The sequence below is a fragment of the Mya arenaria genome, chromosome 12 (genome assembly GCF_026914265.1).
Source record: "Mya arenaria isolate MELC-2E11 chromosome 12, ASM2691426v1".
Lineage (NCBI taxonomy): Eukaryota > Metazoa > Mollusca > Bivalvia > Myida > Myidae > Mya > Mya arenaria.
The window spans coordinates 48548470-48609417 of record NC_069133.1 but is presented as its reverse complement, the minus strand read 5'-3'; the positions used below and the strand labels follow the sequence as shown (position 1 = coordinate 48609417).

General features: G+C 34.6%; 4 protein-coding genes across 5 annotated transcripts in view; 1 reads left to right on the top strand and 3 right to left on the bottom strand.

Moving 5' to 3' along the window:
- The first annotated feature begins 5691 nt into the window (after positions 1 to 5691).
- On the top strand, positions 5692 to 11863 carry LOC128211966 (heat shock 70 kDa protein 12A-like). Its single transcript, XM_052917152.1, has 5 exons — positions 5692 to 5903; positions 8337 to 8672; positions 9479 to 9697; positions 10322 to 10457; positions 10666 to 11863. The coding sequence occupies exons 2-5, from the start codon at positions 8361 to 8363 to the stop codon at positions 11718 to 11720; spliced, it is 1722 nt and encodes a 573-aa protein (XP_052773112.1). The 5' UTR covers positions 5692 to 5903; positions 8337 to 8360; the 3' UTR covers positions 11721 to 11863.
- Positions 11864 to 18025: 6162 nt separating this feature from the next.
- Positions 18026 to 34235, bottom strand: LOC128210999 (uncharacterized). Its single transcript, XM_052915365.1, has 11 exons — positions 33941 to 34235; positions 31865 to 31922; positions 31119 to 31371; positions 30557 to 30907; positions 26590 to 26671; positions 25150 to 25235; positions 24259 to 24366; positions 22315 to 22419; positions 22050 to 22127; positions 21450 to 21734; positions 18026 to 21150 (listed from the first exon to the last, which is right to left on the bottom strand). The coding sequence occupies exons 2-11, from the start codon at positions 31907 to 31909 to the stop codon at positions 20255 to 20257; spliced, it is 2289 nt and encodes a 762-aa protein (XP_052771325.1). The 5' UTR covers positions 31910 to 31922; positions 33941 to 34235; the 3' UTR covers positions 18026 to 20254.
- Positions 34236 to 38042: 3807 nt separating this feature from the next.
- LOC128210749 (tetra-peptide repeat homeobox protein 1-like) lies at positions 38043 to 38879 on the bottom strand. Its single transcript, XM_052915102.1, has 2 exons — positions 38550 to 38879; positions 38043 to 38459 (listed from the first exon to the last, which is right to left on the bottom strand). Exons 1-2 carry the CDS (start codon positions 38877 to 38879, stop codon positions 38043 to 38045), a joined length of 747 nt encoding a protein of 248 aa, XP_052771062.1.
- Positions 38880 to 52559: 13680 nt separating this feature from the next.
- The window catches only part of LOC128211945 (uncharacterized), a 10685-nt gene continuing 2296 nt past the window's right edge, over positions 52560 to 60948 (bottom strand). For both annotated transcript variants that reach the window (XM_052917101.1, XM_052917100.1), the window contains exons 3-12: positions 60786 to 60948; positions 59983 to 60333; positions 59405 to 59486; positions 58148 to 58233; positions 56772 to 56867; positions 55490 to 55594; positions 55033 to 55149; positions 54652 to 54768; positions 53846 to 54121; positions 52560 to 53557 (exon numbers count right to left, since the gene is read on the bottom strand). The exon at positions 60786 to 60948 is cut by the window's right edge and continues 99 nt beyond it. In XM_052917101.1, the coding sequence (XP_052773061.1) occupies positions 53334 to 53557; positions 53846 to 54121; positions 54652 to 54768; positions 55033 to 55149; positions 55490 to 55594; positions 56772 to 56867; positions 58148 to 58233; positions 59405 to 59486; positions 59983 to 60333; positions 60786 to 60948 (1617 nt within the window). In that variant the 3' untranslated portion in view covers positions 52560 to 53333. The remainder of the gene's footprint in view (positions 53558 to 53845; positions 54122 to 54651; positions 54769 to 55032; positions 55150 to 55489; positions 55595 to 56771; positions 56868 to 58147; positions 58234 to 59404; positions 59487 to 59982; positions 60334 to 60785) is intronic.

Genomic DNA, 60948 nt, shown 5'->3' with positions numbered 1-60948 from the left:
GGTAAGGCCCATTCCCCGCTATATTTAAAGCGAAGACAAAACCATCGCATTCATCCGGCACTGCGGGGCCACCTGAAAGGTAAAAACACGGCCCATTCCCCCGGCTATCCCCGGTATACCCCCGGACCTGGGGGGGGGGGGCGTGGTTACAATTGACTGGTGCATTATTTATTTTGATAATTGAACTAAAATGAGTTAAACGTAATTAATAATGCATTAAAAAACCTATCTGTTTGCATCAAGGTATATGGTGCCCATTTAAAGGCATATAGACACGACATAATTGAGTGTGAGTAGGTACAGTAACTTTTCGTTTAAACAAGTGTGTACATCTATCTAGCCTGTTCAGGTGATGGTCAATTTTTGTCCGTTACACCGTATATTGTATTTCGATAACATGATAAAACCCGTCGCTATTCTTCCCCCGGATGTTAAATATGTTTAAAAGGAAATGGCTTTAAACGCGTCTGGTCGTTGAGGTTATGTCTAAAAATAAGTAGTCAGTTTCCCCCTTCTTCTCATTCTGGTGCCAATTGTTAAATTTCATGTTGGTCCGAAGCTCCACATGACCTGTCTCATATTACCAAGTGAATCCCAATGACAAACGTGTGGACAACAAAAGATCGGAAATATCCCATACATGCCACGCCCTGCTGTGAACAGCCCTGTTCGTGATTGCAATTCTACCTAAGTGTGCTGTTTTTTCCCTTCTTTTTATTTCTTTGATACTTTAAATGTTGCGGTTATTGCTTAACATTATTGCTGTTGAAACTAATGCTATCGGAAAGGGGCACACATTAAATGCAGAGTCAACGTGCACTTACAATCATACCATGTATTTTGTTATGCTATTTTTCTACAGGACAGACACATACAAGCAAATGCGTCATTTTAGCTGTTGCTTGTTTCAAACAGATTGATAGGTATGTTTTTTTTTTTTAATGAATTAATGCGTTTCGTATGGGAAATTTGTTTGTATGGTATAATTTGTCTTCATAGCCATCTTCGTTTTTGTATTATGATGTACATGGTACATAATTAATTCTACAGCACAAGAACAAAACAACTTGGCAATGCTTTTGCAACAATGTAAAAGTGTTTATACATGTCTTAGGAACGCCAAATTCCATCAACGTGTCAAAGTCTCATCCTTCTAGGTATTTTTTTAACTTCTTATAGAATATTATTGTCAATAATACAACGGGAACTTCAGACAGTTTATAGGCAATACTAAACGACAACTTTGTTAAGGGGTTCATAATATGTTTAAGGCCTAAGGAGACAATAGCACTTGGACATGATGGCAATCTAGAAGCTAAAATATAGTTCAACAAAACAAGGAACGAGATACTAATAGCACCTCTAGTTTACAAATGATATTCTGTTTTAAGCAACTATGACTGTATTAATAATATATTTAAAGTGTTTCATTCATTTAAAAAACACACTTCTGAACATTGATTATCGTTTTAATATTTGGAAATTAATAATTTCCCATTATCAGATAAGTAACTTCATATACAGCGAAAGCCTTAACATTTTTACTTCATTGCATATAAGGTGATGTACTTTTATTTAATTAAACGTTAGAATAAGCACCCATATAAATCTTTATTAGTTTAAACAGTACTGTACCTTTCAAGCTGTCGAGACATGACCTCGAGATTGTATCAAAGTGTCGACTGTTCGCAACCGAATGAGGAAATTTTCCGTATTGTTTGTTTTCAAAATAATTAGATATACGGATGCTGATACGGTGAGAAAATTAATAGTAATAAAAACAAGACTTTAATAAGGCAGTTTTCACGTAAATGACTACCTAATTTAGCTGGTGGCTGTATCTGGCTAACTCGTTGATTATTTTATGTTCTTGAGACCCAAACTCGTAATACAGCTTATTCGTCCTATATGCTATATAGCTGTTTCTCATTTGGAAGAAACTGCAGGTGATTGATACATATTACTCCTTCTGAAACCAACGCGTAAGATTACGCAATATATTCTGAATAATTTTATTTACATTAAGTGTCAATACAGGGAAAACATAACGTTCAATAACGTTCTTTTGTTAATACATGCACTCGATAATACTGGTTGTCTCTTAAAAAAATGTAAACTTCTTAAAGATGCACTCTTACTCCAAGATAAGATTTACCACAATTAATAATATTGTTTTAATATTCCATAAAGGATGAATACATGTCGAAAACAATGGTTCTTGTGAAGGATACCGAGTTTAATTTGATAGAAATGAGCATGAACGACGGTATTTCTATCTTATAAGACTATAGTAGACCACAGTAAATCTTTTAACATTCACCAATCATTTAATATTTTGCGCTTTCTGCTATTGAATACACGGTTACAATATCGTTATCAGTGATTAATATTTTCCATAAATGCATTATTTAGTAAGTAGCTAAAAGGTTTATCAGTCAAAACTGATGTTTGGTATACAAGTGTATGTATTGATTTTGAATAAGAGTGTCACTTTAAGTGAAATTCAGCTGAAAATTAATGCAATTGTCTACTTTTATTTGTAAACATGCATGTGTTTGATGCGAGAATCGCTCTTCTTTCTCCATGAACAGTATGTTTACAAAATACCGGTAGTGCGTGTGAAGATTAAACATATTTAAATGGCAATGCAATCTCCGATTTCTCAAATTATAAACAAACACTATCAAAAGAACTTACCAAATGCCCCCGAAAGTTTTCGTTGGACAAAAAGCCGTTAGTATTTGGACATTTATTGGACGTTTATTGACAGACAGTTTTTAAACCTAAGTCACACATCCAGGATTTGTATTGCCGTACTTGAAAGAACCAGTTCCGATTAAAAATTAAACTTTATAATATAATTTTTAAAACGTTTATCGAATGACGACAACAAATAAATATTGTTCATTGTAAAGAACAAACCTGTCCCGACAGCGTCCTGATTCTCCGATCTGATGCTGACGGAAGACGTCCTTAAAAAACCGTTACACGTGATGATGGGTAAGGGTAACGCAATGATTTTTTTTATCTTGATCATGTCCGTTCAATAGGACGACGTCCAAATAACACAGAATATTATTACGATTTTCTGGAGTGCTTGGCCGACCTATCCGATCCGTAGGACTGCGATCAATGATAGGACATTTTATATCATTGAGGATAGTAATACATGTTGTTTTTTCACTATTCGTTCCGTAGTGCTGTCTAATCTTAATGGAGAGCCATTATCGGTATTCTAGCACACCGGAAAGGCATTGCCGGTGAATTTAGCCGTGCTGGAAAACTCTATCTGGTACCCCCACCCCATGCTAGCCAAGTCACGCGCTGTGACGCAATACTTTCTATTTCTTTTATTATGCACTTTATGTAAACATAATTATGACATTTCAGAGTAAAATAATCCTTTAAAGACGTTATATTGAAGGAACTTCTTGACGTTTGCAGTGAATACAAAATACTGGGCGTCATGACGTCAGTAATCATAATCGCATACGCTTGTTGGTGAAATTTACAAAAAAATGTTTTTCTTAGCCTGTTTTTCACAAAAAACGTAATCTAATGTATGCTAGAAAAATATCGGCAATCCGCGTTACCTGGCAACGCAGTCTCGGGTCGGATTTTTCTCAAGTTTTTCCCGACAATGAACACTTATTTTTTTCATATTTTATCATTATTTTAAGCAAGGATATCGAAATTGCAGAAAAAGTACAGTTATAGTATAAACACTATTTTGGTTCTAGTGGGGTTGAAAGTCCCTTGCCGGTCAAATCGATATTTTGACATCTTTGCAATACATTAATAACATCAAGTGATAATGTAAATCAACCAATAGCTCAACAACAAACCATGAAAATTGTTGTCTTCAAAAACGATCTTTTAGCAAATATTTGCTGAAGGGTTCCAGGTTTACTGAGTATCTTAGTTTTAACGCTCCTTATAATGTGTCACACTATATTTCGGTATACACAAAACATACATTTTACAAAAATATGAGCGAGTACCTAGTTGCCTCTCAAAAATGACACCATTTCTCGTTTTTAACTATACAACATTGATGCTATGATCCGCTCACTTTTCTGCCTCATTAGCATATAGTCAGTGGACCAGTTTGGAATTTCGTTGGTGTTTTCCATTGATTTCGTTTTTATATAACCTCGAGAATTCATCAGATAATATATGAGTCTCTATCATAGTTATTTACTCTTTTATTTTTTTCTCTAATTACTTAATTTTAAGTGACACTGAGGCTTTAATATATATTATCGCTATTTCGAGAAAAAAATATGTCCCGATTTTATTCTTTCTTGTTAAACTAAATCATGTTTTAATCAATTATCCGAAATCGCTATTTCGAAGTAAAAAATACGGTCCGGAATTGGTATTTCACACCTATTTATCAATCCTTATTTTGAACTCGATCATCTCATTGTTTTTCACAACATACTGCAATAGCACTCGGGCATAGGCTTAAGGTGATAATGAACCACAATAAGCGCTTGTTAAGGAATGGCATTATAAAAATATCATATTATATTTATGTTATTATACCGAACAAAATTAACAACATAAAACAGTTTTAAAATGTTTTTAATTCATTTAATTAAACAATTTTAACAATGTAGACAAAATATAACATATACAAATAATAATTTCTAGTACAAAAGTCCACTGTTTCATTTCTGATAGTTCCTATCGTCTGAGATTTTGTGTACACATTGAACAATGACGTCACTGCTGTATCTGTATAAGGGAGGCAATCACGTCATGATTTAGCTAAAATATTGAAGCAGTAATTTGCTCTTGTATGACATTCAAAATATCACTGCGGTCACATGACCTGACAGTGAATTTTCGCTTGGTCACGTGTCAAAAAGATGGAAAATGTTTCTGAAAAACATAATATCTCTTTTTCGGGTAATGGGATTTGACCATATTGTAATAATTGAAAATCAACAACAGAAATCAACAATAACACGATTATCAAACAGACATTTTTTGTTGGTTTTAGAAGTTTTAAAATGAAATGTATAATGTTGTTTCAATAAAACAAGTATTAAAGGGGCTGTACTCCGTATGATGAAATAGCGAAAAAAAATAACATTGTCGAAAACTGATATAAACTTGGTATCGATGTGTAACAATGCTTTGAAACTTACTAACTGAAGTACCACATAGTTTACAATTAATTCATTGTTCGCAGTTTTTTTCGTATTTTTCAATTAAAAAGATTACTAGGTATGTCTACCTAGTAGAATTCATTCCTTATGCGTGATTGGCTAGTCGATTTTATCACGTAATATTACCAAGTTAGGTATATAGCTTAAATATTCCAAATGTATAGTGTAAGCCTTCGTGGCACAATGGTTACAACACTGGACTGCAATTTTGGCGACACCGATTCGAACCTGGTGTCCGACTCGATTTGATTTTACATTTTGGTATTTGTTTTCCAATTATGATATTAAAGAGAAAAACATTTTATTAAATAATTGTCCTGAGATTCGTTACAGAAAAAAACACTTTTTTTTGGTGCCAATCTGGTGTACAGTCCCTTATAAGAAGTATAATAGCAAACTATTATTCATTAATGATCTCTCAAACTAAATGTAACCTGTTGGTAACGTGTAGCCGACATTGCACTCTTCACGACTTAATAATTTACATTATCTATAAATCGCAAACGTTGTTATTTTCTAAAAATTGTTAATCGGAAATATTGCTTTTCAGAATTTTTTTTTATCTGGGTCCAGATGATTTCGGATAAACGGTGTTTGAATGTAGTCATACACATGACTGGTTCACAGAATATTAAGAAGATTACTGGCTGCAATATTTTAACAGATAACATATTACAAAGAAACCCGGGCAGATATTGATACAACCTGGTCTCGAGGATCATCAAGGTAACTCATTTAATTCACTCATTAATTACGCTATTATTCTTAATCATTGTTGCAAAACATGTACAAATAATTGTTTTACTAACGTCGTATGAAAATACGAGTAAAACTAATGAATAGTGTTTTATGATCAACTTTTCAAAATTTACTTTTGGAATATTGATTGATATTTGATAAACAAGGAAGTAGTTAAGTTTTTCAAATTCTTTAAGGTCTAATTTATTCCTTTCATAGATCGAAAGCACTTGTCGTTTAAAAACATGCTTTATTAAAATATTAAACTAAACGAAAACACGATCTAAAACATTAATGGTGTAATGTTTGATTGTATATTCGTTTTTTAGGACTGCAATGTTTTTTAACCGTGAATCAGAATTACCATCGGCAGATCGACACATTTTAAATAATTCAAGTATTAATGCACCACGGGCGTATCAACCCCAGCACTGTGAGAACTGCGGTGGTCAACAACATATTTTACATTATTAATCTGCTCTAATAACTACGAATCTGCTTTATGCTTCAGTAGCTACTTAAGTAGCTCTGTAATAAATATTCATACAATGTTTTGTGTGGTTAAGATAAAAAAAAAATGCGTATAAGCACCGTACTTGCGTTATAACGCAATTAAAATCCTAGAAAACGCAATTATTTCAATAATGATAAGGACCAAAAAGGAATTCTTAAAGCAGACTATGTAAAAAATCAAAATGAACGCGTTCTGAACCAAAATGAATATAGGATACTCCATCCCGCTTGCATTTATATATCTATGTTTACATTTTATAATACTTGCGGGGATCTAGAAACTATCGGTTAAAAAAAATCTGTGTCTTTGTTTTTTTGTGATTGGCTGTTTTATCGGAACCAAACAGAATGTCAACTTAGATCTCGACGTATGACACAAGAAGCTTATCGTTGACGGCTTGGTAAAAACGATTATATCCGGAAACAGGCGAGAAATCCCATAATTATTTTATGCAAGCGTTTTAGAATAGTGATCAGTTTCCAGCAAAATGCCATATAGATAGGAAGAAAAAGGTGTTTAATATCACAATCAAATAATTTTGTAAAGTGGCCTCAGATTTGGAATGAAAGTGTTTAAAGCGTCGAAAGACTTGAGGCCTGCTATGTTTTGTGAGTTTAGTCATGTAATTGTAAAACAAATAAAACATCTACGATAGTATATGCATGTTCATGATTTTTTCCGCAAATATTTATAGATTGTTTTATGCTGAACTCAACTAAATCAAAATCATTGAGTTACTGTTTCTTGAAATACTCAATGACTTTATGTAATACCAAATTAATTGCAAAAGTAAAGAATTATCATCAATTGTATATGAAACCTTATCTGGAACGTTGGTTTCATAAATAACGGCTTGACACAGATAAAGCATTTAGGCATTTGTTTAGCAAACAAAATCTACACTTCAAACATGAGTCGTATTAAATTTACAATGCTCGACCACATGCATCAATCTAAATACATTAGACATGTTAATAACGTCTAAGGTTTCGCTCTACAATGATAGGATTATCGCGCAAAATTCCTCTGGATCGAAACACCTACGTATAATGTATTCCTTAAATGTATTGATGTATCTAAATATTGCTCCAAAGGTATATTACTCGTGGACACAATGAATTTAGATTTATATCAGTCTGTGGTTTAAACATTAAATACATATGCAACATGCTTATGAGTCTGGGTTGAAATTACTGAGACAAACTGGGAAATCTGCATACACTTTCCGCTGCATTCGGCATTACATGACTTTACTCTCAAAACGTAGTAGGCAGCTGTCTACGCTTTAAGCGCTTTAATTGATGAAATTATCTACTTAAAACAATCAATAAATGTAGCATAAACACCTGGTCCCAATAATAAGGGACTTAAGCCTGTTAAGCTTAAGAAGTTTCGAGAAATTGGGGCCCGATTCACGCACCCTGAGTAGGATACGAGAAACATTTGCGTTTGCGACTCTATCTAAAACACTCTTTCACATTATTCCTTGTTCGCGGACGTACACAATTAAAGGCGATAAATCAGTTTCTGGAAACGTTGTTATTACCTTGTTAAATTTAATTGAATTAAAAGTCAGAACTTAACGTCGGGGATGATAACTGACTTACAATATTTGCTGCTCCATGTGTGAACATCTAAATCATCTATTACTATGGCACGCGCGTGAACATTCGTTCAAAAGCTTTCTGTTGAAATAACCGCAAAATGAAATGAGTGCTCATTAAAAAAATCCTAACCGTCAGTGGGATTGAAACCTTTTCTTAAATATACCAAAAGTAAATAAAAGAATGTCGCATACAGATTATTTCTTAGTCTATTGAAGATACTTTGAAACGCATGGTGAACTAATGGCTCAGAAGCGGTAACTACAAAATCACCTTCAGCCTTACATGTCTGTCTTGTTTTAGAGTGGCGTGTTGTTTTACTTAGCCATGGCAAGCGATGCTCAAAGCCTGACCCTGCTGGTTGCCGCTTTCGACTTCGGAACCACTTACAGTGGCTATGCTTTCTCTTTCCGAGACGACCCAAACAAGATTCAGACAAACCAGAGCTGGTACGCAGGGGGTGTGACATCAAGATTGGTCTCTTTAAAGACCCCAACATCTGTCCTATTAAACACAATTGGAGAGTTTGACAAATTTGGTTACGAGGCCGAAGACAAGTACGCAAACCTAGCTGACGACGATGAGCACCACGGCTGGAGGCTTTTTAGGAGGTTTAAGATGATGTTGCATAATAATAAGGTAAGCTAATTTAGAAATATGTTTACTTGTTTAAATTGTTTTTTTTTGTTCGACTTTGGCCTGTATATGCGACATATGTCAACAGAATAATGTTAAATATGTAAAATTATCTGCGAAAACAAGTCATATGGAAGCATTTACACTCATCAAAAACTAAAACTTAAAGAAACGATTGGATCAGAAGTGACACAATGTGTAAAGTTCCATTTCCAGATTAATGTTATGTTTAATAGGCACACTATTTTTAACGTGCAACGACCCATTTTCGCATAATACGTCACGTATATTTTTAACCATCATGGATATTATGGATACTACTGAGTCAAGTCATGTAGCTAGTAGCCAAGTGGCCAGTAGCCCAATTTCCATATAGCCAAGTTACCATGAAGGCAAAAAGCCAAGTAGTCAAACAACAGAACGCCAAGTAGCCAACGAAACGATTCAAGGCCTCAACACGTTCATTGAGAAACACACCTGTAGAGTCATCATTATAGATACACAGATTACATAACCAATCATATCCTCATCCATATATGTTCTTTTTGTCGCCTAGGAACGGATAGTCAGTAAACCAGGGGGTCACTTGGGATCCGGGAGTGTTCACTATATGGGTCGGGTTGGGTTCACTGAGGATTGGTTGGGGTTCGCTGTGGATCGGAAGGGGTTTAAACTGTTTAAGAATATTAAATCTCACATCTATCATAATATCAAAAACCGAAAACTTTACGGCTTTACTTGAGCCAACATGAACTTGAAGACAATAAAGCCAAACGATTAATAGCTTACACAAATACTGTCATCTCTAGCACTTGACAAAAGATGTTACGGTTGAGGACGTTTGCGGAAAACAGATGACCGCTTTCCCGTTGTTTGTTATGTCGTTAAAATATCTGAGAGAACACCTACTGGAGGCGGTTACCAAACAAAAGATTGGAATCGAAGAGACGGACATTTTGTACGTGTTGACCGTCCCGGCTATCTGGGATGAGAATGCAAAGAGATTTATGAGGGATGCGGCGGAAGAAGTAAGACTTTCCCCTCAGTTTGTTTGTAATTAAAAGTATGCACACCACTGAGTTTCGGTTGGAATAATAATGATCTACCAGTCCGCCCTGACGAAGTAGATTGACTGAGGTCCGTTTAATGTCGTGGGATACTTGTCTGTCTTTATAGTTACATCCGACCCAAAGAGGAAAATGTTCTATTTATCATATCAAACCAAACAAATTGCATTCTTAGAAAAAAAAACTTTCCTTACAACCTACATAAATTCATATATTTCATTTCGATTATGGCTACATTATAACAGACCTGTTTTGTTCCGCATTTCATGCTTCTACGAAAATATATGTACTCTCCTAATATAATGCAATGTAAACAAATGGAACGCCAAAGTAATAATATAAATGACTGCCTTCAAATAGCTTTGCCAAAAGTATATTATATATCATATACTACATATATTAAATGAAACCTGTTAGAAAAAGTATACAAGGGCATAACTCTTCGCATTAATTTTTCATTACCCATTGCAATACAGGTGTTAAACAAGTATTAGTGAATAGCAAACGGTTGGAAAATGTGGCTACTATGGTTTAAGTAAAATTGTGTTTCAATATGATGATAAGTTTCTAAACTTTGTTGTAAAGGCTGGAATTGACCCAAATCGCCTTAAGCTGGCCCTGGAGTCGGAGTGTGCCTCGATCTGGTGCGAAACGTTGGATATGGACGTTAAGGGCGCTCTGGCTGATCAAGGAGCACAGTACATGGTCATCGATCTTGGAGGTCGGGAACATTTATTAAATCATGTTTTTTAAGTATTATATCTGTCGCAAAGCTTCACTCGTTCACGGTTTCTTGTCGCAATTCTCTAATTTATTTGATTGCAATATAATGAAACGCTCGAAAGTTTTTTTTTTCTGGAATGTTGCTCAACCAGTCACCTATACATACATATATAAAACGAAAACAAATATATTTATTTTAAATCAAGGAGGAACGGCCGATATATCTGTTCATGAGAGGAAACCAGACGGAACCCTGAAGGAAATCCACAAAGCCAGTGGAGGTCCATGGGGAGGCATATCTGTGGATGAAAATTATGTGAAAATGTTGAATGAACTTTTCGGAGAAAAAGCTCTCACTGACCTCCGAAATACGGAAATGAGCGATTATTTTGACGTCACTCGGGAATTTGAATACAAGAAACGGTCATTTGAACCTGACAAAACAACGCAGATAATTGTTCGTATTTCTGCTTCACTGAGGGACCTTGCGTGCAAGTATTCATCGATTTCCCTAGAGGAACGAATTACGGCCTTAAAAGTACAGGAACATTCCATCACACAAAAGGGCAAAGACAAGCTAAAGATTGATTCAGTACTTGTCCAATCATGGTTTGAACGACCAATAGATAAGTTGGTTCATCATATAAAGTCTCTTTTAGCAGAACCAAATATGAAAAGCGTGCAAACAGCTATTCTTGTCGGCGGCTTCGGTGAAAGCCTTTACGTTCATAAGAGAATGAGGAATGAATTACCCGGCGTGAGACTGATCGTTCCTCCTGACGCGGGCCTCGCCGTGTTGAAAGGCGCCGTAAGGTTTGGACACAACCCCTTCATTGTCTCTTCTAGGCTGATGAAGTACACGTATGGGACAGAAGTGTATCGAATGTTTGATGAAAAGAAATATCAGGAGGAGACGGTTTGGATGAATGGAAATTGGTATGTTCCTAAATGTTTCGATGTGTACGTGAGGATAAACGAGGAGGTGAGAGTAGACCAACAGGTTACCATGGAGAGTATTCCTAACAGTGAAATATCCATCACACCCATCTACAGGACCACACAGGTGAGCCCCGAGTACACAACAGACCCCGAATGTGAACTAATAGGGACAATTACACTGGAAAACAGCTTGGACATTCCGTTTGAAGAACAAGATATAACAACTACGTTTATGTTCGGGGATACGGAGTTGCTAGTGATGACAAAGAACGCATTCACGGGAAAAGAAGCGTTAATGACGTTTGAGTGTTTCACTGAATAAATATTTTGTCAGACGACGAGTTTGAAAATGCAAACTTAACACTCATGTCACAAAATATTTAATTATTTTAGACGTTTCACAAAACTCTTTTTCGAGAATGTTTTGGACATATTGTTTGTACATATCTCTACTAGGTTAATAAATATAATTTCTCTATTGCCATGTGTTAGAACGCCCTAATTGTATTAGTACAGTCTTTATACTAAACTTGGATGAGCCTTTGATTGCAACGTTTAAGCATATAATCATAAAAAAATAATGTTTTGTTCCATGTGAAATCGCAGTGTATTTCTCCTCGTAGATACCAACGTTATACATTTCACTCGTGGCTACGCAACTCGCGAGATATCAAATTTGGTGCTGACTCTGTGAAATATATCATGGTCTTACACTGAAACAAACAAGTATCCTCTTCTAAGTATCTGAACGTGTTCTTTCGTGAAACGTCATTCGTTTCGTTTCAAGTTAGAATAGTTTTAAATGCAGAAAATCTTGCAACGCATAGCTTTCTCTACTAAAATTCTGATTTCTTGAAGTGTATCTAACAGGGTCAAACCATTAAGGGCAGGGCGAATGTTTATTAAGATACTTTTTAGGAAGTGAAACAAAAACCTACGGAATATGTCCTTTCATATAGTTTAAAAACATGAATAGTTTTTATACAGCAAAAAATCTTCAAGCGATGCTTGTTTTTACTGATGGCACATCTACACAATTTTTATATATGATATTAAAATTTCATGTCTTTAAAGTTTCAAGGTTTTGAACATATTCGGGTGAGATACCGTTCAGACATTGGTAGGCTTTAATAGCGATGTATCTTACCCTGCTCAGATTCTATGTTGGATATTGAACTCTATGAAGAAGACGTTCGTAAGTTGAGGTGTAATCTTTAAAAACAATTTAAAGAGCTCTGTATTGAATCTTTTCTAAAGTTTCTGTGTTGGTCGTGTTACAAAAATGCCAAACAACAGAACAATAGTTGAGTTTGGATCAGATAAAAGATTTAAAGATAATGAGCCTAGTATTGCTATCAAAAGTTTGCTTAGTCTTTGAAGGATATTCAGTTGCATAGCTGCTTTTTCGCACATTTTAGAAATCTAGGCACCAACATTTAATAAACTATCTACCTCAACGCCTAAAAATTTATCTAGCTTTTCACAAACAATAGTGTGATTAAGTATATTTAGTTGTTTTATTTCAGACTTTGAGCCCACAGAAATTGCTTGGTATTTGTCAGGGTAAGCCTGCATTTGATTGGAAGTAAACCAGTTGATCAAACTGTTTCTCTCTTCTTCAATAGTGGTATTTACAACATCAGGATATCTATCACACACATAAAGAATTTTGTCATCTGCATAATTATACAAAGCTGCATTACTGATAAAGTAGATGATGTCGTTGAAAAAGATGTTGAAAACTCGAGGCCCTATTAATGATCCTTGTGACACGTCTTTCAGTATGTAGTCCTACGCACTGGTTATTTGACCAAGTTTGACACGTTGTTTTCTGTTTGTAAGATAGCTGTGCATAAGTTTACATGCTGGGGCTGAGATACCATATACATTAAGCTTGCCTAAGATGAGATCATGGGGCAGGCAGTCAAATGCTTTTGAAAGGTCATCATGGACTTTTTCTCAAGTCTACCACCAGCCTTAACAGAGTAATTTGACATCAAAATGCAGTTTTAAAAGCTGCCAAGAAAGGGCAAAAAATGACAAATCAGTTGCTCACTAATGACCCGTTCATATATATTGGAAAGTGCTGGTAAATACTTATTGTTCTATAGTTCTTTTCAATAAAGGGGTCATCTTTCTTGAAAATAGGGGTAGCTTGTGCTAGTTCGGAGGAATTAGATCTATTCCAGTTTCTTTTTTGGATTTACCTGTCACTATATATTCCAATATCTATATCGGTAAAATGAAAGTCAGGTGACATTTGGCAATTTCCCTGTATTTTGTCAAGACTAGGGTGTTAACCTTTAAGTTGAGTTCCAGATATTCCAATATATATATATACGACCAGAAGTCTTTAGATACGGGTCTTCCACTACACCTTTCTTGTAAATAAACAGCTATAGATTCTCCTTCGACCATGGTTTCAAGATTTCTGAACATAAGATAGCTTAACCAGTAAGCCATGATCTGGTTTCCGTAATAGGTGTTTCTTGCTTGACGAGCCTTGTAAATAGGTTAAGGTACCTAGATTACATTTAAGGTGGTGGATTCCTTTTTTGGGGTTTTCTGTTTTACTGAAGCATGCTCGTCAATGACTTGTTGCAATAGGTATTCGTAAGCCTAATATATATCATCCATGTCCTCAAAGATATGGGCGAGATGGAACGGTACATATGACTTACCTACACGAGTATGCGTTGCTAAATATGACATATCAATAATATAATACTTAAATATTAAGTAATGCATGAATTCTTAATATAGAAACAACATAACACACACATATATATATATATATATATATATATATATATATATATATATATATATATATATATATATATATATATATATATATATAACTCTTTTGTTACTTGAAAGCCAGTTTACTTATTTTTTCATATGTTCATACATATTCTTTGATTGTGTTGTATTCATATCTGTCCAACTGTCAAGGTGTTTTATTATTTTCCATTTATAGTTGTTTTTTTTTTTTTCAAATATGACACCAGTACACTATTATAATATGGTTGCCATGTCATTCTCAGTGAGTTCCATTTATGGGTATGCAGCTGTTACCTGCTCGTATCATCATTGTAGATCGGCTTTGGTGAAACAAAATAATAAACATCGATATGATTAAAATAGGCACATTTAATGTTAGAGGCTTAGGAATGTCAAGAAAAGAGCCCAGATTTTTAATTGGTTAAAACAGCATAATTATGATATATTCTTTTACAAGAATTACACAAGAATTGTACAAGTTCTGATCTAACGGTATGGCAAAGAGAATGGGGCAATATTATTTATTTAAGCGGCAATTGTTCAAATAATCAAGGAGTAGGCATCTTGTTAAATAGAGATTATGAGATAATAGAGCTTAACGAATTAATAATTGGAAGATTACAATATCTAAAGTTAAACATCCAAGAAAAAACGTGTTTTTTTAAATGTATATGGACTAAATAATGACGATGACGATTTCTTTAAAATAATACAAAATTTTGTTAACGATAAAGAAGATGAAACCATGATTATTGGAGGTGATTTTAATGTAGTAATTGATGTTGAAAACGATAAAAAGAACAGTCACAATAAAACACATTGTAAAAGTAGAGATATAATTCAAAAATTAATCAATAATTATGATATTAAAGATGTGTGGCGGTTAAATAACCCAGACATTCGCCATTTTACTTGGCATTCAAACCACAGGCCTCCTATATTTTGCAGGTTGGACTATTTTTTGGTCTCTACAAATATTTTAAATTGCATCTCGAAATGTAAAATATCTACTGGTCTAAGGTCAGACCACTCAATAGTATCTTTTGAAATGAACTTTTTATCTGAACCACGTGGTCCAGGATATTTCAAAATAAATAATTCAGTTTTACTTGATGATAAATATCAAAAAGAAATTAAAAGAAATATGCTACTATTAAATATTGTTCTTTCAAAAAGAAAACAGAAGCTTTAGAAGAAACAAAGTTGATTAATGATATTGAAGAACTTGAATTTTCAATAAGTTACACTGATACGGACTATACTACCTTAGATACTCTTACAGAAATGAAAAATCGTTTAGAAGAAATACACCGAATTAAAACACAGGGTTTATATATAAGGTCGTAGGCAGCTCAAATTGATGGTATGGATAAAAACTCAAAATATTGTCAAATTTAGAGAAAAAAAAGAAGTGAAACGAAGTGAAACGAAAACTATAACATGTCTATCTGTAAATGGAAATGAAATTACAAAAACTAAAGATATACTAACATACAAACCTTTTTTACAGTAAACTCTATAAACATGATAATATTGATGTTAACGATATAAATAAATTCTTTGGTGAACGTGAAAATATAATTCAACTAAAAGACACACAGAGACAATCATGTGAAGGCTTATTGACGGAAAATGAATGTGCAACAGCCCGTTTAGATATGCCAAATAACAAGAGCCCAGGATCAGATGGAATAACAACTGAGTTTTATAAAATATTTTGGCAGGATCTGAAAGTTTACCTTCTGAATTTTATCAATTACTCTTTCGAAAACAAAACTTTAACTGGCCTTCAAAAGCAAGGTATTATTAACCTTATTCCTAAAAAAGACAAAGAACATCACTAAATAACTGGAGACTAATTTCATTCTTAACATTGACTACAAAAAAACCACAAAGGCAATAGCAAACCGTATAAAATGTGTTGCCTTCTATTATACATAAATCTCAAACTGGATTTGTTAAAAGCAGATACATACTAGATGAAAACATTAGGCTTCTCTTTGAGACGATCGATAATTTAAACGAAAATAACAATCCAGGACTGCTATTCTTCGCAGACTTTGAAAAAGCTTTTGACAGTTTAAATCACACTTTTTTAATGAAGACACTTGATTCCTTCAATTTCGGCAGCTCACTAATACAATGGATTTTTACGTTTTATAATGGAATTAAAAGTTGTGTTTCGAATAATGGTCACCTGTCCGATTTCTTCGACATTGAAAGAGGTGTACGACAAGGCTGTCCACTATCCCCTTACCTGTTCATTATATCTATAGAAATGTTATCCATTGCCGTACGATCAAACAACTCAATTAAAGGTATAACTGTAGCAATTGAAGATTTAAAAAATACTATGTTTGCCGATGATGCAACGTTTATCACTGACGACACAAAAAAGTCATTTGAAAAACTTGTAGAAACTATTGACAAATTTAGTAGTATATCTGGTCTAAAACTAAACATAAAGAAATCTTTTATTCTTAGAATTGGTTCTTTAAAAGACACTAATGTTGTTTATTGCAAACGCAATAATTTTACATGGACATCTGATAAAGCATGCACTCTCGGAATGATATTCACAAATGAAAAACACAAAACCTTTGATCTTAACTATTTCTCCAAACTACGTGAATTATACACCTGCTTAGATAGATGGAGGAAACACAACCTTTCATTACTTGGCAAAGTGACTTTTATTAAGACATACGCGTTGCCAAAGATAATCTATCCATTGACTGTTCTTTGAAACCCACCAGATAATATCCTTAAAGTACTTAATCAAAAACTGTTTAATTTTATTTGGGATGGGAAACCTGATAAAATATCTAGACACACATTAATCAATAATCATGAAGGGGGAGGAATTAAAATGACTGATATTTTTTCATATATACATTCGCTGAAAGCAGGGTGGTTAACACGTCTATTAGATGAAAACAATGAAGGCGACTGGAAAAAGTTTTATTTACAAGAATTTCAGGATCACGGAAGTAAAATATTGCTCGAATCAAATTTAAAAGAAAACGTATAATAAAGAATACTTTTCTGAGAGATATACTCTTAGGTTGGACATCGATAAATTTCGACTAAAATCCGAAATCTATTCCGAAACAAATACTTCCGAAATGGAATAACTCGTTTATTAATATAAATAGCAAGCCGGCTTTTTTTAAGACCTAGTTTATGCGAAGAATTAAGTATATTGAACACTTCTATGATTTTAGAAGACACAGATTTTATGATTTTGAGCAATTTAGAAATTTATATGATCTACACCCTTCAGAATTTTTAAACTACCATGCTTTAATTTCTTGCATTCCAACTAACTGGAAAGACGAACTTAAAAATATTGATTTACATACCATTACACAACCGCTTACAAATAATCTACTGCTTGACAGAATGCTAAGAATAAAGAAACCGAACAGACTTTTATATGAAAACTACATAAACAAGCATAAAGGCCAAATAGTCAACAAACCAGAAGTAAAATGGGAAAATGAATTCATGCTTTTAGAATGGAAAAGTATATATCTAAACTGTTTTTATTGCACTATCGAAAACAGATTAAGGAGCTTTCAGTATAAATATATTAAGAGGATTTTGCCAGTAAACAAAATGTTGTTTAAATATAAACTCGCAAATTCAAACCTCTGCGGTTTCTGCAATATGTATATTGAGGATATAAATCATCTTTATGGGAGTGTTCCAAAGTACAACATTTCTGGTCAAAATTTAAATTATTCCTTGACAGGAACAATATTCAAACTGAAATAACATTAAAAAATGTCTCTTTTGGAATTATAGAGAAACAGACTCCGAGAGTGATGCTTATCAATTTTATTTTCCTATTATCAAAATTTTATATTCATAAATGTAAACTTATAAACGATATTCCAGCTTTTGAAAGCTTTGTCATATATCTCAAACAAAGAAAACAAAAAAGAGAGATGTTTGGCAGAATCTAAGGGCAAAATACAGCTACATGACCTAAAATGGAACCAAATCAATATAAATTGAAATAATTTTTCAAGGTAACCTTTCATGTTTTATTACATGTTTTATTATTTTACTTACATCTCTTACTTTATTGGATTTTTATTTTCTTATTTGACTTAAAAAAACAACATGTTTGCCCCTTTTTTTACAAAACTTTATTTTTTCCTTAGGTAACTAAACGAAAAACAAACATTTCCATCTCATGTGCAACATATACCAATATCAATATTGGAGTAATATCTATATAACAGACACCTCTAAACTTATTTTTTATTGATATAAAATATATGATATTGTAAAATGTATGTTATGCATGATGCCAGAATAAAAGTTTATCACAAAAACAACATAACATATAGTCATATTAAAAGTCATAAAGATTAGGATGGCCTTAAATTTGATTATTTCGGATGTCTTGTACATGAATATCTGTAAGGCTGTATAAACTGTTTAACTTATTTGATATGATTATATTCTAAACTGATGAACCAATACCACATCACATTTACAACTCTTCTAGTCCCTGATGGTGTTATACCTAGTTCTCTATGCTCAAAATTAATTTGAGTTATTCTTTCAACACTAAGAATTTCTTGACAAAAGTTTAAACATACTCTTTCTATGTTAAAGCTATTTTAACCCTAAACTTAACAGCCATAGTATAATTTTCAATAAGTTGTATGTATACACTCATATAAACATGCATGAAGACAAGTTCTAAAGATGAATTATCTGTACAATTTGATATAATTATTTGTTTTGAGCTGAAGCAATATGATGGATAATGTTGAATGTGAAGTTAAATTACACAATGGTATACTTATATCTTAATACAGACGCTACTATAACAGCTGAAATGATATGCGTACAATTATACAACGAAGACTGATGTGACAATGTCAGTAGTTGAAAATTAAAAAAAATAAACCCACTTTAGAGGCATAAGGTAAGGGCCCAAACGATAAATATAAACAAAAACACATGAACACCACATACACATATACTACAAATGCTCGCCAGTAATTGCACATGTTTAGCAATATCTGATATAAAAATACCATTGTGAATTCATTTAATAAACGCAGTTTGACTGCAGAAAGCAATTGATTAGGCATAAGCAGATACACAAACATATTTACAGGGACTCGCTCATGTGTTGTAGGGTCTGACCATGCGAACAAGATGATAGATGATCGCAATAATAGTCAAACATCATTAACAATTTAAATAACAGCTGTTAACATGTATTTTAAAATGTCACAAAACAATACTTAGTATGCCCAAAACATTTTGTTCAAATTAATATATGTTTGAAGTTTGTTCTTAAAAGTAGGAAACATTACCCAGTTTGAGCAAGTTTCATAAACTCATGCCAACATACCCACGACTGACCCATTTTGATACACTCAAAGACGATGGGCACATACACATCACTGAGGTTGCATGGCTGTAATGGAATAACGTACAGCTGCGTTTAAATGTTGCCTTCTTCAAGAATTGTCCAAATTCCGTTTATTATAATTAAACTATATTGTGTGCTAATAGTTCACATGCTTCTTCATGATTAGCCAATCAGCAGATGACGACCACTTTAAAAAATTGCATATATCCATTATGACGAATTCATTTTTGTACATGGAAACAATTCTTGCCATCATCATTTACAACATTTGCAGCTTCTTTGAATTATAATCTAAGAAGTGTTTGACCACTCGTGTATTTGCTGCACAGCACAATGTTCGACACCAATACTACTTTCCAAGAATCCGACTGTTGATTTCTGATTGCACTTAATATATATTTTGGGTTTCTATCTAAATTTTTCTGCTAAAACAATATGGCACAATTAGGACATCTGACTTGAAGGCTCTTGAGTCTCGCCAAAAAAAATGCTGTCCTTTGGGTCCCGGGACACGGCTAGTGTCGAAACCTGCGACAGTAACTTTTGTAACTTAAGAACTCATACACAACAAATGCAAACTTAATAAGTAGTGTTACATTTGAGTTTCATCTGTCCTTGATGTAGTAGCTATGCTACTAGTACTGACTATGCTGCTAGTACTGACACCGCTGCTACAAGCTGTCACCTTCAACATCGATATTGCTGTTCGTCTCAATATCAATAAAGACAGCGTTTCGGTCACCATCGCCCGTAGTGTCATTCGAGACAGCGTTAATGCCTAGCTCATCCGTAGAATCATTCAAGACAGCGTTTGGGCCACGTTCGTCCGTAGAATCATTGAATACAGCGTTTGGCTCACGCACGACCGTACAATCATTCAAGACAGCGCTTCGGCAACGTTCGTCTGTAGTATCATTTAAAACAGCGTTTGGCTCACGCTCGACCGTAGATTCATTCAAGACAGCGTTTCGGCCACGTTCGTCTGTAGTATCATTTAAAACAGCGTTTGGCTCACGCTCGACCGTAGAATCATTCAAGACAGCGCTTCGGCCACGTTCGTCTGTACTATCATTGAAAACAGCGTTTGGCTCACGCTCGACCGTAGAATCATTCAAGACAGCGTTTCGGCCACGTTCGTCTGTAGTATCTTTGAAAACAGCGTTTGGCTCACGTTCGACCGTAGTATCATTCAAGACAGCGTTTTGGCCACATTCGTCCGTAGTATCTTTGAAAACAGCGTTTGGCTCACGTTCGACCGTAGTATCATTCAAGACAGCGTTTCGGCCACGTTCGTCCGTAGAATCGTTGAAGACAGCGTTTGGCTCACGTTCGACCGTAGTATCATTCAAGACAGTGTTTTGGCCACGTTCGTCCGTAGAATCGTTGAAGACAGCGTTTGGCTCACGTTCGACCGTAGTATCATTCAAGACAGCGTTTTGGCCACGTTCGTCAGTATAATCATTGAAAACAGCGTTTGGCTCCTGTTCATCCATAGAATCATTCAAGACAGCGTTTTGGTCATGTTCGTCTGTAGTATCATTCAAAGCAGCGTTTTGATCACGCTCGTCTATGTTTTAAAAGAAGTAATTGATAAACAATAGTATATAGAAATACAAGTATTTTATACAGATGAACTAATTGGGAAAGAAGGGGTTATCGGAATTTTACAGGGACGGTCGTGAGAATGTGAAACAAACTATATATTACAATATAAAGTTGTTATGAAAAGGAAATAAACTCTTGATCTGGTTCAATCTAATGTAATTAAAATGTGGTCACAAAAGCGAAATCGGCCAAACATTTTACCTATATTTGAAACACCGGCAAATGCTTAGTTTTAAGAAAAGATAAAACTGGAACACCTACCGTAAAGCTCCTGATTTTTTTCAGAGCCCCAGTTAAAGTCAACGCCTGACCGAATAATTGCTTCCTTTAAATCATTTAGTGTTGCATCAGGTCTGGAGTTGCGCAATTCTATCAGCATACGATGAACAACATCAATATGACCATTTATATTGTTGTCATATTCAATGTGGTGTATCGTGACTCTGCTGAGCCCCAGATCTAAACCCAAACCTTTCCAGTTTTCTCCAATGAGCGACGCAACGTTCCATAGTTCTCGGTCACTTGGTATTTTTCTTTTCCAAGAAACTAAAATATGAATCATGAAACTTTCAAAAATCAATTAATAATATTAATAATTGTTTCTCAAGACAATCGTTTGTACTACGTAAGTCAATCTCTAAAGAAACAAATTGTTGAAACATTTACATGTATTTAATGTTTCAACAATTTGTTTCTTTATATAAATTATATATAACTAATTTCGACTGCCTGTTGGTATAAATAAATCTTACTTAACAATATGTCTTTAACATTTCGAACGACAAGATTTTCGTTTCGGTTTCTTCGTTTTGAAAGTACTTTCAAACAATTATTTGAAAAAATAAACATTATTGCAGTTACCTCCCCTGCCTTCTTGTTCGACGTGTGTAAGAAGATTAACACGATTCTGGTTGTTTTCATCCGAGTCTCCCTGTGACTCTTTAAAAAATATTACATAGATATAAGCAATTTAGTTAACATATAATATATGCCCAGGAGGTCAGGAAAATATGTTTTTAAAGTTTTACGAGGGTTGTTCAGAAAGTTTGCGGAATTTTGAAATAAAAATAATGTCCCTGTTGATAACGTTTATAAATTGGTACACATTTTATTGATAAAAACTTACTTAAACAGGAAGAGTATTGGCAGAGTGCTTTTTCCACCATTAATCTGGCTGCCTCTTTCCTTCCATTTTCGTTGTACTCCTTCCTAATAATTTCTTTGTGCCAATCTAAAAATCATAGGGAAAAATATACGTTGGAAGTCTTGATGATATTGAATAACCAAATGTATATATAGTACGTATATGATTCACTTATAATATGCCTCTATATTTTCTGAACAAATATATGTAAACATTTAAAGATTAATTTGGTAAATTCATACACAGTCAAAGCCTTTGGGATCTTGGAAAATATTTTGAGATAACGAACATTCGATATAACCGAAATGTATTAAGTGTATGATTAAACGGAAAAAATCGAATGAAGTTCAACATATTCAGAGCATCGAGATAACGGAGTTCGACATAGCGAATTTCGACAATATTTGATGACAATCACGACAAATAACAAGTATATTTTCCTAAGATATGATTCAAGGTTAAAAGATTAAACGTTTAATTAATTATTTATTTACTTGCCCAGAAATACATTATTTTTTATGATTAAATTTTGACTGGCAGAATTTCAAGTATATGCGCATGCATTTCTATTTTTGAATGCAATTATGTGACGGAGGAACTATCTTTAAGTTGGTCAAACCAAATTTATACAATTATTTATAGCTATGTTATTACGCTAGATTACTGACCGTATACTATATTATTTATATATTATCTCTCTATATTTTACAATATTTTATATTCTATTTTCATATGACGCATTTATTATAGTTGAAGCACATGTTTATATTTTACTATATTTATCTGCCCCAAGAAAGGACATTGTGCATGCAGATATAGTCTTCAAAATGCATTATGAAAAACGTGCGTGTGGATGTATTTATTATGGTTATACAACTCTAATATCGCCAGAAAGATGAAAGACTCAGCTACAAGAAAAACACAACCTTAATGATAGTTCCTGCTACTAATTATTGCATAATTAGACGAAATGCGCAGACTCGTCTCTGAAAATACATATAACGAAAAAATAAAGAGGTTTGAAAACTTAGTTTCAACAATTCCCCTCTAAAACACGATTCATAGAGGCTAACATGCATATTTTGCGAATGCATTTAAAAAAAGTAGCTTAAAATATCATCCCTACCATTATGACCTCGATGATTAAGGCGCGTATTTACCCGAATCGAATCATTCTTGTTTCAGTATAGCTACTTTCACTTTCAATACCCATGTTGCAATTTCGACCTTTTGTCCAGTGTTCGTATTACAACATTTATAACTTTTTTTCAAGAAGTTTTTTGTTAAACGTAAAGAACAAACAGTGTTTTTTTTAAACTGATCGGCGCAAATATTTGGCAGTTCATGTGTCGTGATCATCTTTCTCGCAGTTAAACCTCGCGCGCGCAAGTTTCTCGATGGAGAATCATTCTCCGAAATAAAATTTTCGCGATAAGATGACATGGAGTAGAATCCTATTTGCTAGGAATGGGCTGATTTAGCGTATCGAACGAGCTCTTGTTAATCAAGATAATACTTCTGGTCATTAAACTGACTTGGAATACAACCTCATTGGCTGACATATTGTCAATGCCAAGTCTGTCACAGAGAGTGTGTTATTAGATGGGTAACAGTAGACGGACGTTCAAACACCCGCAAAAAATATCTCAATGATTTAGTCTATGTCTTAATGACTTAATTTTTGCAAATGTAGGTTGTATTCTAATGTGAGACAATTCCTAATATATCAAAGCGTGCCGAAAATCGGCAAAAAACAACCAAACACAGTATAGTTAAATATGTCATATTAAAGTTATTAATTGGAATTTATCGAACAATGTGACAGATACCCTTATCATACTAGTAAAGATATAAAGCATATTCAAGTATTTCTTAAAAACGAAAACAGTCACCGAGGCTTACCGTTAATAAATTGTATTTACTTACAGATCTTCATCAATATCCATGCAATAAGGCCTACGACAACTGTTCCAAGTACTACTCCAATGACTATACCCAGAACATTTGTCTTCTTTGTACTGACGACAACTTTCTCTGAATTAGACGAGAAAAAGCAAATGTCATAAATGTGATATACATTAATACACATAAATGCAATTCAGTTAATTCGGAACAAATGCATTTCCATGCTAGCCACTCAAAAGACCCTGTAAAGGCTTGTTTATGGTGATATTTTGATGTTTTTTAGTACGAAAGATCTTATAGATATAATTTGAATACTTCAAATTATAGTAATTAAAAGCGTATATACTTGAGATAAGAAGCTACAATGAAAAGGATAAAGGATCTTGAAAACATTTTTGTTCAAACAATTATAGATGTGTTTCAATGTGAAAAAAAACCCAACAACATAACATTAGAATACAATTATGCTATGGTGGCATATTACTGATAACTGGTAACACGAATCGTATCTAGTCGCTTGGTTATGATGTTACGTATTAAGTGGTATTCACAAATTATAACAAGATAACCAAATACTGCAAAGAGACAGAAATGTATTTATAGATAATTGGTTACACGAATCTTATCTAGTTAACCAGTGTTTATGTTACTTATTACGTAGAATTCGTAAACAATAACGAGATAACCTGTTAGTATTGTAAAGCATGAAAAGGTAACAAGTTGCAGTTCCGAGAACTGTCAAGCCTGTCTCTAGCCTTATGTAATTTAATTTACCAAAACGTTTCGCGAATATTAACTAGATAGCTAGATAATTATCGCGAAAGTAAAGTAGTTAACACAAAACAATTCGAGAACGGTATCAGGCTATCTTACTGCAGTATTATGCCACAACAATATCCAAATACAACATACCATTTTCAGTTGTGGTGGCGATTGTAACCTGAGTGTGTGTTTGATCAGCTGTAGAAGAAGCTGTCTTTGGCGTCTTCGTTTTGGCTCTAAAATAATTATGCTGATAAAAGTTTGAATTTTGAAATGCATGCGAGTTAATCCACAAGCGTTTACTGACTTGACAAGAGTATCATACAAACGAGGAAATCATTATGCGTTTACTGACTTCACAAGAGTATCATACAAACGAGGAAATCAACAAGCGTTTACTTACTTAGTATCATACAAACGAGGAAATAAACAAGCGTTTACTGACTTGACAAGAGTATCATACAAACGAGGAAATCAACAAGCGTTTACTGACTTGACAAGAGTATCATACAAACGAGGAAATCAACACGTGTTTACTGACTTGACAAGAGTATCATACAAACGAGGAAATCAACACGTGCTTACTTACTTGACAAGAGTATCATACAAACGAGAAAATCAACAAGCGTTTACTGACTTGACAAGAGAATAATACAAACGATGAAATCAACACGTGTTTACTGATAAGACAAACATTTCAAACACACGGGGAAATAAACAAGCGTTTACTGACTAGATAAAAGTATAAAAAAATGAGGAAGTCAACAAGCGTTAACTGATTAGACAAAACGTATCAAACATACGAGGAAATCAACAAGCGTTTACTGATTAGACAAACATATCATGCATACAATGTACATGAAAAAAAACAACGTTTACTGACTACAAAACATAGCATTTACAAACGAAAGTGGAGTACTATCAAGTAAAACAAACTAAATCTAATACGCACACTTAGAAAATCAGTATAGTTTATTTGGATTTTTTAAGGAGTTTCTTTGTTATAGTTACGATAAAATGTCATCTCATGAAGATTTTAATAGTCCTATACGGAAATCAAGCCCCGCGCTTTTGTACGGACCAGTTTCGTTTCGGCGATTGTTCAATAAAGGGTCACCCAATAATCATTGAGTGAAATAATACTGATTTTTAAAAATTGGTTTCAGAGGGAAAATCGGTCCTGCCTCTGGTAGATGTTTTTATCGATTAAGTTGTTAAATGTTTTAATGTTTAGCAAATTATATAAATGGTTCCCATAATTGCCATTTCTGTCCAATTAATTTGAATTCTAACCATTTATTTCAGAGAAGATCTTTTAATATAGTCAAATAGGGACAACAGTTTCATTCTTATATCGGCCTTGCATTTTGACGTACAGGATCATTTTAGCAATTTTGAGAAAGGGTCTGATTTCTGTCCATTGACTTAAGAGGTGAATTTTTTTGGGAAAAGTTAAAAATGTAACTATTTTGTTTGATCAATGTATGATCCTTAAAAATGATCACGCGGGCTAATATGAGATGTCGTTTGTTGGAATTATATCGGACATACAAGGGGCACAGTATGAATGGAAATAGAAGCAATTCTTACGTGGCGCTTGCTCTCTCAACACATTTATCTGAATCGTCCGTTCTGTGGTAACCGTCTGGACAATGGCTGATGCAGGTGTAATCTACAAATAACATAAATAAAGTTAAAGTAATAATAATAATAATAATAATAATAATAATAATAATAATAATAATAATAAAAATAATAATAATTTGTATTGTTGTATACATGTTTAACAAATGGCTTGTACGTTTTGAATTAAAACTAGTCATTTGAAATACGTAGCACTTAACTGAAGGTATGACAGACATTCATGCAACACATGGGTTAGCTGCTGTAACAACTTTGTTATATATGAAATTGTTGCAATTCTATTTGTTGGATGTATTCTTTACAATAATCCCCTTTGACACCAGATTCAATACGTTCATTTGAAGGATTTTATTAAACAATCCATCAAGTGAACTCAGGTCTGTGTGCGCCATTTTGCTGCATTATGGCTTGTTCATTGTCATTTAGACCATTGCCTTGTGTCTAATAACAGGGCTGGACTTGTCCCTGTAGTTTTCATTTTATTATTTACCACCACGAATTGTGTTAAAAGCCATCATTGACCTGGCAAATTATGATGAGGACATACAGGAAGGTCATTTCACTAGGGTCTCATAACCAAGTGTTCTAGTCATTATCATAATTATTGTTCTTTTGGTAAGTTTAATTCTAACGTTTCTGTCTTATTAAAGTTTGTATCCTTCAATGTGTGTTGTTTGTTAGATATATTGTTTTTTGTGATTTTTATAACTTTATCATTGAATATGATGCCACTGGTTTGTCTGAAACAAAGCTTGATGATTTGGATACTGTAAACATCGATGAATATAATATCTTTGGCTTTTACCATCAAATATGTCAACATTAATCTGTCGGGTTGGTGTTTTGATCAAAACTATTTTAGCTCCCTTCATAAGAGTTTTAAACTATGACAACTGAAACTATTTTTGTTAACATTTGATTAAACTGTATTTTTGCAAATGTTATATTCTGATTAGTTTATATTCCTCCTGAAGGGTCAATATCAAGTTCTGTAGAATTATTTGATGAGTCTTTTGTAAATGATATTTTAACAAATGCTTCTGAAAATTGTCATGTATGCCTAATTGATTGATGATTTGAATGATATATTTGGAACAAAGTTGGAATATTTACATATAGAAGAAAACATTGGTCATGATAAATGTGTGGTTTATACCAATTTCGTTTAAAAAAGACAACATTTAGCTGAGTAAATTAGCCATTTCTGTATAAAGACACTCCTGTGATTAATCACTTATAACCATGGTTATAGACTTATTGAGATGTGCAATTCATTTGATATCCATATTGCTAACGGAAGATGTGGCAATGTAAAAAAGTTTCAAAATAGAAGGATAAGTCCTATTGATTATGTGCGTTGTTCTCCCGAGTTATTGATTATCTTTGCCATGAAAACAAAGAAGGCATAACACAAAAACGAATCCAGGACAAGATCAAACAACATATTTTGATAATTGGTATGATTTGAATGCAATACAATATATGTAAATTGTTCGATCTTATTTTGGATACAAGTCTTAGTCCCGAAGAATGGTACATTGTATAAAGTTACAATGCTTTCCAAACATTACAAGAACGGGGAATTAAATAAATCTGATAATTATAGAGGTATAACCATATTTAGCTGTTTTAGAAAATTATTTACAAGTATTATAAATAGAAAGATAGTATATTTTTAGAAGATTCAGGCCATTTGTGCGAGAAACAGGTTGGTTTTAGAAAAATTTACAGCACTGTGGTCTGTGAATCATGTATTTCCTCTAAAGATATTAGTGGGTGCCTACAAGGGTGCAATTGTTGATAACCGTAAGGCGTTTGTCTCAGTTAGACGTGTGTCACTCTAGCACATTTATTACGTAATGCTATTAAAAATAAAGTATTCAAAAGTATATACTTTATTTATGGAAATGCAACGTGTTGCGTAATAAGACATGGCGGCTTATCTTATTAATTTTTAAGTTCTTTTTGGGAACTTCAAGGAGAAATGTTATCTCTGATTTTGTTTTTATTTCTTAAATGACTTGGTGGCACATTTGACTGAGCTTCATAAGGATTTATCTGAGTCAATTCAAAACATTTTAAGGCTTTATATGTTGGTGAATGCTGAAAGCACTGCTACTTTGTCAGAATCAGCCTCTGGTTTACAGTATGCTTTATGTGCCATACATTGTTTTGTAATTGGTGAAAATTAGCAATCAATTCCAATATTATTTTGTTATATTCTCTAAAGAAGAATGTAGTAATCTACCATTTTTACTTATTTATATCAATAACAGATTGGACATATTTTTTTTACAACTCCAGTAGCTACCTGAGTGTCTGTTTCAACTATAGCGCCAAGTTAAATAAACGAAAAGGCTCTTGTGCGTCCATGTTCTCTTTTTTGTAACTTCAAGGTCATTGTTTTTTACCTTGATCTACAACTCGATGTAATTGATGCTATGATCATTTCTATATTAATATATAGCTCTGAGTTATGAGGTTTTAAGAAAAAAATAAATGATTGCTTAGTTTCAACTCTACTCATTATGAATATTAAAAGGTCAACACCAAATATCACAATATTCGGTGAATTACGTGTTTTATCTTATGATCAGCTGATGCAAAGCATAGTTTTATATATGGTTTTGTAATCATAGGTTGCCTATTGAAAAAGTACATTTAATTATATATAATGAACCTTTTGATAGAATATGTCACATGTGCTCTAAACATGACTTTCCAATGTACAAAATCTAATTTAATAAAAAGTAAAGACATAAACAATTCCATATGCAGACAGAATACTCTTATTTTTCAAAACTATTGATATAAATATCCTCCTAAAATTATTTAGTTTTGCGAAACATTAGTGCAAGTTGTTAATCAATTCCTTCTGTCCATCTTCCTAATTCAGCGGAAAAAACAACATCAATATAATACATTTCATACTCCACTAGAATAACTAATATCTAAATATCACTTTGCCTTTTTAACGAAATATATGCAGATATGCGTTTTCTTATTTCTGTTTCATGTATCACTAAACTGTTTTGTTATCATTTGCCATACATCCTTGTGTTTATCTTGGTATATATTTGTTATGAAACTGATGCCCACATGGACATAGCCCTTGAATAAAACTGGTAAACCTAAAGTAACCTACAATTTAATTTGCCAAACATTTCTTTAAGATCTTTTTTCAATATCTTTTTTATTGTTTTGCTACGATTGAAAATAGCTACAATTATTCCGTTTAAAAACGATACAGAAGAGTGGCAGTGTCCAAAACACAGATGCGTTTACCTCTTACATTTTTATACATGGCCCTGAAAGCAGATAAGCCTAACTTCTCAAGACAACTTTTTCTCTCTCTCCAGGTTTGATATATATGTCTTGACTCATAGCATTACTGTTAAATAATTATCAAGCTCTACTAAATCTTTGTATATGCTTAATTTCGATTTTACTGAATTTCCTCCTATCATTTTTGAAGCGTGCAAACCTGCCTTCTCGTTAAAGTTAAACATATACTCATAGAAACAAGCTTCGGGCCCCAATTTCTCGAAACTTCTTAAGCTTGACAGGCTTAAGTAGCTTATTTCAATTAGATAAAATACATACTGAAATTGAATTTTGATAAATGAAAAATGGTTCATTAGATCATCATAAATATAACTCCTATGCGAAGAATAAAACCTCTTTAAGAAGTTAATATTATGCAAATTATTGAAGAACAAAAATAGCGAGTTTAGCTTAATCCTGTTATAAGGGACTTAAGAAGTTTCGAGAAATTGGGGCCGGATGCATAACATACTGAATGCCCATCGTACTTTGAAAATGCTATATGCATATAAATATACGAGTTTGATTATCTATATGATATATAATATCTTATAACAATATTTGTTTAATTTTCCTTAAAAACACTTACTTAAAGCCAGCTCCTGTGTAGACGGACATTTCCTCAACGTACAAAGTTCAGAAGCGAAGAAACATTTTGTTTCGATGTTTTCATTCTCAGGAGCGAACCCTCTCCTTGCATCGCACCTGCAGAAGCCGTCAGTCATCTTTCGTTCAAGCCAGGACTCACCACAGTTTATTTTGTTGCGCTCCCGAATGCACTTGTTAAACTTTTGCCTGAAACACCTGCTATATGACGAGGACAATCTGCCGTCTATGTTGTTGAAGAAGAGTTTGTTTGAGCAAGGTATACAATTTATCCTGGCTTTGTTCGGGGGAAGTTTTTCTCCATTGGCGTATAAAGTGATACTTGGTTCTTCACCTAAAACAAATACATTCGATATGAATCGAAATACATTTTTTATAAGATGCGTATATCAACTGAGCCTCTCACCTAGTACAAAATATAAAACATTGATGTTTGCTTATTAGCCCCTAGCAGCAGTTTGAATTGAAGAACGGCGACATTTAGAATGTAAATCCTAATACAGTAGAGCAGGCAAGGTGTTACGTATGAGTTCGTTACTACAAACCTCTCTTGCAGGGCTTTTCCAGGGCACATTCTTCCAAGTAGTTGATATTACCGGTATGCAGTTCAAAGTCCTCGTAGTCAGCCGCGCAGTGATACGTCAGGCCCTCTGGACAATCCTTCCTCTGGGCCGCACACTGCCAGTCACATGTGGTATTGTCCCCATCACAGTTGAAGGACCAGCCCATCTCCTGTCTCGAACATGTTTTGGCACACCGAGACTCCACAGGTATAAAACCTCCACTGACCTCGTGGATCTGACATAAATTTGTAAACCCGTACTCACTCTGTGCATTAATACTAGTTTAAGGTAACACTGCGCTTTATTGTCATTAAACTTTTATGTCTCAAGCTTTCTTTTTTCTGATAACCGTTAAATACAATCATTACGATCATTAGCTGTATTGTTATCATTATACATTCAAAGTATTACTTCATCATTTTAATGCATTTGGAATAATTTTAAATCCAAAGCATAGACGAACGGATGGCCGTTAATTTATATTATAATTCTATAATCATAACATTCGACCTGGTAACCTCGAAAACAATAGGGGTCATCTACTCGTCATCTTACCACTCAAGTTTGATAGAGCTAGGTGAAACCATTCAGGAGTAATTGTGCAGACACATTTTTGTAACAGCCGAACTAACGGAATTAAGACCGGTTACACGGACGTCCGGATGGACAGACTGTGAGAATATTGTATGACACCCTTCGGGGACTTAGGAACTAATTATCATACTTACTACTCGTAGAATTAGGCATATTCGTAGAATCATTGATACGTTCATTCATGTCTCCATCCTGAAACAATAATAAATGTTCATAGGACATCGTAGAAAATCGACACATGGAGATACATAAGAACAAAGTAAGTTTATCATCTAAAATGTAAATACACAGAAAATACTTTTAAGAAAATATTTACCGAAAAGTGAGGGAGTGCTGGTTCAAGAAATTATAAATAAAATTTAAAAAATCACATGGGGTTTTCCTGTATTATTTGCCAAACGGTTTAACGCAAATTATGTCTTACCTTTACACCAATAGTTCATTATTCCTTTTCAGAATTGTTAAAAAAATACCTAACTATTTAAAAAACCTAACAGTTATTCTTTCTCACCCATTCTGTAAGTAGAACGACACGAGCGCAACCAAACACACTTTATCATATGATGTAATAATAACGTGGGAAAAATAATCACATTTATAGTTGATTTTAACGTACCATTGACACGCGTATGACGACATTCATATACCTTTTTTACACTTTTCAAAATGTTGATTTAAGTTTGTCGTTGCCTGCTTACACAATACAGTTAATAATAAGATAAACAATTTTCAGTGGGTATAAACACGCGATGATTCGTGATCCGAACATATCCGTAGGTGTTGGGTTCATCGTTAAATAATCGCAATTGCCGTAAGGCCGTTCATTAAAGGAATGGATGTTGAGGTGTTAATATTCTCGCATAATATTGTACCTCTTAACTTAGAAGAAAAAATACATTTTGAAGCGTTTTAAATTTAAAGACTTCCCTACCCACTTTGCATTGTGAAGTGCGTTAAACAAAATATTTATAATGTTAGCAAATAAATTCTGTAGGATATTGTTATGTATAATGTATATTTTCTGTAATGGATAAATCCAGAGGCAAATATTAATAAGGAATTATGTATACGAAGAATTGGATGACATGATCTGCAAAAATATGTGTTGAAAGGTTGGGTTAGTCATGATTGCGTGTTCTATTGCTAATAGTTCGTAATATTTGGTTATACGTGCTTACGTCATGATAAAGCCATTACATGATATTAAATAATGACCTTAGCAAGATGGCATGCTAAATAACCTTGATTTTCGCCTTACTATCAAATATCATAAACAACTTATTATAAATAAACCAAAATTGGAATCAATACTAACAGCTATATATAGTATACACTTAAAAAACAATTGACACATGTCCTGGTCTCCCAAATCTGTAAATATTATATATATTTATTAAATGAAATAAAAAACAAACTTTAATAACCTTTTCCCTTCTTTGAATAATAGCTGAGTATCGATTTAATACGAAATAATCACTAGATCATATAGAACTGAAGTAGACATGCAGTTTTCAGTTCATAGAACAATATTTACACCTCAACTTCCATTCCTTACATGAAATGCCTTTTGGCAATTGCGTTCATGAATCGATGACCGCAACATCTTCGGATATGTTCGGATCGCAATTCATCGCATAACAATATACATGAAAACTATTGATCTTGTTATTGTTTGTATTTTGTCAGCAGGTCCCGTAAAATATAAATCAACATTTAAGAAAGTGTTAATTTATTATATTTTAAATGTATTGTTGCCAAAAGGGTTGCAATTTTACGTTTAAAAGTCATTTCAAGTGGTTGTTCTTTTCCCGCGTTATTGTGACGTCATTTAAAAAGATGTTTCCGGTTACAGTCGGGTCGTTCTATTTACAGAATGGGTAAGAAAGGATTACTGAAAGATTTTCTAAACTGAAATGAATTAATTTTTTAACAATTCTTGAATGAATTAAAGAACTATTGGTGTAAATATACTCCACACACTTTGACCAGCCCAATTGCGTTCATACCCTGAAAATGACATCAACCCCGCAATTCATTCCTCAAGTTAAAAGAGTACAAAGATTGAAACATAGTATGACGTTGTGAAACTTGTATGAACGATAGTGACTGATACACCACTACTACTTAATAATAATAATAATAATAATAATAATAATAATAATAATAATAATAATAATAATAATAATAATAATAAACTTTAAATAACTTACTGCGTTTATACAACCATTTAACGAATGAAGTCACTATGATTGATAGGTTATACCCTGCATATAAACACTCCTACATAAGACCAATTACGGGAAACGGCACAGAGGTTAAATCCGACAATGTTCTTATGAATAACAAACATAATTTAATTCCATTAATTTATAATATGAAACTTTTTAAGACTGTTTTTCTCCTTTAAATAATAAAATTGAACATTAACTTAAAACAGATTTTTACTTCCTTGTTAGTATTTTCTACTTCATATCTATTTATACGGATGACTGTATAGGGATTGGTTTGTTAGCGACCTGTACACCTCTGTAAATGACAGTATGAATGCACAGACGTGTGAGCTCAAATTTAATCGATCAGATTTCGTAACATGAGTTGTAATTGTAAATTTATACCTTATCCAAAGAACTGCTTACAATAAGGCCAATATAATGATTTGCTAAATTCTTTTAAATTTGGGCGGAGGTGACATATGTTTTTGTTCTTAGATGTTCGTCTGTTTTACCGTTGAATATATGTATAAGCCCTTTTTTATTTCATTAGGGACCATATAGATGCTTCATAACATTATTCCTTTGTAACATTTGAATGTTACACATCGACACCGTAGGTATGATTAAACGCCGTCCCCGGACAGTTCCTGACCGATGCGCAAATACAGATCACGGGCTCGCCGTGTTTACATAACCCATGTGTGGCGCTCGCAGTGTATACATAACCCGTGTGTCGCGATCGCCGTGTATACATAATCCGTGTGTCACGCTCGCCTTGTATACATAACCCGTGTGCCGCGATCGCCGTGTATACATGATCCGTGTGTCACGCTCGCCTTGTATACATAACCCGTGTGTCGCGATCGCCGTGTATACATAATCCGTGTGTCGAGCTCGCCTTGTATACATAATCCGTGTGTCGCGATCGCCGTGTATACATAACGCGTGTGTCACGCTCGCCGTGTATACAAAACGCGTGTGTCGCGATCGCCGTGTATACATAACGCGTGTGTCACGCTCGCCGTATATACAAAACGCGTGTGTCGCGATCGCCGTGTATACATAACCCGTGTGTCGCGATCGCCGCGTATACATAACCCATGTGTCGCGCTCGCAGTGTATATATAACGCGTGTATTACGCTGGCCGTGTGTCCAAAACCGAGTGTCGCGCTTGTTGTATACACATAACTCGTGTGTCGCGCTCGCCGTGGATACATAATTCGACCATATATATGTTTCTAGACGATCAACGAACAGGATAATAACAATTTTCATTCGACACCGTAGGTATGATTAAACGCCGTTCCCGGACAGTTCCTGACCGATGCGCAAGTACAGACCATTGTTCAACTTTTTAATTTGAGTCATAAAATTTAAGGGGCGGTGGAAAAAGAGGGGGCGGGCGGGGATAAAAAAACAGCAATTAATTTATAGTCGCCTCAGGCATTAATATAAAGTAGACTGTAAATGGATTATTACATTGTGCTTAATTCGTTGTTACTTCAGAGCTCATGCATCCGTTATCTAACATAAGTTACTGTCAGGAAAATTTCTGTACTAGCGTATAATAGATATTTACCTCCTTTAAATCGTCCAAATTAACTTTTTATATCAATTCCTGGCAAAATAAGTAATAAAATACTCTGAAAATGTCCCTTTTCGGCCTAGAAATTATTACATTTGCCTTGGAGGAGTACCAAAATGTACCCTGTCAACATGTTAAACTATTTAAATTTCTGTTCTGAGGGAAGGTTTGTTCCCCTAAATTACACACCCTTTGGTTTAAGTTATTGACATTAAAATGAGGTAAAAACTCTTTGTTCCAAATATAGACGTCTAATTGCTTTCTTTAGCGTTGTTCTTTTTGGTATATTGAAGGTTATAATTGCAAATTCTATATTTTATTCGTTAAGATAATAATAGGATTTTCAAATACATACAGCACGTTATGGGAATATATGTTTGTGGTATAATATATATATATATATATATATATATATATATATATATATATATATATATATATATATATATATATATATATATATATATTGTATTGAGACACAGACTAGAAAACGTATTTCAGGAGCTGTATATAATGGAGACCGGTAGCTTAATTTGAAAGAGCTTTTCAGCTTGCAGAGCAGATACACATTCTCGGTATTCCTACGGTGTCCATGTCTTGCATGGATAATTCACACCCAGAGAGTACTGCTTTCGTTTTGAAACAAACAAGTGCCGGTGTTCGATGCATGGTTATTTTGTACGACCATTAAGCACGGATTTCTAGTGCACCCGTCATTGGGATTTAGGGCGCTCCGAACATTAACGGGATGCTTATTTACTGGAAGCGTAATTAGTGTGCTAACTCTTACTGCCACTCTCTCTACATAACTATCCACTGACTATAGGCTCTACCTTTGCTATACTTTTATCACAGTAATGTAGACACTAATACAAAGTAACCATAACCCTAACCTTATGTCTACTACCTATCTAGTACCAGAACTTGACACCATTACTATAACTCTTTACAGCGTACTTAATACGCAAAATCACGCTACATATTCACATCAACGTCTCAAAATCACCTCAAACACCGTGTATTTCTTTTAAAATATATGGTATAATCCTTCATCGCAAAAAATCAATTGCGTCTACGCAATATCATTGAGTTACAGCACACATACAAACGAACAAATAGTTATGTTATATGAAGTGAATTAAAAGAAACAGTAACAAATTAATGACTTAATATATTTCTAAAGAAATGGTAAAACAACATCATATCATGTAATCACTTATTGTAATAGCATCTAACAGCCTATAAGCCTTATCACTACTTACTTTATTCAAAACACCAGATTCAACCAAAGCGTTGATTGCTTGAACTGTGTCGCTCATAGGCACCATCTGGTTAATGTGGTAGTCTTCAACATTTTTATGTAGTTTTTGCTCTCTTCCTAAACCTCTTGGTTGAGGTACAGGTATATCCTTATCTATCTCAGGATTCACCTCTATCTTATGTTCGAGTTCTACCTGTATTGCTTCGACGTCAGGCTCCGGTTCTATATCATCTAAGCGTCTGTTGTCAGCATGGGGTGTCGACTGAACATCTTCAGTTATATCATTATCTTTCACATCATGAGCTTACGTACTTCTTGCAAACAACCTTTCTTCGATTTCTAGTGTTCCTAGCATACTTAACAATGTCCTGTTGAAGCGCTCGGGTCCGGCGTTGCCGTGAGGATGGTATGGTGTTGGGTGACTTTTCTTAATGTTCATGCTGTAACAGACTTCTCTATTTAAACCGCTCTTGGTATAATGGTCAGTGATATTCAACACATTACTCACACCTTATGCTGGCTCCTTATCAAATATTTCTCGTCTAGTCTCTGTTTTGGTATGAATTGGTAAATGACCGCTCGTCTCCACTTCTCAATTGATGCCTCTTGTCGTTGCATTGCTCTAATTTTTCGGAGTTCTTTTTGAGCTAAAACTTGGCCTTGATCCTGAAAGGCTTCCTCAATGTTCAAGCTGAATGTTGGCAAGCTTTCAATGTATGGTTGTAAAATAATGCAAGATCAAATGGCCTTAACTGTTGAATCATCAAATTTTACAATTTCTTCGTTGTTCTCAGCTTCTAATCATAAGGGATACCCCTATGATTCGTGTCGTTCGCATCATGTTCTTTAATCTAGCTCTGTATTCTATGTCAAAAGAAAACTGACCTAGAGCAGATGCCCATCTCTGACCCGTTGCGTCAAGTTTGGCTGTTTTTGATATGTGAGTGGATTGTTTTCCGTCAAAACCGAAAAATGAATCAGAGCTAAATAATCAGATTTTTTTTCAGTGATGACAAGGTCTGTGAGGACTCTTGGTACTGTGTTCCACATAAAAGCATTATACCTTTCGTTATTCTCTCGAATAAGGTCGGCTAGTCGCCTTCTAACCCGGTACAGGCTCGTGACCTGGTACAGTCGCATGACTTGGTAAATACGAAGGACCTAGTACACGTGCAGGACCTGGTACACTGTATACCTGGTATAGGCGCACGACGTGGTATAGGCGTGGGATCTGGTGCAGGCGTGGGACCTGTTACAGGCACAAGATGTGGTAAAGGTGCGCGGCCTGGTAACGCGCGGGACCTGGTATAGGCGTTGGACCTGGTACAGGCGAGGCAACTGGTACAGGCACGGGAACTGGTACAGGCGAGGGATCTGGAACAGGCGAGGGGTCTGGTATAGGCGTGGGACCTGGTACAGGCGCGGGATCTAGTACATGCCAGGTATCGGGTACAAGCGAATGATCTGGTATAGGCACGGGACCTGGTACAGACGTTGGACCTGGTACAGGAGAGGGATCTGGTAGAGGCGAGGGGTCTGGTATAGGCGTGGGACCTGGTACAGGCGCGGGACCTGGTACAGGCGATGGATCTGGTATAGGAACGGGACCTGGTACAGGCGATGGATCTGGTATAAGCACGGGACCTGGTACAAGCGATCGGCACGGGACCTGGTATAGGCGTGGGACCTGGTACAGGCAATGGATCTGGTATAGGCACGGGACCTGCTACAGGCGATTGATCTGGTATAGGCACTGGACCTGGTACAGGTAAGTGATCTGGTATAGGCACTGGACCTGGTACAGGTAAGTGATCTGGTATAGGCGCGGGACCTGGTACAGGCGTGAGACCTGGTACAGGTGTGGGACCTGGTACAGGCTTGGGACCTGGTTCAGGCGTGGGACCTGGTACAGGCGCTTGACCTGGTACAGTGAGACCTGGTTCTGGCGTGGGACCTGGTACAGGCGTGGGACCTGGTACATGCGCGGGACCTGGTACATGTGTGAGACCTGGTACAAGCGTGGGACCTGGTACAGGCGCAAGATGTGATTAAGGTGCAGAGCCATCAGTTTCGCGAGTTTAACGGACATCCGGTCTCAGAGTTGCTTCACTACACCACCTTTATAAGGTTATTTTTCTGGCTCAGGAACTCGTTTCAGGTTCTGCCTGGCAAGGTTCTGACAAATACACGAGCTGATCGACTTGAATGTTCCCCGTATGAGTGCAAAATTAGTTTCGTCTCTTTTTAGAGACTTTACAAATGCTTTTTTTTCGTCAAAGAATAGTGCCTGTAAAGCCAACGAATAAATATACTTGCTTGGCCTTAACAGCGTAATACGATGCATGCAGGCTAGGTTGAATCGAAATGAAATGTCACGAGATAATCATGTACAGCCAAAGTATTGTTCTTACATGTAAACACCCGTACACAATTTTTCGCCCGATTAAGTGAACGTGTGTATTTTTATACATTATGTCACATGGAGTTTAATTGATTTTAATTGTATGTGCGCAATGATTTATAGGAGAAAAAATGGAATAAAAAGACATGTGAACAACCATACAAAAAGCTTGCTCAATTAATTCTGCATTTCAAATATTAATACCAAGTATAATAAAATTTACACTATTTTATCATATTGGGTATAAAATATAATTGCAGTCACTAGAACACTTCACAGTCGGTTATGTTTCAACCGTTATCACGCATACGTGTTGCTTTCAGTGGTGGACCAATTTAATTCTACTTTAGAGAACGTCATGGCAGCATTTTCCGTAATATCACATAATCTGCAAAAAAAACATATTTTTGGTAAATGTCCTTCAACGGAAATCACAAACGTTCTTATCATAAGAAAAACGAAAGTTTTTTTTCAAAAAGAAAACACACTTATGAAAGGCAGAGTTATGAGAAGAGTGTTATAATGCTGAACTCTGTGTATGGTAAGCTAAGTCCTAGGTAGATTATTTTTCACAATGACTTTTAAAAGGGTAATCATGAGTCTTGACTTCTGTCTCATGCTTATATTTTATGCAGCCATACCTAAAATGGTATTTATTAATCTACACTTGAAATACAGTATTTACCTTCAAGTATCGCCAGTAATCTAGATATTATTTCTTTTTCTTTATTTTCCTCTTCAGGGCGGAGAAGCCCAATACCTGTCTCCCATGGAGTTCGCCAGGTTAGTAATGGTGAACAATTGGTCAAGGAGGTCGTACATCAAGTAGTCTCTTTTTGTCCCTTTTCGGAGAGCATTGTTGCATATTTCGTTCTATAAACCCCACTGTGAGGTAATAGCCTCACCTGTAAATAAGTTGAAACCTTAGTGTTTGCTTATACTGTAAACTGTAAACACAGTTTTAATGGTACCCTTTGATAGAAATTGTATACTTCAGGTTTATTTGATATTATTGTATATTTACACCCCTGAATTGAAACATGATCTATGGATAACCCTGTAACACATGCTGTCAACAATTACAGAAATAAAGTCATACGTCACATGCTGCATTACAAGGCTGGCTGAATTGTATTTCAAATAAATGCCCTTTGAAGTAAGTTTTTTTTTACTAAGTCACAAACTTTTGGGCTTAAGGATTTATTTGCCGTTATATAGAGGATCTCAAATGAGTGTTTATTTTGTATCAAATGTATGAAACGAGTTCATTTAAAAACGTCATTTCATCGATTTTAAATGACCAGTTTTATAAATTTGATACAAAATAATTACGAATTTGAGATTTTATTTATAACATAACCCAATTACGGTCGAAATATAGGTTAAAGTTTCTTCTATACACATTCTCGTGTCCTAGAGCGAAGAATTTACATTGAGTGTTATTAGGTGCCTAATCCGCAGGAAAGAAAATAGTCCGACATAAAACATTTTATTTACAATAAAAAACATAGTTCATGTCTCAACTATCAAAAATGTTTTAAAATCCAAAAAGAAATCGAGATTTCATGTGGAATCAGTGACTGTGTTAACTTGAGCATTCCTGTCGAACTGTGTGCATAGACTGAACATTGTGCAGGTATTTTCACTGAAGTACAGGATGTTGGATATTTCCTTGTGTTGATTTGGATTTATGTGGCTTTGGTTGTTTAAAGATGCAATGTTCTTGTGTCCCGATATTTGCATAATCTGGTTCGCAGGAACATTGTTGTCATTCATAATTCAATTCCTGGACGAGATATTTTCTGGCGCTGTGATCAGGGGGTCGTTTGTTTGGATTAAGCCCAGCCTTCTTCCCCATTCGTTTCATCGTGGAGCTGAGTTTGTTGAGACCGACAAGATTTATTTTGAAACATTGTTTCTGATGTTTGTTCACGTTTTTTGACAGCGCGTATGAATACATATTTTGTGATGCGGTTACCTAATTTGCATAGTTATTACACTAGTTATATATGAAAAATATTGCATGGGGTTATATCACTCCTGCGCTGTAAGTTATGTTATAAAGTACCATATAGTATCATAACTATATTATTAAAAAACAGGTATAACAAAATTTCAAAATTTGGAGTGTTTCTTGTAGCACACACATTAAAACAGTTAAGCGTTAAATGCGGGGTTCATTATTTCTAATAAATATTGTTCATAAAACATTTCATTAGTAACTGAAATTTCATGGATATACCCATTAAGCTAACATCGACTTCTGTTACAACCGTTTGATTAACTTTATTGTTATTTATGACAATAAAAAGTTAAGAACAAGCTTATGTTTCGGGAAGCCAGAGGACGTGATGACAGAAGGTCAAGCAATATTGAGTGTTAAGCGTCAAGCAATATTGAAATGTATTCTTACCACAGAGTTGCCTGGGGTTACAGGAGTGGAGATGACTGACATGAATTTTCTTGCGAAGTTGACCTTCTAGGTTGCTCCGATAACTGTAAAAATAGTTTGATTAATTGCAACAGTTACCTTATAACAGTTAAATGATATTAAGTTGTTTAAACAATCCATATTATTTTGATATAACTATGTTCTCCTTTCTACCCTTACTATAATATATAGGGTACATGTAAACTATTTAAGCACTTAAGAGGTTTAATCAAGAAAGCCATTTAATACCTTTGCTGCCAAATCTGTTGATGGAGATGCAGTCGAATTCTGCGTGTGAATGTGGCTGCTGAAATATTATGAATAACGCATGCATATGTAATACTTTCCATTTCATGAATTTATTAGTTTGAATACTTGTTTTAAAAATACGACCAAAACCCTGAAATCAGCATAATGTAAAACTTTATTATCATTTTGTTGATTATACGAACATATTAAAATGAAGATAATAATTGTCAAGTTTCATTATGATAACACCGACAGCAATTGTTACTTCTCGGAAACGTTCGCGGAAAGCCAAGGTTTAATGCTGATAGTTTTTTTTCCTGGCACATATGAATTCCTTTGTGAAGTGTAATGATTGCGAGATATCACAGAAGGAAAGGATAAACTAATGTTTTCGGGCGAACAATTATGAAACAAGGCAGAATATAAGGTAGAATGGTCGTATGCAACATGATATTGATAACCAACAAAACATTTTGTTAAACATAAAGCATTCTTAATCGCACAGAACTACTACTCGATGCAAATCAAACAAAATAGTTAAAAAGTGAGAACAGACAAATACAATTTCAGAACAAGTCCTGGTGAAACGAGTAATAGAAAAGTTACCTCCATCTTTCATGACCATACCCCTTCGAATTATTGTTGTTGATTATCCACCAGTCGTACACAGCATATATCTTATTTCGCGATTCAAAATTCATATGAAGTGCGCATAATTTTCATCAATCATGGCCTAGTAAGTTCCAACTTTTTGGAAAATACACACAACAAATACAGTTTTAACTATAACATTAGTCACGCAAGTTCAAATGTTTTTTAAATAAAAAATTCTAGTTATCCGTTGTTAATGACGGCTCGAAAGCGTGCATGTATGCCTTATCAGTAATGGTCTCCGTGTGGGCATCTTGAGAAACACACGACAAGAATAAATAAAGGTTAAGGTTCGCGGAGGAAAATCTGAAAAGATAAGGCGAGGTTTTATAAACAGCTGGATCTTGTACCCCATTAAAAGCCCTTGAGGCTTATCAGTGAGTCAAATATTGATATTGTAGCACAGTATTTTACACGATGGCCTCGAATCGAGTGAAAGTTACTTATGCTCAATTGCTTTAAGTAATTAATGTTGTAATATTCCAACAACTGTCATAAGTAAGTGGACTTTAAAGTTCATAAAAATGAGTGTATTTTATATCATGGGGTCATGTTTTTTCTTTCATGTTTTTGCTTCCCTTTGTAGTTTTATATTTTTGTTTGCATCTTTTATTTTAAAACAAGGAGTTTGCAGTGTACAGATAATAACATGGAAGATGTTTACCTTTTACCTCGCTATGTGAAATGTAAATGATAAAGGGAACACAAACAATTCAATAATTTCCCAATGCATTCGAATGAGTGTGGATTTGTTGTCTGAAACTTTAGGCTAAGTTCGAAATTACGCTCCACTAAAATGTTTAAGTAGGATATTCCGCCCCATAGTTTGTATAGAAAAACCGAAGTACGAAATTCCATGTCACACAAATGTTAAAGTATATAAATACGCACGTAATTTGTTTACGCCTGAAACTTCCAATAATTTTACGCCCAGAATCTACAAGAAACATGAATTGATATCGGGCAAAAATAATGATTCCGTCCCTACTTCAGGCGGAATTCACTGATTCCGTGCCGATTCCGCATAAATTCCGCCTTAATTTCGTACGAGCATTGAATATAATAAAGGTTTAAATTTGTTAACAAGTTTAGATATTTACATTGGTCAATAACTGAAAAGCATTATATATAAAATAAAAATAAACTACATGAACAATACACATTACTTACCAGTATTCATTATTTTCTTTTTTTATAAAAATATACACATTTTTTTTTGTATTTACTACAGTATTCTAGTACACGGAAAACTCGTGCGATTTAAATACTGATACGTTAAGGTGTATCTTAGCATTCTTAAGGACCTGTTGACAATTTTGTATTTTATATGGCAAATCATCGTATAATCCTGATGTATTTCACATCAATGTTGTGAAAACAAAATTATGAAATAAACACCGCAGTGGGGATTTAAACACGGGTCACAAGTTTGAGAAAATCCCCATTAATTCTTAATAATTTATCGCCATCCGACATCAAAAGTAGGCCTCGCTATACGTTAGAAATACCTAATAACCCGCAAACCCGCAAACCCTAAAACGGATCTCAGTTCGTCTGAATTGGATGGTTTTAGCCAGTTCTTCACCTTCACAATCTTGTCAGGGTCTGTCGCAATGCTATTGCATCATAAGACATGTCCAAGAAATAGAGTTTTTGGTCTAAAGAAGTGGCATTTTTCAGGAGCTAGTTTCATATTGCGGGCTTTAATTATTTTAATACAAGATCTAATCATTCAAAGCGTTGTTCAAAAGCTACGCTAAAAATCATAACACCATCCATATAGACAAGGCAGATTTTCCCATTGTGTTCTCCTAGACACTCCTGGATTACGCGCTGATATGTAGCAGGTGTATTTTTCAACCCAAGTGTCATAAGATTACACTTAAAGAACCCAATGCTGTGCGTGGTGTATGAATTTCTTCTTGTTCCAGTTGATGATACCCTGACTTCATATCAAGGCTAGTGAAATACTTTGCTCCATGAAGGCTGTCTAATGTCTCCTCGATGTGTGGAAGTGCAAAAGAATCATCGCCAGTGCGCTTGTTCAGCATGCGATAGTCACTCCACTTACAAGTAAACTTTCAATATGCTGTCTCGCTTCACTTAGCATGGTTGGTGGAATAAGCCTATGCCTCTGTTTTAATGGGATGACATTCACCAAGTCTTTCCCTTCCTATTATACTGCAAAGACCAATGCGCGTATTATCTACGGAAGATAAATCTTAATGCTTTAACAAAAGCTCTATGAAATGGCCCTTCTGTTCTGTAGATATAATGTCAAATTCTTCAATCCAACCTTATTCTGTATCCTGTATAATGGCAGTAGTTGTTGGGTAAGCCATCTCCTTGTCAAGATATGAGGCTACTTCAAAAGTTTCATTTGGCCTTATGGTAATCTTTAATGATGATGCACTCTTAATTACAGCTATCCTTTCTTTTAAATGCTCTAACTTCTTTTCTCTTATGTCAATGTTTCTAAAGCTCAAGTACCATGGGTTATGTAAGCTTTCTGGAGAAATTGTTTGCCGAAGTTCTCTTTCCTATCATTTATTCATATAAAATGTTTGTACCAATAATGATTGGGTTGATTGCAGAATACTAAGTATCTGGTGAAACTAAAAACTGACACACGAGTGTGAAGTAGACTAAGTTAACCCTTCACATGTTCTCATATCAACTTCAATGTAACCTAGATATGGCAAACTGTTTCCATTAGCACACTCAATATTTAAAATATTATCAAGAGGTTGAATATCAATACCAAGCAATTGATCTTTATGATAACTTTCGGACACAACTGCCAGTATCTAAAACAGCAAACTATATATTCAATAGTGCGCTCATTAGTTTCACCAACTAACTTAGGACCTGAATAATGCGCACCCGGGTTCGATCCCACACTTTGGGCACTAACTCTTTTGTGGCCGATACTAGCAAACTCAGATAACAAATAACAATACAATCACGTGGCAACAATAGACATATAAGAACATATAAAACATATACAAAGCATGACAACAATTTCACAAGTTTACACAAAACCTTACAATTCAGGATCAGGTTATCATTTACTAGCCCCTTCACCGTCTCTCTCAATCTGTACGTGTGGATTTTGTTCTACTACAACATTATAAATAGTGATCTAGATAGAGGTAGTGACTCTATTATATAATTCATGCAATACATAACTAGATAATTAGAAATAAGCCGTCATACTGAACTACACATGTACACGGTCATGTACACAAACTATTACCAAAACGTAAACAAACAAATGAATTATTGTATAATCACAACTTACGGTTACTGTAGGCTGGTCGTATACTAGGATGAATCCCTCAAACACGTCTTGTTGGGTCCAGGGTTAGCGGTTTAAGAGCCCCCCTCGCTGCCACGCATGCGCGAAGTTAACTGGATTGCTATACCGAATTATAACCGGCTAACTTATAATAATACTTTTACCACATAATGCTCATTTGCAACACACTTCAAATGCAAAAGATAAATAGATACAAAACGAACCTCATCATCCACAAATATCTAACAAATAAAATAATACTTTGATTTCATTAAGGGACAAAGAATGGATGTCCGCTTTCTCCAAAACTTTCATAAAACAGCACAATGTCACAAGACAAAGTTTAGGATTAAAACCACACAAATGCGCGATGTTTTCACGCCTGACTTTATATAAACACAAATCATAAAACTAATGGTCAGAGGGAGACAATTTGTAAGTCTTGCAAAACCATAGTTTAACAACTACCAAAATGGGAAGTACATGAAAATAACGAATTGTTAAGGCGGTTACACTTCTATAACATTTGAATACACAATATTCAAAATCAGACTCAACCTTTACTAATAGCTTGACAGGGTGAGCATTAACCAACCTCTACATCGTCATCAAGACATATAATATGCTACACTAAACAATAAAAGTTAATTATTACACGGTCCGATGCACATGCAGACATTGCGAAACAGTGACAGACGCCATCCGCGTGCATTACATTCCCGAATGTCTTAATCCCAGTGAAGCCAAGAACAATATCAGTAACTGTTACAGCCTTACAGGTATCCTTCACTTCGTCTGGCAGGACTCTGAAACGCATCTATCATGTGAAAAAACGGTACATACATTGGAGTATTAAGAAGAAATCTTGTATCAATGTAAGTTTTTGGCAGGAATACTATGATATAGTATTACAATAGTGCTTCTTTGTATTGCCACTCTGAAGGAACAACCATCCGGCGTATGATACTTTTATATATGATCTGAATGATCTGCAATTTAGCTTGTATAATCAGTCTGAATCAATCCCAAATTATGTGCGCAAAAAATCAAACAACGGCTATTAAACCATTGACACTTTAAACAGCGACAAATGACATGTAAACTGATTGTGTGTTTCACATACATACATTTAAACTAATCTGTTTGGTGATATTTTAAAATGTTTTCAGAAATGTCTGAAATGCTCGCTCCATATTCGAAAAATATTTTCAAAAAATATATCAAGCCATGAGACCAATTTCTTAAACCATTTGGGATAATATTCTAATACCCTTTCCATTACCTCCCTGTAATCTTCTCAATGCATCTCATCACCATATTTCACACCTCTACCAACGATGACGTTGTTTCCCCTTCCCATCATATCGCCGTTGTTGCACGTCTCCGTTGTATCCATTCCTGCCGCATGATTCGCCTTCCTTTGTTCGTTGTTACCGACCAAATCACCGCAATCCCTTCCAATACCGATGGTTCAATTTGTGTTGCTATTACTTGTATTATCATTGCTTTTGTTTCCACTTACGTCGTTGCGTTCTCATATATCGTCATCGTTGTTTACAGTTTCTATGTTTCCCTTTGCTGTAGTATTTTCTTCTCCCGTCGTTATTTGAAATGCCGTCGCTGTAAACTAACCCTAACCTATTCGTTGTTTCAAACTAGCTTGCGTTGAGTAGTCTCATTTGAATGTTCTTCAAACTCCTGTCGCCATTGTCACTTCTTTCTAGTCGATGTGACTGTTAATATCTTCTAATCTTTCGTAAATGCTTCAAGCGCCGTCGAAATAACTAAAAGGTACATCATAGGTATTGCGTCTTCCGTTATCGTTGTTACAATTCATGTCTGGGTCTCTGTCATCTATGTCATTTAGTGACCAGTTTATGTGTTTTTCGTTATTGCATTAATAAATCTTCATCATAAATCCTTGTTTTATTTGAATCGTTGCATAATTCTAATTTCATACTATATTTTTTCTTGTTGACTGTAATAGAAATTGTCAGATCATATGTTTATAGAATTGTTTGCCATATTTTGGTACGTGACTCATTTATTTACCGAAATAACATTCGTTCACCGTTCATCCCGTGTGTCCCCGATAGAATAAGAGCCATAAGAATAGCCACAACGATGTCCGACTACTAGTATAGGCTTATGCTCATGTTGACAATGAGCACGAATAAGGCAAGGTTAAAAAAAACCATCTACTTTTTGAAAGAACTGTTTAAAATAGTAAAGAAGAAAGGCGACTGGCTATATCAGCTCTTTCGACTGTCCTAGCCATGATAAGTTTCATACAAAATGCGGTTTCTTACTATTGTTGATTTCTATTTGGTATTCAATATTCAACTTAAGTTAATCTTAGGGTCATACATGATTGAATTCATTCACTATATTTGTCGGTTATAAAAAGCAAGTAATCCGATTCTTAGATATAATAAAGACCAATATGTAATACCAGCTCTTATTCGCTGAACTGTTCATTCCTTGATGATATACATCATATTCGAAAACTTGCAATCATTACCATGCATAATCAATGTTTAAGCCAATGCATGTGGTAAAAGCAGCTTTATTTATGAAGAATCAACGTGCATTCACAAGATAGATATAAGCAAATGATTTAGGCTTTGGCCATCTTACACGTTTTCATTTTCACAACACACGCTGACACTTTGATTGTTTAGATCTTTGTTCAAGCTAAGAACAAGGGTAAAGTCATCGTTGTTAACTTTCAAATAATTAATGCTCTGTGTTTTGGATAAACTAGTGATCTGCTGTATTTCCTATTAGATCTGAGGACATTTTTTCAGCTGTACTGTTTATATTTAAATATTTAATCACATCATCAACAAAATAACGTTTGGCAAGTAGCCCAATGCTTTATGTCTTTTTGTGATTATTTGACTTTATAAGTTCACAACTCGTAGGCGCATGTATAATTTATCAACTTGTTTTATTTCATTGCATTTAAAAGATAAAGACAGTCTTCTTATAAGGTCGGAATTCATAAAAAAGAAGACCCAACCCACTGTTAAACAATGCAACGATTCGCGTTGCGGACGTTTCAGTATTTGATTTAATGGACCATCTTTTACATTTAAACACAATAAAATATTTTATATAAAAGAATTACGGGTGATACTGTTTAAAATGTTTTTTATGCATTGGTATACAATGGTATTAATTAAAATATGCATATGGCTACTGTAATATAAGATCAGTTATGAATTGAATAATAACTGCATTTATTTTGCGAGCCTTGCTAGCGTTGTTGTAAGCTGACTGAGACGGATGTCGATTATCATTAATTATGTTAATTAGTTAAGACACTAATTGGCAAATCACGAGATGCTACGTCATCACTGACATGCTATTCTGTGACGTCATCAAAAGAACGCCTGCCAGCAATTCCGTTTAAAACATTGAAGTAGAATGTTTAAAGTTTTGTTGCAGAGCAGTCTACGAAAATTCAAAAGTTAAGAATATTAGGCATCCGTCTCATTACAATTAGTTTATAATATTAAATTTGAAGTGACGAACTTTACATAGATCGTGATAAGAATCTTCAGCAATGTCGGGGAGAGGCAAACCAAGGGGCAAGAGAAGGACGTCGTCGCCCCCCCCCCCTCGTGATTCTTCAGCAGCAACACTGCCAGTGAGTGAAGAGCAGCAGCAGAGCAGACAGGAGTCGAGGTCGTGTGAGATGGAGACGTTGTGTTTGGCTAGCGCCGGAGAAGAAGCTTCAGGTGATGGTGATATTGTTGATTTAGATCCTTACAGAGCATTGTTAAAAGAATCAAGATCCATCAATAATAATACCGATAGCAATGTCACGCAACGGTCTCATGTCTGTCATGATTACGCAAGGAATGTAACTGGGTGCGGGGGTTTTATTTTATGTTTAACGCCAGTTATTACGGCTGATAGTCCAAATGTAGGTATTTGTGCTAGCTCGCAGGTGGAGGCAAGCATTTTAACTGAGCGCATACCTGTCGCGGGTAAGGGGTTTGAACCAGCCCGTGGGTTGTTGTTCGTTCGAGCAGACACGTCCATGTAGGTTCCTCTGTCTATATATTTTGGATACAAGCATAGACGAATGTTTTGTGCAGTGACACACATGTGGTTGTGTCGACACACATGTGGTTGTGTCGGTTTACATGTTGTAGTAGTTGCATTGTCTATATGCACGATCATACAGAATGACGGGATTTGTCAAAATTTGTCCGTGTACAGTCCCCGTTGTAGTAGTTGTATTGGGGCATATATACATGATAATACAAACAATAGTTTACGGTAGTACTAGTAGGCTGTCAGTGGTAGCGTAGGCCAGTGTGCGGTGGTTCTCAAATCCCAAATACATAACAAGTTCAGTGCCATTCATAACCGTGCACTGGGGCTCGGATCTGACCGTTGGGAATTTTTCTTCAGGGTCTCAGCTATGGTGACGAACGATCCTAGCGAGGCTATCCGATTTCGCGATCAAACTATCCCAAAAAACTTAATTTACAACTGAATTCGATTTCATGCATTTATATCCATAATATGTATACAATGATGTATGAAAAGAAGTATATGTCAACAATAACAAATGAAATGTTAGTTGGTCTTTGTCCTTATTTTCCTAGGCAAGTCATATAATAAACATGTTAATCAATAACTAGTTACATACATATACGTACATGAAGTCGCATTATAAATATATATTATACAGTATATGGTGACCGTTAGGAGTTTGTGTTACCAGTACCATTAGAACATTTTATATAAACTTATTAAATATAAAAAGGTGGAGTTTTTACACATAGTTTTGTTCGTATTTGTAATGAGTCCAAAAATCTTTGGTTCACTCATGCTATTAATATTCATGCGAAAAGCTACAGAAACCAGCTCAGTGGCAAACAGTTTAAACATAAACCCGAGTTAATGACACTGGGTAATCGCCAAAAATATAGAACATAAAATCACAAACAAGAAACATGGACAGCCCACAAGCAGCACAGTGCATATATACTATATATATATAAAAAAACTAGGTATGTTTATCAAGGATTGTTAGGTACCGCGTTGAAACGGTCAGTAAAATGTAAATTTACTGGGGTTTTTAACCAGTTTGTGTGCACAACCTCGCTCTTGAGAAGATTTAAAAAGGAAATTAAAGTCATCTTCTAAAAGCATTACATATTTGGCAGTTTATATCATTAAAGATGCACTCTCACAGATTTACCGTTTTTACATTTTTTATTCTTTGTCTTGGAATGAGTCTTTGTTTGCGTACATATCTGTAAACCAGTGATAGAAGACTGCTGAAATAAGATCTGATCGCAGATTTTCATATTTCTGTTCCAAAAAGTAATGCTTTATGGCTAAAACCGTTACTAACGCTTTTAGAAAAAATGCATAAAACATTAATTTTTGAACTTAAATATAACAAACTGCAATCTAGTGTTTTGTCAGCAGTCTTATATTACTGGTTTACATGCATTTCGCATAAATTGGATCGTTCTAAGACCAAAAATTAAAAATGTTGTCAAAATGTTCAATCTGTGAGAGTGCAGATTTAACAGGTACAGGATTTGAATCGATATGAAATGAATATTTAAACTTGAAATAAATTCAGATTATAATGCCTAACGGCTTCAAATTCTAGCACTTATTGTCCTTAATTTACAGTAAGCGTCTAAATCTCTTAACAATAAACAATAACTATAAACTGTTTGGAACATTTGATATGTAAAGTGTTAAACCAATGCTCTATCACATTTACAACTCTTCTAGTCATTAATGGTGTTCTACCGAGTTTTATGTTAACAAAAACAGTATATATTTACTTGAGTTAGAGTTCTAATGCCTTTCTTTACAAAACTTCAACTGCACTATTTCTTTATATATGCTTTTTACACCCCAAACTTCACAGCCATGGTGTAAATATCAATGAGTTATATGTTTGTATAATTTAATCATACATGAAGGAGAATTCACTGAACAATACTCAGTCAAATTGATTGCATAAAATGATGACTTTTGAGGAGAGGCAATATGATTGATAATGAATTAAGTGTAGATAAATCACATATTAAGATATTTTCTTCTCCAATCCAAGAAAAGTAGATTTGGGCATGCTGGAAATCCTTATCTTGCCCACGGGCAAAGTTAAATAAGGACCCATTTGGAACTTATTTTGTATTGTCATCACACAATTATCTCCCTTGTAAAAGATCGTCGTCTGTAGCACCATGGGAACCTTGTCTAGTGGTAATGTTTAAAATCCAAATAAATCATTCCTCACTTTAACTGACACAAAAAGGTTTTAACGCTACTTTCAAGAAATTATGTTGCAATCCCCTTAGAACTATTTAAAGAACGACTTGACTATTTAAATATTTGAATTACTGCACGCATATCTATGAAAACAACATATTATCACATATCTATACGCGAACTATTTTCACTACGCACAAAAGGATTCCAGTGAAATAGTACGTTTCAACTTTATTTAGTTTAACTGAGGTGAAAGAAAACGTATCTTTCATGGCTAATCGGGTAGGATAGATTCGCCTGAGCCCTCGGGGAGGGTGTTCTGCGGAAACTCGGTAAACCTCACGCTCGGGTTGGAATGAACCTATCTTACACGAGCGGCCATGGAAGATACTTTTAATCTTCATTCAAACGCATCTAGCAAAACTGAAATGAGTATTAAAATATATTTGTTATATCATATAATGATAATTTGGATCAATTTCACAACGGAACCGCTGTTTGACTGACGGCAAGAAGCAGTTTCAGACTTCAACTTTGATACACACACGGTGGATATAGGCAATAGTCCAAAACAAATTGATACACTGCCCCGTACATAAGGGTCTCGCTCACGTTTTATTAAGTCAGACATCAATCTGACAATGGACACATACACATCATTGACGTCAATGAATAGTTTGCCAACTTGCAGGTTGTTTTCTTCTAAAGTTATTTAAATTCCATTTATAACAATGAAACTATATCGTTAACTAATAGTTTTAGTGTTTCTACGTGATTAGTCAATCACCAGATAAAAAAACTCCGCCCTTGAAGCAAATGAAGGATATATTGCATTCACAAATTTTCCCACAATTCAATTATGATATATATTTTTGTATATAAGAAACAATTCTTGACAACGTAATTTTATAACATATGCAGCTTCCTTTAAATATAATCTAAGAAAAGTCTTTGCTCTACACCGCAATGGTCGAAATTAACTATATTTCCAAGGGATCCAGAAGGGACACAAACATACAATTTCTTATCGATTGTTAATTAATTCTTATTGAACTTAACATGTATTTTGGGTTTCAATCTATTTTTCTGCCAAAACAATATTGCACAATATGGACACCTGACTTCGAGGTTATTTAGTCCCTCCAAAAAATGCTGTGTCCTAGGGATCCTTGGACTCAGTAAGTTTCAAACGCTGCGACGGTAACTTCAGTAATAACTTAAGTACTCTTACACAACATATGCAAACTGAGAAGTATTGTTAAAATTGTGTTTCGTCTGTCCTGCTTCTACTGGCTATGTTGCAAGAACTGGCTATGCTTCTACCAGATAAATGTGCCTCTACTCTAGCATTGAGAGTGTTGTTCATCTCATTATCAACCGAGACAGCATTTTTGTCACCCTCGTCCGGAATATCATTCGTGGCAGCGTTTTTTTCACCCTCGTCCGGAGTATTATTCAAGGCAGCATTTTGGTGACGCTTGTCTTTGTTTTAAAGAATTGATTAATAATGAATAGTATTGGTAAATACTAGTATATATTTACATATATATATATATGATACAGACTTACTGAAAGGAAAAACAATTAGAATTTAACAATAAAAGCAAAATAAAAATATGACAATATAATGCTTGGATGAAAAGTAAATAAACTTAATATTATTCAATACTATAAAATTAATTGAAATGTGGTCACAAAAAGGAAAAAAACAACAACAACAAACAATGGCATATGGTTTATTTAAAGAAAAGGTGAAAGTGGGAGACCTACCTAAAATATCCTGTTTTACAAAGTCCCAGTCAAACACAACGCCTGACTCACGAATTGCATCCTCTAAATGACTCAATGTTGGTTGAGAGCTGGAATTTCGCCATTCTCTCAGCATTTCATAAACAATATCTTTATGGCCACAGTTATTTTTTTCTATTTGGTCTAATAGGGAGGTTCTGATGTCCAGATGAGCACCCAAACCTCTCCAGCCTTTTCCAATTAGCGACGCAACGTGCAATAGTTCTATGTCACTTGGACTTTTTTTCTTCCAGGGAGCTAAAATATGAATTGTGCTTCTTTCAAAAATCAAATGATATTGTTTTTCAAGACAATCGTTTGTACTACGTAAGTCAGTCTATAAACAAACAATGTTTAGGAACATTCAGTACAGGTAATTGCATTATAAATATGGCATGATTATTGTGGAAAAACAACAACAAACTGTAGTCCCTTATAAACTGAACGATGAAAAATATAGAGCCAAATACTAAAACATAAATAAATTAATGAAGCTGTTCAGATCTGTCAAAACCATGCGACTATGTGAACTTTTATCTAGTTTTTTTTAAATGCTATTTTCGGATCAATCCTCTCATAAGAGGGACAAATGTGTGCATTGACGACTTCAATATATGCTATACGAGTATATTTAGTTAATTTTGACGTACTGTCGGTATGAATAAATCTTTCTAAACAGTATATTTTCAAAATTTTGAACCACAAGTTCATTTCCGTTTGTTTCGGATTCTTTGTTTTTAAAGTACTTTAAAACACATTTTTAAAAAAATAAATATGATTGCAGTTACCTTTCCTGCCCTCTTGTTCGACGCCTGAAAGAAGTTTCACTCGACTCAGGTTGTCCACCTCCGTTTCTTTCTGTGACCCGGCAGTGTGTGTACTAACAGCTTCACCGGAGGTCTCCACTGTTTTGCAGAACAAAGAGACAAAGCTTACGAAGATGGTTTGACTATATACCAATGTCGTTGAATGCACTTCTATTAAGCAAAACTACGACACACTAAAGAGTCGTCGTTCCTTTAAAAATGTTTTACATAAATATAAGCAGTTTAGTTTAAATAACATATAGTCCCAGTTTTGACCCACACGTTTTTATCGTTTGTTTCGGATTCTTTGTTTTTAAAGTACTTTAAAACACATTTTTAAGAAATAAATATCATTGCAGTTACCTTTCCTACCCTCTTGTTCGACGCCTGAAAGAAGTTTCACTCGACTCTGTTTGTCCTCCTCCGTGTTTTGCTGTGACTCGGCATTGTGTGTACTAACAGCTTCGCCGGAGGTTTCCACTTTTTTGCAGAACAAAGAGACAAAGCTTACGAAGATGTTATGATATATATATATATACCAATCTCGATGTATGCACTTCCAGTAAGCAAAACTACGACACACTCAAGAGTCGTCATTTCCTTTAAAATTATTATTACATAAATATAAGTAATTTAGTTATGATAACATATAGGCCCAGTGGTTAAAAGAAATCAACCTCGCTAATCAAGGGTTTACAAAAAAGTTGCTGTTAACGTTTCACGAGGATTGTTCAAAAAGTTTGCGGAGTTTTGAAAAAGAAATAAAGTCCTTGTTAAAAACGTTAATAAATTGGTACACTTTTAATTGATAAAAACTTACTTAAACTAGTAGAGCGTTGGCAGAGTGCTAATTTCACGATTAATCTGGCTGCCTTCATAAGGCCTTTTTCGTTTTTTTCTTTCAAAATCCTTCCTTTGTGACAACCTAGAAATAATGATATAAACCAACTATATATACAGTACTTAATGTATTTAGCGGGATAAGAGAACAATGGCCTGTCAACAAAGTAGCTTAAAATATTATTCCTACCATTATGATTTAGACGAGTCTCTATCCGATCCGAAATAATTTTGTTACAGTATCTACTTTCACTATCAAAACCCGTGTTGCAATGTTGATCTTGACCGCGCACCGGTTATGCTTTGAATGCAAGAAGAGTGGACTGTTTCATTGCTGACCAATGAATTCGGCTTTACAACATTAATAAATTAATTAGATGGCTCTCAAATTTCGGCCAAAACTAAAAGTAAAAACAAACGTTCAATCCCGGCTATGTTACTATCACCTGTGGTTGACCTATATGATACATTTTATGGATTTAATACATTTTACTACAAGGAGGGACCATTTAATTTGCCGTAAAGAGTATTAAGATTATACATTATCGCGTGTTGTAAAATGTAGAGAAGTGTTTTTCTAAAAATGAAAATATATAATAGTTGTGGATATGCTTGGCGCGGAATTCATCTTTCTCTTTTTTAAACCTCCCGCGCGCATGCTTTGCTATGGAAAATCATTTCCCGAAATAAAATATTCGCGAATATTTATTTATTATAATAAGATGGCATGAAGTCGAATCTTGATGACTAAGAATGGGTTGATAAAACGAAGCGAATGAGCTCTTTTTTATCAAATATTAATTCTGGTCATCTAGATAGCTAAAAATACAAACTCATTGGCTGGCACATTTTTAACGCAAAATTTGACGCAGAGAGTATGAATTAGAAGAGTGGCAGTAGGCAAACGTTTAAAACACCCGCGAAAGTTGAAATTCTCAATGTTTACGCCTAGTACTTTATGACTGCCTATGTGCAATTTCATTGACTAGAAATATATGTTGAATTCTAACATGTGATACTTCAAATTATTCGATTAGATCAAAGCTTACGCGTGTCGAAAAACTGCAAATAAGAAATACTGTTCCGCTAAAATGTTCTGTTTAGGTAATTTATGGGTATTTGTCGAAAATTAAGAAATGTGGCCGATACCATTGTCATAAGTGTTAAATTATGAAGCATATACAATAACTTTACTACAATAACAAAAACTATAAACGAATACTGGCACCTGGATAAACCGTGAGAAAGTTGTTTTCACTTACATATCGTTATCAATAGCCATGCAATTATGACGACAAATGGTGCAAATTCTGCTCCTGTTACTTTGTCTGTCTTCTTCGAGCTGATGACAACTTTCTCTAGATTATATGAGAAAAAAAGGCCATAAATAAAATATACATTAAATCACATATTCACATTTTCAGTTATTTCGGAACAAATGCATTTCCATGCTTGCCACTCAAAGGAACTTGTTTTTGGAGAAATGTTGTTGTTGTTGTTATTTAAGTATAAAGGATTCATTATGATTTAAATATGTAAACTTATTTGATTGTTTGTATATCCAAATGACTTCTTTTCAACTTTTACATTTTTTAACCCCAATAAATGGATTTATCTCGATTAAAAAATGCAACAAAACCGAAAGATACTCTAAGTATATGTTTATGATTTATCGCACACAACGTCAATAAGAAATTTGCTTATCACGTGACTTTCTGAAAACCTAATGATTTACAGTTTTTAACTAGAAAGATGTTCTTAGAAGTCAAGAAAAAATAACCCAATATAATCAACCTTTGGACCACTAGACCGCCACGACTTTGCTTCAACAATAATATATTTTGACGTGCTAACCAAACATTGATAACATCACATAATGATGGTAAACAACCAATTTCGCAACAACAAAGCTGTTTACGCTATTTAAAATTGTCTTCAAAAACGATATTTGAGCAAATATCAACATTTGCTGAAGGGTTCCAGATTTTGGTATCTTAGATTTGCCACCCTTTATCTCGTCATGCACAAAAAAACACGAGCGTAAAGAAATCTACGATTTTATACTAAACACCATTATTAAGTTTTCATTCGAAAACTCTTACATCACATTTATTTTAAAAACAGGAGCTTAATTTCTTTATGCGAAATCGATTTGAAAATGTTCAGTATTTCTCTAGTATCTTCTTTAGACTGTTCCGGCGATTGTTCAGGTACTGTTAGCAAAGCGCTATGCTCCACCCACATATCTACCTCATTGGCATATTGTGAGTCGGTGATCCAGTTGAGAATTTCAGGTTTATTTTCTTAAAATATCTTTTTACTAAAGTATCGTATCGCGTGGACCTCGGTAAATTATCAGACATCATATGAGACTCAATTATAATAGTAACATGCACGATATTTTTTTTTCTCAAATTATTTAATCCTAGGTTGCACTAAGGATTTAACATAGCATTTGAATACTTCCGTTTTTGAAGTCATTTAAGGCGATAGTTCTTGAGAAAGGATGCTTCAATCAGAAGGATTCCAGCCATCATTGATGGTGTTTTTACGTAACCTTTAATTACACGTTTACTCGTATATGTTTCAATTTGAAGAACACCATTAGATTCGACTACAAGTATCCAAAAGAACCCACCTTTTCCGGTTGTGGAATCAATTGTAGACTGAGTGTATGTTTGATCAGTTGTTGAAGAAGCTGTCGTTGGTGGCTTCGTTTTTGCTCTAAACAAATCAAGCTGATAAAACTTTAAATAAATTTAATCAGTGAAGTGTATCATAAATCAAGGATGGTTTATGCCTTAAAGTTACAGATATCATGGACTGGAATAAATATTTGTGTATTTTTTCAAGATGATATCAAGTAAATGATAACATGATTTGCATTGTTAAATATGTATATCTATTTAGAACACATTGTGAAGTTTTTCAAACATCTGTACTACTAAATATTTCAGGTAAGTTTGGTGAGAAGATAGAGGAACAAACGAATATACGCTATACGCGGAAATGTTTCATACAATAATTAAAACGAAATCAACAAACGTTTACTGACTCGACAAAAGTATCAATCATACGAGAATACCAGTAAGCGTGTACTGAAGAGACAATAGTGTAAAATAAACGAGGAAATCAAATAGCATTAACTGACTAAGCAAACGTACCATACATATGAGTAAGTCAACTAGCGTTTGCAAACTATACAAAAGTATCATTCCTACAAGTAAATCAATAAACTTTAACTGACTTGACAAAAGTATCAAACATTCAATAAATCGACAGACGCTAACTGACTAGACATACGTACCAAACATTAAAGTTTTAAACATTCAAGGTGATAAACACACATTTGCATACCAGATAACTGTATCATGCAAACGAGGAAATTACTCTTTTACTGCTTAGACAAATGTATTTAACAATCGAAGAAATAAACTCACATTTACTGAAAATACAACTGCATCATAAGCACAAGAAATTTAACACACTTTTACTGACTAGACACAAGTATCATACGTACGAGAAAATCAACAAGCGTATACTGACTTGACCAAGGTATTATAAATTATGAAAAAGAAAATTATAGTCGTATAGGTAAAACAGGTCCCGTGTTCTAGCGGGAATGTTGTTGGATATACTAATTTTAGCATTTTTTATAAAAGGTCTAAATACTTATTATTGACTTCAGAGGTAATGATTTTAAGAGATTTCTATGAGTTTTAAATGTAATTGTTTTGTTAAAGCAATGTGGATTGAGGCTCCAATAAGGATGATTAATGTCAAGGTTCATAAAAACAGACCATACGGTTCTAGAGGAGATGTCAATTCAAGCAACTATTCACAGACCTAAAACGGGCTCAGATGGCCTTAAGATTGAATTAGACGATGTACTTACGTTGCGCTTGCTCTTTCAACACATGCATCTGAATCGTCCGTCCTGTAATAACCGTCTGGACAGTTGATTATGCAGGAGTAATCTAGGAGAAATCAAAGACTAATTAATTGAACTAGTAGGTCAAAACTTTAATCTATTAGCTTGTAACATGACACACACAGTCACCAAATCAACACACAGTGATAACATGTATATACATTTATATTGAGATATCGTTTATATAAAACACACACATTTATTTATTTGAAACGGGTCTTGCGACGGTAGCATACTCCGTGGACCCGATCTATCACCAGAACGGAACCGGTCTGGGCTCCCCCTGATGCCTATAAGATCATTATAAAGCTCTTCAAATAATTTGTTTTTTGCTTAATTGTGATTTTACTGAATGTCTTCCTGTACCGAAAAACTACCCGACAGCATTGCATACTAAATGCTCGTCGTACTTCCAAAGTGCTTAAAACTTAAAAATAGATGAGTTTGCTTATCTATATAATATACAATCTTCAATCACTATTCGTCTATATCTCTTTCTGTATTTTATAAAACAAAATACAATTTTCCTTAAAAGCACTTACTTAAAGCCAGCTCCTGTGCAGACGGACATTTCTTTAACATACAATGTGCGTCAGTGTAGAAGCACATGGAGTCGATGTTTTCATTCTCAGGAGCGAACCCTCTCCTCGCATCGCATCTGCAGTAGCCATCACTCTCCGTTCGCTTAAGCCACGACTCACCACAGTCAATTTTGTTGTCCTCCGGAATGCACTTGTTAAACTTTTCTTGGAAACACCTGCTATATGACGAGGACAATCTGCCGTCTTGGCTGTTGTAGAAATATTTGTTTGAGCAAGAAATACAATTAATCTTTGCCTCGTTCGGAGGTAGTTTTTCTCCATTGGCGTATAGAGTAATACTCGGTTCTTCGCCTGAAACAAATACATTCGATGAAATTTGAAATACATTTCTTAAATGTTGCGTTGATTATCTAAACACCTCACTAAAGTATCACCCTATACGGATTATAAAACATTGTTTGTTATTAAACCCGTAGCAACAGGTTATATTGTGGAACAGCAACAGCTTAAATGTAAATACTGCTGAAGTATAGAAGGTAAGAGCTACCGGATCCAGGGGTAAACCCGGCGCGCGCCCCCTCTTAAATATCCGCATGTTTATTTTTTATTTCGATATAGTAAAAGAGTAATAAAATACGCCCCAAATGCGATATTTCGGATAGGAAATTGTTTACATTTTCTTGTAATTTTCTGAGGGCGCAGTCAAAAGGCTTTGCCTCTTAATTATCCCACCCTCTCTAACGCCCAATCCTGGACTCGCCCCTGCCATGGTGTTATGTATAAGGATTTTTTTCTTATTCAACCTCTCTTGCATGGCTTTTCCAGCGCACATTCTTCCAAGTGGATGATATTGCCGGTATGTAGTTCAAAGTCCGCGTAGTCAGCCGCGCAGTGATACGTGAGGCCCTCTGGACACGCCTTCCTCTGGGCCGAACACTGCCAGTCACATGTGGTATTGTCCCCATC

Bases quoted from the DNA above. Each gene is read 5' to 3' on its own strand.
- LOC128211966 (XM_052917152.1), top strand. From the start codon at position 8,361: ATGGCAAGCGATGCTCAAAGCCTGACCCTGCTGGTTGCCGCTTTCGAC. The intron at 8,673-9,478 runs GTAAGCTAATTT...TGTCATCTCTAG, and splicing joins TGATGTTGCATAATAATAAG to CACTTGACAAAAGATGTTAC. The intron at 10,458-10,665 runs GTCGGGAACATT...TTTTAAATCAAG, and splicing joins CATGGTCATCGATCTTGGAG to GAGGAACGGCCGATATATCT.
- LOC128210999 (XM_052915365.1), bottom strand. From the start codon at position 31,909: ATGAACGTATCAATGATTCTACGAATATGCCTAATTCTACGAGTA. The intron at 31,372-31,864 runs GTAAGTATGATA...AATTTATGTCAG, and splicing joins TATGCCTAATTCTACGAGTA to ATCCACGAGGTCAGTGGAGG. The intron at 24,367-25,149 runs GTATGTTGTATT...CGTCTAATTCAG, and splicing joins CGCCACCACAACTGAAAATG to AGAAAGTTGTCGTCAGTACA.
- LOC128210749 (XM_052915102.1), bottom strand. From the start codon at position 38,879: ATGTCCGTTAAACTCGCGAAACTGATGGCTCTGCACCTTAATCACATC. The intron at 38,460-38,549 runs GTCCAGTGCCTA...CGCCTATACCAG, and splicing joins AGATCACTTACCTGTACCAG to GTCCCGTGCCGATCGCTTGT.